The following is a 72,089-nucleotide window of genomic DNA, read 5'->3' on the forward strand; positions in this document are numbered from 1 at the left end:
CGGACTGCACAGACTGATCCCACCGCTGCCACCAGTTGTCGGATCGAGACTTAAATTTAGGACTCAGAAGACTCAGAGGAAAGGAGCAACGGATATATTTATTAGAACTCGATTACACAAGCTTGCGGGAGCAGGTGTTGCTGGAAGGTTCACATGGAATGACCAACGCTACAACAAGATGCTCTGAAATCATTCAATAAACCTTGCTTTATATAAGGAAGATCAGGGGTGGGGTTAGCTCACAAGATACAGAGACAGAATGGGCTCATTGGTCCTCCCACCATAGTCCCATCCTGTTGTTCAGTTAATTAAAGGAAGTTCATCCAAGGCCAGTCATGGGTTAGCTCAGATAAGGAGATGGTCAGCATTATGTGGCAACATGTTTACAACTTTCTGTATAGAAAGCTTGCTTGGGAAAGTACAAAGGGAGTGGACACTCATAAAACTGTCAACTTGCAGGATATTGGTAAAGTCTTCAAGGGAGGCAGCGAGATAACAGTTGTCTCCAAGGCCAGAGAAGGGGAACTAGAGATTGTGCCCACACAGCAGACCAGAGCTCACAGGAAAAGAACTCCTTATTAGGATATTACACATCCTCAATGCACAAGAAAGAACAGAGTATTAAGAAAGAGTACAGCAGTCAGTCAAAACAAACCGTATAATTGGTTATACTTGGTAATTGGTAAAGCAGTAAGGATATACAAAGGGGGAGGGGCATTACAGCTCCCAACACACACACATACACACAGAGATTACTGGAATTATAGATAGATGAAAGGTTTTACTCAATGAAACGATTTACTAAATGAAAGGTTTTACTAAATGAAACGATTTACTAAATGAAAGGATTTACTAAATGAAAGGGTTTAATAAATGAAAGAATTCACTTCATGAAAAGATTTACTAAATGAAACGATTTACGAAATGAAAGGATTTACTGAATGAAAAGATTTACTAAATGAAACGATTTACTAAATGAAAGGATTTACTAAATGAAAGGATTTACTAAATGGAAGGATTTACTAAATGAAAGGATTTACTAAATGAAAGGATTTACTAGATGAAACGATTTACTAAATGAAAGGATTTACTAAATGAAATGCTTTTCTAAATGAAAGGATTTACTAAATTAAAGGTTTTACTAAATGAAACGATTTACTAAATTAAAAGATTTACTAAATTAAATGATTTACTAAATGAAATGATTTACTAAATGAAAGGATTTACTAAATGAAAGGTTTTACTAAATGAAAGGATTTACTAAATGAAAGGATTTACTAAATGAAAGGATTTACTAAATGAAATGATTTTCTAAATGAAAGGATTTACTAAATGAAAGGATTTACTAAATGGAAGGATTTACTAAATTAAAGGTTTTACTAAATGAAACGATTTACTAAATGAAAGGATTTACTAAATGAAAGGTTTTACTAAATGAAACAATTTACTAAATGAAAGGTTTTACTAAATGAAACGATTTACTAAATGAAAGGATTTACTAAATGAAAGGATTTACGAGATGAAACGATTGACTAAATGAAAGAATTTACTAAATGGAAATATTTACTAAATGAAACGATAAACTAAATGAAAGGATTTAATAAATGAAAGAATTTACTAAATGAAAGGATTTACTGAATGAAAGGATTTACTCAATGAAAGGATTTACTAAATGAAAGGATTTACTAAATTAAAAGATTTACTAAATTAAATGATTTACTAAATGAAACGATTTACTAAATGAAAGGATTTACTAAATGAAAGGTTTTACTAAATGAAAGGATTTACTAAATGAAAGGATTTACTAAATGAAAGGATTTACTAAATGAAATGATTTTCTAAATGAAAGGATTTACTAAACTAGGGCATGCCCGTACTATATATATATCTAAAATTATATCCCCCCCCCCCTCTATTTACATGAAATGGTTTGGTCCAAAGCGAACGGCTTGCGAGTACGGTGACAATCCCCCCCCTCTATTTACATGAAATGGTTTGGTCCAAAGCGAACGGCTTGCGAGTACGGTGACAATCCCCCCCCCCCCCCCCCCCTCTATTTACATGAAATGGTTTGGTCCAAAGCGAACGGCTTGCGGAGTTTGGTAAAGAAATCGCCATAACGTGCACAAACGCGCAGGAAAGCGAAAGAATCGCAAATTAGTTTTAATTAGTTTTAAAACATAGTTTAACGCCAACATAGCGGCAACATAGTTTGCCAACGTGAAATAAATGAATACGCTCTCAAATGTGCCGTCCGAGGCAGAGTCTGTTCGGCACGTTCAGCACACGTGATAGCTCGCTGCTCTCTGATTGGTTGAATCGTTTTTTGGACATAGCTCGGTAACTACTTGTCCGATTAATATGAAACCTTGAAAAGGCACATCCTCGGGTCCCCAGCAATATACCTGGCAAGTTTAAAGTATATCGGACCCGTAGTTGTCGAGAAACAGCGGTCACAGACATACATACATACATACATACATACATACATACATACACACAGAGATTACTGGAATTATAGATAGACTAGGGCATGCCCGTACTATATATATATATCTAAAATTATATCCCCCCCCCCTCTATTTACATGAAATGGTTTGGTCCAAAGCGAACGGCTTGCGAGTACGGTGACAATCCCCCCCCTCTATTTACATGAAATGGTTTGGTCCAAAGCGAACGGCTTGCGGAGTTTGGTAAAGAAATCGCCATAGCGTGCACAAACGCGCAGGAAAGCGAAAGAATCGCAAATTAGTTTTAATTAGTTTTAAAACATAGTTTAACGCCAACATAGTTTGCCAACGTGAAATAAATGAATACGCTCTCAAATGTGCCGTCCGAGGCAGAGTCTGTTCGCCACGTTCGGCACACGTGATAGCTCGCTGCTCTCTGATTGGTTGAATCGTTTTTTGGACATAGCTCGGTAACTACTTGTCCGATTAATTTCAAACCTTGAAAAGGCACATCCTCGGGTCCCCAGCAATATACCTGGAAAGTTGCAAGTATATCGGACCCGTGGTTGTCGAGAAACAGCGGTCACAGACAAACAAACAAACACACACACAGACACACACACACACACACACACACACAGAGATTACTGGAATTATAGATAGATGAAAGGTTTTACTAAATGAAACAATTTACTAAATGAAAGGTTTTACTAAATGAAACGATTTACTAAATGAAAGGATTTACTAAATGAAATGATTTTCTAAATGAAAGGTTTTACTAAATGAAATGATTTTCTAAATGAAAGGTTTTACTAAATGAAAGGATTTACTAAATGGCAGGATTTACTAAATGAAAGGATTTACTAAATGAAAGGCTTTACTAAATGAAAGGTTTTACTAAATGAAACGATTTACTAAATGAAAGGATTTACTAAATGAAATGATTTTCTAAATGAAAGGTTTTACTAAATGAAAGGATTTACTAAATGGCAGGATTTACTAAATGAAAGGATTTACTAAAGGAAAGGATTTACTAAATGAAAGGATTTACTAAATGAAATGATTTTCTAAATGAAAGGATTTACTAAATGAAAGAATTTACTTAATGAAAAGATTTACTAAATGAAACGATTTACGAAATGAAAGGATTTACTGAATGAAAAGATTTACTAAATGAAACGATTTACTAAATGAAAGGATTTACTAAATGAAAGGATTTACTAAATGAAAGGATTTACTCAATGAAATGATTTTCTAAATGAAAGGATTTACTAAATGAAAGGTTTTACTAAATGAAAGGATTTACTAAATGAAAGGATTTACTAAATGAAAGGATTTACTAACTTAAAGGTTTTACTAAATGAAACGATTTACGAAATGAAAGGATTTACTAAATGAAAGGATTTACGAAATGAAAGGTTTTACTAAATGAAACGATTTACTAAATGAAATGATTTTCTAAATGAAAGGATTGATTAAATGAAATGATTTACTAAATTAAAGGATTTACTAAATGAAACGATTTACTAAATGAAACGATTGACTAAATGAAACGATTTACTAAATGAAAAGATTTACTACATGAAACGATTTACTAAATGAATGGATTTACTAAATAAAAGGATTTAATAAATGAAAGAATTTACTAAATGAAAAGATTTACTAAATGAAAGGATTTAGTAAATGAAAGGATTTACTAAATGAAAAGATTTACTAAATGAAAGGTTTTACTAAATGAAACGATTTACTAAATGAAACGATTTACGAAATGAAAGGATTTACTAAATGAAACGATTTACTAAATAAAAGAATTTACTAAATGAAACGATTTACTAAATGAAACGATTTACTAAATGAAACGATTTACTAATTGAAAGGATTTCCTAAATGAAAGGTCATTTATTGCAAATGAAAGATCTAAATTTTCTAATAATATGTAATGGTGTAATGATGTAAAGGTCTAACAAGGTGTAAAGGTCAAAAAGGTGTGGTCTAAAAATGTGTACGGTAATGATCTAAATTATCTAAAAAGGTGTAAATTGTCTGAAGGGCAAAGGTCTGAAGGAGGTATAAATGTGTAAAGGTCTGAAAAAGATGTTAATCTGTAAAGGTCTGAAAAAGGTGTAAATGGCTGAAAAGGTGTATGGATCTGAAAAGAGGTAAATGTGTAAGGTCTGAAAAGGGTGTAAATGGCTGAAAAGGTGTACGAATCTGAAAAGAGGTAAATGTGTAAAGGTCTGAAAAGGGTGTAAATGTCTGAAAAGGTGTGTGGGTCTGAAAAGGTGTATGGGTCTGAAAAAGGTGCAAAGGTCTGAAAAGGTGTATGGGTCTGAAATGGTGTGAATGTGTGAAGGTCTGAAAAGGGTGTAAAGGTCTAAAGAGGTCTGAGGGGTCTTAAAAGGGGTCTTAGAAAGGGTGTAAGGGGTCTGAATCGGTCTAGAGAGGAAAAGGGTAAGTTCCAATCGTACAATAATAGACGTACTCATGTCAAACAGTATGTAATTAATAGACATACTTACTGTAAAGTAGATGGCGACTTAACCAGACATCAGCTGTTCAATACCACGTGATTCAGCGACTTTGGTGGATTAATCGATGCTTATACACCGCTTTCTCTTTCAGAATTTCTGATTGGCACCCGTGGATGGACCTATGGGTCAACGTGGCACCTATGCCATACAGGTGAACCACTTTTAGTTGACACCACTGAAGGCCACAATACAGAACGCGCCTGTGTTCGCATGAAACCACGTGGTTTTATCCCAGTAAAATGATAATAAACTCCCATCCAGATTAGGATTCCCCCAATGTGCTATTGACAATGTGTAAACAACCCGGTTTCTGATGTCCAATTCCATTGGAATGTCGATCCAGAGACGAGAATGCCGCGTTTTTACACCTGGCGCGGCTCTGACTTCCCGAGGAAATCACGTGATGTTACAGCTCTCGCTCCCTCTTCCTGTTGTTCTTCATCCACTAAATCCTATATTTCTCCTAACATAAACAACATGAATATATCACATCGGAATTGTTTAATAGCAGAATATGGACGGAGGCTCGGAGCTGCAATGGAGGCGCCGAACGGGAGGACATTTCGAGGGAATTTGGATTTTCCCTGAATCGGCGCCGCTGAATAATAAAGGTGATCCTCATGGAAAAGGATTTTTGAATTATTTTTTAGTTATCGCTTCTCGGCCTTTTGGCTAAGATTGATGTTAATAACTCTGTTCTTATTAGTTTAATAGCTGATATGTCCTGCAATGCGGGACTCGTCTATTAAATGGATTTTTGGTATCGGGAGTTGGATTTTAGGGGCTTGCTCCGTCCGCTCCACGTATCGACCCGGTATTGCAGTACCTCCGGGAATGGTGCACCCCCTTGGGGAAAATTGAAACAAAGAAAAGATACTGATGAAATGGAAAGTGTTTGTTGAAGTCTTTGTTTGTAATTAGCCTGCCCACAAGGAGCGAAAACTCAGTTAAGCATTCAGGTGCGTATGCAATACATGTCTGCATTTTAAAAATCATTTTCTCTGCAACTGTTGGCCCGATTGGCGCGAAATGTTACCATCGGAGTAACTCAGCTTGTATAATAAAAAAATGAAAAATATTTTTATTACGTCACAGGTCACGTGGTACAGGTGCCATCTTTGAAAAATCGAAAAAAGTTAAATCTGTATCTCTGAAACCGCTCCATGGAATACATGGCTCATTGTCAAGTACTCTACGAGGGGAATAAGATATGTTAAGGATGATGCTATCGTTACCTTAATTATGACGTCATTTAAATGAAAGGTTTTATTAGATGAAACGATTTACGAAATGAAAGGATTTACTAAATGAAAGGATTTACTAAATGAAAGGTTTTACTAAATGAAGCGATTTACAAAATGAAAGGTTTTACTAAATGAAACGATTTACTAAATGAAAGGTTTCACTAAATGAAACGATTTACTGAATGAAAGGATTTACTAAATGAAAGGATTTACTAAATGAAAGGTTTTACTCAATGAAAGGATTTACTAAATGAAAGGATTTACTAAATGAAATGATTTTCTAAATGAAAGGTTTTACTAAATGGCAGGATTTACTAAATGAAAGGATTTACTAAATGAAAGGTTTTACTAAATGAAACAATTTACAAAATGAAAGGTTTTACTAAATGAAACGATTTACTAAATGAAAGGATTTACTAAATGAAAGGATTTACTAAATGAAAGGATTTACTGGATGAAACGATTTACTAAATGAAAGAATTTACTAAATGAAAAGATTTACTAAATGAAACGATAAACTAAATGAAACGATTTACTAAATGAAAGGATTTAATAAATGAAAGAATTTACGAAATGAAAAGATTTACTAAATGAAAGGATTTACGAAATGAAAGGATTTACTAAATGAAAGGATTTACTAAATGAAAGGATTTACTAAATGAAAGGTTTTACGAAATGAAACGATTTACTAAATTAAAGGATTTACTAAATGAAACGATTTACTAAATTAAAGGATTTACTAAATGAAAGGTTTTACTAAATGAAAGGATTTACTAAATGAAATGATTTTCTAAATGAAATGATTTTCTAAATGAAAGGTTTTACGAAATGAAAGGATTTACTAAATGGCAGGATTTACTAAATGAAAGGATTTACTAAATGAAAGGATTTACTAAATGAAAGGATTTACTAAATGAAAGGATTGACTAAATTAAAGGTTTTACTAAATGAAACGATTTACTAAATTAAAGGATTTACTAAATGAAACGATTTACTAAATGAAAGGTTTTACTAAATGAAACAATTTACTAAATGAAAGGTTTTACTAAATGAAACGATTTACTAAATGAAAGGATTTACAAAATGAAAGGATTTACTAGATGAAACGATTTACTAAATGAAAGAATTTACTAAATGAAAGGATTTAATAAATGAAAGAATTTACTAAATGAAAGGATTTACTAAATGAAAGGATTTACTAAATGAAAGGATTTACTAAATGAAAGGATTTACCAAATTAAAGGTTTTACGAAATGAAACGATTTACTCAATTAAAATATTTACTAAATGAAACGATTTACTCAATGAAAGGATTTACTAAATGAAACGATTTACTAAATGAAAGGATTTACGAGATGAAACGATTTACTAAATGAAAGAATTTACTAAATGAAAAGATTTATGAAATGAAACGATTTACTAAATGAAAGGATTTACTAAATGAAAGGATTTAATAAATGAAAGAATTTACTACATGAAAAGATTTACTAAATGAAACGATTTACTAAATGAAAGGATTTACTAAATGAAAAGATTTACTAAATGAAACGATTTACTAAATGAAAGGATTTACTAAATGAAAGGTTTTACTAAATGAAAGGATTTACTAAATGAAATGATTTTCCAAATGAAAGGATTTACTAAATGAAAGGATTTACTAAATGGCAGGATTTACTAAATGAAAGGATTTACTAAATGAAAGGATTTACTAAATGAAAGGTTTTACTCAATGAAACGATTTACTAAATGAAAGGTTTTACTAAATGAAACGATTTACTAAATGAAAGGATTTACTAAATGAAAGGGTTTAATAAATGAAAGAATTTACTTCATGAAAAGATTTACTAAATGAAATGATTTACGAAATGAAAGGATTTACTGAATGAAAAGATTTACTAAATGAAAGGTTTTACTAAATGAAACGATTTACTAAATGAAAGGTTTTACGAAATGAAAGGATTTAATAAATGAAAGAATTTACGAAATGAAAGAATTTACTAAATGAAAGGTTTTACTCAATGAAACGATTTACTAAATGAAAGGTTTTACTAAATGAAACGATTTACTAAATGAAAGGATTTACGAAATGAAAGGGTTTAATAAATGAAAGAATTCACTTCATGAAAAGATTTACTAAATGAAACGATTTACGAAATGAAAGGATTTACTGAATGAAAAGATTTACTAAATGAAAGGATTTACTAAATGAAAGGATTTACTAAATGGAAGGATTTACTAAATGAAAGGATTTACTAAATGAAAGGATTTACTAGATGAAACGATTTACTAAATGAAAGGATTTACTAAATGAAATGCTTTTCTAAATGAAAGGATTTACTAAATTAAAGGTTTTACTAAATGAAACGATTTACTAAATTAAAAGATTTACTAAATTAAATGATTTACTAAATGAAATGATTTACTAAATGAAAGGATTTACTAAATGAAAGGTTTTACTAAATGAAAGGATTTACTAAATGAAAGGATTTACTAAATGAAAGGATTTACTAAATGAAATGATTTTCTAAATGAAAGGATTTACTAAATGAAAGGATTTACTAAATGAAAGGATTTACTAAATTAAAGGTTTTACTAAATGAAACGATTTACTAAATGAAAGGATTTAATAAATGAAAGGTTTTACTAAATGAAACAATTTACTAAATGAAAGGTTTTACTAAATGAAACGATTTACTAAATGAAAGGATTTACTAAATGAAAGGATTTACGAGATGAAACGATTGACTAAATGAAAGAATTTACTAAATGGAAATATTTACTAAATGAAAGGATTTACTAAATTAAAGGATTTAATAAATGAAAGAATTTACTAAATGAAAGGATTTACTGAATGAAAGGATTTACTAAATTAAAGGTTTTACTAAATGAAACGATTTACTAAATTAAAAGATTTACTAAATTAAATGATTTACTAAATGAAACGATTTACTAAATGAAAGGATTTACTAAATGAAAGGTTTTACTAAATGAAAGGATTTACTAAATGAAAGGATTTACTAAATGAAAGGATTTACTAAATGAAATGATTTTCTAAATGAAAGGATTTACTAAATGAAAGGTTTTACTAAATGAAACAATTTACTAAATGAAAGGTTTTACTAAATGAAACGATTTACTAAATGAAAGGATTTACTAAATGAAATGATTTTCTAAATGAAAGGTTTTACTAAATGAAAGGATTTACTAAATGGCAGGATTTACTAAATGAAAGGATTTACTAAATGAAAGGCTTCACTAAATGAAAGGTTTTACTAAATGAAACGATTTACTAAATGAAAAGATTTACTAAATGAAATGATTTTCTAAATGAAAGGTTTTACTAAATGAAAGGATTTACTAAATGGCAGGATTTACTAAATGAAAGGATTTACTAAATGAAAGGATTTACTAAATGAAAGGATTTACTGAATGAAAAGATTTACTAAATGAAACGATTTACTAAATGAAAGGATTTACTAAATGAAAGGATTTACTAAATGAAAGGATTTACTCAATGAAATGATTCTCTAAATGAAAGGATTTACTAAATGAAAGGTTTTACTAAATGAAAGGATTTACTAAATGAAAGGATTTACTAAATGAAAGGATTTACTAAATGAAATGATTTTCCAAATGAAAGCATTTACTAAATGAAAGGATTTACTAAATGGCAGGATTTACTAAATGAAAGGATTTACTAAATGAAAGGATTTACTAAATGAAAGGTTTTACTCAATGAAACGATTTACTAAATGAAAGGTTTTACTAAATGAAACGATTTACTAAATGAAAGGATTTACTAAATGAAAGGGTTTAATAAATGAAAGAATTTACTTCATGAAAAGATTTACTAAATGAAACGATTTACGAAATGAAAGGATTTACTGAATGAAAAGATTTACTAAATGAAAGGTTTTACTAAATGAAACGATTTACTAAATGAAAGGTTTTACGAAATGAAAGGATTTAATAAATGAAAGAATTTACGAAATGAAAGAATTTACTAAATGAAAGGTTTTACTCAATGAAATGATTTACTAAATGAAAGGTTTTACTAAATGAAACGATTTACTAAATGAAAGGATTTACTAAATGAAAGGGTTTAATAAATGAAAGAATTCACTTCATGAAAAGATTTACTAAATGAAACGATTTACGAAATGAAAGGATTTACTGAATGAAAATATTTACTAAATGAAAGGATTTACTAAATGAAAGGATTTACTAAATGGAAGGATTTACTAAATGAAAGGATTTACTAAATGAAAGGATTTACTAGATGAAACGATTTACTAAATGAAAGGATTTACTAAATGAAATGCTTTTCTAAATGAAAGGATTTACTAAATTAAAGGTTTTACTAAATGAAACGATTTACTAAATTAAAAGATTTACTAAATTAAATGATTTACTAAATGAAATGATTTACTAAATGAAAGGATTTACTAAATGAAAGGTTTTACTAAATGAAAGGATTTACTAAATGAAAGGATTTACTAAATGAAAGGATTTACTAAATGAAATGATTTTCTAAATGAAAGGATTTACTAAATGAAAGGATTTACTAAATGAAAGGATTTACTAAATTAAAGGTTTTACTAAATGAAACGATTTACTAAATGAAAGGATTTACTAAATGAAAGGTTTTACTAAATGAAACAATTTACTAAATGAAAGGTTTTACTAAATGAAACGATTTACGAAATGAAAGGATTTACTAAATGTAAGGATTTACGAGATGAAACGATTGACTAAATTAAAGAATTTACTAAATGGAAATATTTACTAAATGAAACGATAAACTAAATGAAAGGATTTACTAAATTAAAGGATTTAATAAATGAAAGAATTTACTAAATGAAAGGATTTACTGAATGAAAGGCTTTACTAAATTAAAGGTTTTACTAAATGAAACGATTTACTAAATTAAAAGATTTACTAAATTAAATGATTTACTAAATGAAACGATTTACTAAATGAAAGGATTTACTAAATGAAAGGTTTTACTAAATGAAAGGATTTACTAAATGAAAGGATTTACTAAATGAAAGGATTTACTAAATGAAATGATTTTCTAAATGAAAGGATTTACTAAATGAAAGGTTTTACTAAATGAAACAATTTACTAAATGAAAGGTTTTACTAAATGAAACGATTTACTAAATGAAAGGATTTACTAAATGAAATGATTTTCTAAATGAAAGGTTTTACTAAATGAAACGATTTACTAAATGAAAGGATTTACAAAATGAAAGGATTTACTAGATGAAACGATTTACTAAATGAAAGAATTTACTAAATGAAAGGATTTAATAAATGAAAGAATTTACTAAATGAAAGGATTTACTAAATGAAAGGATTTACTAAATGAAAGGATTTACTAAATGAAAGGATTTACCAAATTAAAGGTTTTACGAAATGAAACGATTTACTCAATTAAAATATTTACTAAATGAAACGATTTACTCAATGAAAGGATTTACTAAATGAAACGATTTACTAAATGAAAGGATTTACGAGATGAAACGATTTACTAAATGAAAGAATTTACTAAATGAAAAGATTTATGAAATGAAACGATTTACTAAATGAAAGGATTTACTAAATGAAAGGATTTAATAAATGAAAGAATTTACTACATGAAAAGATTTACTAAATGAAACGATTTACTAAATGAAAGGATTTACTAAATGAAAAGATTTACTAAATGAAACGATTTACTAAATGAAAGGATTTACTAAATGAAAGGTTTTACTAAATGAAAGGATTTACTAAATGAAATGATTTTCCAAATGAAAGGATTTACTAAATGAAAGGATTTACTAAATGGCAGGATTTACTAAATGAAAGGATTTACTAAATGAAAGGATTTACTAAATGAAAGGTTTTACTCAATGAAACGATTTACTAAATGAAAGGTTTTACTAAATGAAACGATTTACTAAATGAAAGGATTTACTAAATGAAAGGGTTTAATAAATGAAAGAATTTACTTCATGAAAAGATTTACTAAATGAAACGATTTACGAAATGAAAGGATTTACTGAATGAAAAGATTTACTAAATGAAAGGTTTTACTAAATGAAACGATTTACTAAATGAAAGGTTTTACGAAATGAAAGGATTTAATAAATGAAAGAATTTACGAAATGAAAGAATTTACTAAATGAAAGGTTTTACTCAATGAAACGATTTACTAAATGAAAGGTTTTACTAAATGAAACGATTTACTAAATGAAAGGATTTACGAAATGAAAGGGTTTAATAAATGAAAGAATTCACTTCATGAAAAGATTTACTAAATGAAACGATTTACGAAATGAAAGGATTTACTGAATGAAAAGATTTACTAAATGAAAGGATTTACTAAATGAAAGGATTTACTAAATGGAAGGATTTACTAAATGAAAGGATTTACTAAATGAAAGGATTTACTAGATGAAACGATTTACTAAATGAAAGGATTTACTAAATGAAATGCTTTTCTAAATGAAAGGATTTACTAAATTAAAGGTTTTACTAAATGAAACGATTTACTAAATTAAAAGATTTACTAAATTAAATGATTTACTAAATGAAATGATTTACTAAATGAAAGGATTTACTAAATGAAAGGTTTTACTAAATGAAAGGATTTACTAAATGAAAAGATTTACTAAATGAAAGGATTTACTAAATGAAATGATTTTCTAAATGAAAGGATTTACTAAATGAAAGGATTTACTAAATGAAAGGATTTACTAAATTAAAGGTTTTACTAAATGAAACGATTTACTAAATGAAAGGATTTAATAAATGAAAGGTTTTACTAAATGAAACAATTTACTAAATGAAAGGTTTTACTAAATGAAACGATTTACTAAATGAAAGGATTTACTAAATGAAAGGATTTACGAGATGAAACGATTGACTAAATGAAAGAATTTACTAAATGGAAATATTTACTAAATGAAAGGATTTACTAAATTAAAGGATTTAATAAATGAAAGAATTTACTAAATGAAAGGATTTACTGAATGAAAGGATTTACTAAATTAAAGGTTTTACTAAATGAAACGATTTACTAAATTAAAAGATTTACTAAATTAAATGATTTACTAAATGAAACGATTTACTAAATGAAAGGATTTACTAAATGAAAGGTTTTACTAAATGAAAGGATTTACTAAATGAAAGGATTTACTAAATGAAAGGATTTACTAAATGAAATGATTTTCTAAATGAAAGGATTTACTAAATGAAAGGTTTTACTAAATGAAACAATTTACTAAATGAAAGGTTTTACTAAATGAAACGATTTACTAAATGAAAGGATTTACTAAATGAAATGATTTTCTAAATGAAAGGTTTTACTAAATGAAAGGATTTACTAAATGGCAGGATTTACTAAATGAAAGGATTTACTAAATGAAAGGTTTTACTCAATGAAACGATTTACTAAATGAAAGGTTTTACTAAATGAAACGATTTACTAAATGAAAGGATTTACTAAATGAAAGGGTTTAATAAATGAAAGAATTTACTTCATGAAAAGATTTACTAAATGAAACGATTTACGAAATGAAAGGATTTACTGAATGAAAAGATTTACTAAATGAAAGGTTTTACTAAATGAAACGATTTACTAAATGAAAGGTTTTACGAAATGAAAGGATTTAATAAATGAAAGAATTTACGAAATGAAAGAATTTACTAAATGAAAGGTTTTACTCAATGAAATGATTTACTAAATGAAAGGTTTTACTAAATGAAACGATTTACTAAATGAAAGGATTTACTAAATGAAAGGGTTTAATAAATGAAAGAATTCACTTCATGAAAAGATTTACTAAATGAAACGATTTACGAAATGAAAGGATTTACTGAATGAAAATATTTACTAAATGAAAGGATTTACTAAATGAAAGGATTTACTAAATGGAAGGATTTACTAAATGAAAGGATTTACTAAATGAAAGGATTTACTAGATGAAACGATTTACTAAATGAAAGGATTTACTAAATGAAATGCTTTTCTAAATGAAAGGATTTACTAAATTAAAGGTTTTACTAAATGAAACGATTTACTAAATTAAAAGATTTACTAAATTAAATGATTTACTAAATGAAATGATTTACTAAATGAAAGGATTTACTAAATGAAAGGTTTTACTAAATGAAAGGATTTACTAAATGAAAGGATTTACTAAATGAAAGGATTTACTAAATGAAATGATTTTCTAAATGAAAGGATTTACTAAATGAAAGGATTTACTAAATGAAAGGATTTACTAAATTAAAGGTTTTACTAAATGAAACGATTTACTAAATGAAAGGATTTACTAAATGAAAGGTTTTACTAAATGAAACAATTTACTAAATGAAAGGTTTTACTAAATGAAACGATTTACTAAATGAAAGGATTTACTAAATGAAAGGATTTACGAGATGAAACGATTGACTAAATTAAAGAATTTACTAAATGGAAATATTTACTAAATGAAACGATAAACTAAATGAAAGGATTTACTAAATTAAAGGATTTAATAAATGAAAGAATTTACTAAATGAAAGGATTTACTGAATGAAAGGCTTTACTAAATTAAAGGTTTTACTAAATGAAACGATTTACTAAATTAAAAGATTTACTAAATTAAATGATTTACTAAATGAAACGATTTACTAAATGAAAGGATTTACTAAATGAAAGGTTTTACTAAATGAAAGGATTTACTAAATGAAAGGATTTACTAAATGAAAGGATTTACTAAATGAAATGATTTTCTAAATGAAAGGATTTACTAAATGAAAGGTTTTACTAAATGAAACAATTTACTAAATGAAAGGTTTTACTAAATGAAACGATTTACTAAATGAAAGGATTTACTTAATGAAATGATTTTCTAAATGAAAGGTTTTACTAAATGAAAGGATTTACTAAATGGCAGGATTTACTAAATGAAAGGATTTACTAAATTAAAGGTTTTACTAAATGAAACGATTTACTAAATTAAAAGGTTTACTAAATTAAATGATTTACTAAATGAAATGATTTACTAAATGAAAGGATTTACTAAATGAAAGGTTTTACTAAATGAAAGGATTTACTAAATGAAAGGATTTACTAAATGAAAGGATTTACTAAATGAAATGATTTTCTAAATGAAAGAATTTACTAAATGAAAGGATTTACTGAATGAAAGGATTTACTAAATTAAAGGTTTTACTAAATGAAACGATTTACTAAATTAAAAGATTTACTAAATTAAATGATTTACTAAATGAAACGATTTACTAAATGAAAGGATTTACTAAATGAAAGGATTTACTAAATGAAATGATTTTCTAAATGAAAGGATTTACTAAATGAAAGGTTTTACTAAATGAAACGATTTACTAAATGAAAGGATTTACTAAATGAAATGATTTTCTAAATGAAAGGTTTTACTAAATGAAAGGATTTACTAAATGGCAGGATTTACTAAATGAAAGGATTTACTAAATGAAAGGCTTTACTAAATGAAAGGTTTTACTAAATGAAACGATTTACTAAATGAAAGGATTTACTAATTGAAATGATTTTCTAAATGAAAGGTTTTACTAAATGAAAGGACTTACTAAATGGCAGGATTTACTAAATGAAAGGATTTACTAAATGAAAGGATTTACTGAATGAAATGATTTTCTAAATGAAAGGATTTACTAAATGAAAGAATTTACTAAATGAAAAGATTTACTAAATGAAACGATTTATGAAATGAAAGGATTTACTGAATGAAAAGATTTACTAAATGAAACGATTTACTAAATGAAAGGATTTACTAAATGAAAGGATTTACTAAATGAAAGGATTTACTCAATGAAATGATTTTCTAAATGAAAGGATTTACTAAATGAAAGGTTTTACTAAATGAAAGGATTTACTAAATGAAAGGATTTACTAAATGAAAGGATTTACTAACTTAAAGGTTTTACTAAATGAAACGATTTACGAAATGAAAGGATTTACTAAATGAAAGGATTTACGAAATGAAAGGTTTTACTAAATGAAACGATTTACTAAATGAAATGATTTTCTAAATGAAAGGATTGATTAAATGAAATGATTTACTAAATTAAAGGATTTACTAAATGAAACGATTTACTAAATGAAACGATTGACTAAATGAAACGATTTACTAAATGAAAAGATTTACTACATGAAACGATTTACTAAATGAATGGATTTACTAAATAAAAGGATTTAATAAATGAAAGAATTTACTAAATGAAACGATTTACTAAATGAAACGATTTACTAAATGAAACGATTTACTAATTGAAAGGATTTCCTAAATGAAAGGTCATTTATTGCAAATGAAAGATCTAAATTTTCTAATAATATGTAATGGTGTAATGATGTAAAGGTCTAACAAGGTGTAAAGGTCAAAAAGGTGTGGTCTAAAAATGTGTACGGTAATGATCTAAATTATCTAAAAAGGTGTAAATTGTCTGAAGGGCAAAGGTCTGAAGGAGGTATAAATGTGTAAAGGTCTGAAAAAGATGTTAATCTGTAAAGGTCTGAAAAAGGTGTAAATGGCTGAAAAGGTGTATGGATCTGAAAAGAGGTAAATGTGTAAGGTCTGAAAAGGGTGTAAATGGCTGAAAAGGTGTACGAATCTGAAAAGAGGTAAATGTGTAAAGGTCTGAAAAGGGTGTAAATGTCTGAAAGTGTGTGTGGGTCTGAAAAGGTGTGTAGTGAAATCGTATCCGTACTGAACCCGGGTGGGGATGCTCGCTGCTCGCTGTCATTGTTGTCCCCACTAGGGGCGTGACTATAAGACCCGTTGCTGTGTCAGTGCTCCGAGACTTCTCCCTTGTGACATGTTACATCGGTAGCCTCGTTAATGGTACGCCTTTATAGAATATCTAGCTTGCTTGCATTGACTGATATGAATGGCTTTATGAGATGTCGCATCGTATGCTTATTGTGTATTTCTACTTACAGGAATGATGTGATGATCTAAATGCAATTAAACCAAACCGTTGGACTAAAAGTTGTGCGGACCTGAATGGTTTTCCACAACACTTAATTGCATTTATGATCTGCTGACATGGCTGGCAACAAGACGTTGACGGTGTCCATTTTCAGCGCCGACCCACAAGCCACGGACGGAGGCTTGCAACTCAAGCACTGGCTCAAGCAACTGGAGCATCTCTTTAATGAGCCTGATACCGCTCCGACGCCTGCCGCGAAGCTAGCAATATTACACTCAAAAATCGACTACCGGGTCTACCACTCGGTCGCTCAATGCACGACGTATGATCTTACCGTCGCGGAGCTCAAGCGGCTTTATATAAAAGAAAAAAGCCCTGTGTATGCGCGTTATTTGCTGCAGACGCGACGGCAGCAACCCAACGAGCCTATGGATCATTACGCCCAGGAGCTCCGGCAGCTCATGCTGGACAGCGCCCAGCCACGGACTCCCGAGCAGGCTAAAGATGATCGACTTTTAGATGCCTTCATAGCAGGGGTCTCCTCTCAGGAACTACGTCTCAAACTCTTGGAGAAGACCGACCTGACCTTCGCTACGGCGGTTGAGCAAGCGACGGTGTATACTGAAGCGCGGATGCAATCGAACGCCTATGATCGCACGCGCCTTTTGGCGGGCACCTCACTACACGCCCGGCCGGAGAGGACCACTGACGAGGACGTGGATCCGCCTGCTGAACTCCGGGATGCTCCGGAGGATGACCCTACCCTGACAGCTGCCGTTACGACCAGCAGACCCAAGGCCTTGCGCGGGGCCGCATGTTTTTTTTGTGGAGGGCCTCGTCATGCCCGAGTCGTGTGTCCGGCACGTGACGCTATTTGCCATTTGTGCTCGCTAAAGGGACATTACGCGAAAGTTTGCAAGAAATCGGCACGCGGCTCGCGGCCCTTCGACTCGCGCAGCCGCGGTCGCGCAGGCGCGGCAACCTTGAACGGGCTTGTAGCAGAACCCACGAGCCCAGCGCCTTACCCGTCTTCGAAGGGGAGGGCCCCTCGCTGCGGCCCGCTGGGCGCTCAGACAACCTTGACTGGCGCCACCGGAAAGCCACCACCGTCTCATTCTCCATCGGGGACAAAGGCCGCGTCCTTGGCCAAACCTCGAGCCACGCAAGGGAAGAAACAGCTTTCGAATACTACGGAAGCCTTTTGTCAAAGCGACCAAACGAAAAAGGCGATTTCGAATACTACTACGGACGCCTTTTGTCAAAGCGACCAAACGAAAAAGGCGATTTCGAATACTACGGAAGCCTTTTGTCAAAGCGACCAAACGAAAAAGGCGATTTCGGCTACAACGGAAGCCTTTATCTGCCAGGAGTGTCAAAAGGCGATGTCAAATACTACTGAGGCCTTTTCTCATCGGATTTTGAATCGCGAAACACCGGAATGCTGGGGAAAGCCCTCTGATGACGATAATGGATTCCCCATGGTCAACGCAGACTCCGGCCACGATCGCAAAACTGCTGCTGGTGTAGGATCCACCCGCGAGGCTGGTCCGACCCATTCGGGGGGCTCAGTCCCGCTCCCAGCTGCCTCGTCTGGCCTGGCTCAAGCCCTTATTCCCCTTATGGTTGAGGGCCATTGTGTTCAGGCCTTGGTGGACACCGGATCTACGGATAGTTTTATCGACCAGCGACTTGTGCTCAGGCATGGATGGCGGATCGGGCGGTCTACACGACGGATCTTCATGGCATCCCAGGGACTCCGGCTTAGCACAAAAGGGGAATGCCGATTGAAACTAGTGCTAAAGGGACGGGTTTTCCCTGATGTACACCTTATGGTTTTACCCGCATTATGTGCTGATATTCTGCTAGGACACGATTTTCTTAAGCTGCATGGACGTCTGGTAATGGAGTTCGGTGGGCCTGACACTCTTGTTGTGGGGGCGGACGACGCGCTAACGGTGTGCGCCCTAGCGCAAATGGACGTCCGTCCGCTTTCGCTGTTCCCCAATCTAACCTCCGACTGTACCCCTGTCGCGGTAAAATCGAGACGCTACTCCCGCGCGGACATGCAATTCATTGCAGACGAAACGACTCAGCTCTTGAAAGACGGCATCATAGAACCTAGTAGGTCACCGTGGCGTGCCCAGGTCTTAGTGGTGCGCAGTGAGGCCCATCGCAAACGCATGGTAATCGACTATTCCCAAACGATTAACCGCTTTACACAGCTGGATGCCTACCCCCTTCCGGGGATGGACGCGCTAGTGCAACAGGTGTCCCAGTATTCGGTCTATAGTACTCTCGATCTCCGTAGTGCGTACCACCAGATCCCTATCTCTAGGGCGGATCGTATCTATACCGCTTTCGAGTCGGGGCAGCGGTTGTACCAATTTACACGATTGCCCTTTGGGGTGACGAACGGGGTCGCTTGTTTCCAGAGGGCCATGGATGACCTCGTTGCGCGGGAGCACTTAACCGATGTTTTCGTCTACCTCGATAACCTTACGGTTTGTGGATATGACCAAGGGCACCATGACGCTAATCTGAAGCGCTTCCTTGAGGTCGCGCAACGGTATCACTTAACTATGAACGAGGATAAGTGCCGATACTCCCTACGCACCATAGATCTTCTGGGGTACACCGTGACCCATGGCTCTGTCTCTCCGGATAAGGAACGTCTGCGACCTTTGCTCGACATGGCCCCTCCCTGCGATCGGGCTTCCCTGAAACGCGCCCTTGGGCTGTTCGCCCATTACTCCAAATGGGTGCAAAATTTCTCCGCGAAACTTCGCCCCCTTGTGGCCTGCGACACCTTTCCCCTGAGTTCGGCCGCATTGACGGCCTTTGAAGGACTTAAGACCGACATCGCCCGAGCCGCCGTAGCAACCATTGACGAGAGCGGCTCGTTCGTCCTCGAAAGTGACGCCTCGGATCAGGCCATCGCGGCGACCCTCTCCCAAGGGGGACGTCCCGTGGCTTTCTTTTCACGGACTCTTACCTCCGCTGAGCGGCGGCACTCGTCCGTTGAAAAGGAAGCGTATGCGATCGTCGAGTCTATTCGGCGATGGCGCCCGTACCTACTCGGGCGGAGCTTCCAAATCATCACGGACCAGCAAAGCGTTGCGTTCATGTACGACACCTTACACGCCCAGCGCATTAAGAACGAGAAAATCACTCGCTGGCGTATCGAACTCGCCGACTTCTGTTACACCATCAAATATCGCCCAGGGAAGGATAACCAGGCCGCCGATGCCTTATCGCGCCCCACTACATGTGCTGGTATCACCTCGTTGGAGGGCCTACGGGTGCTGCATGCTACTGCGGGCCATCCCGGCGTAACGCGTTTCGCTCATTTCGTGCGGAGTGGGAATCTCCCTTACTCGATTGACGATATCCGCCGTATCTGTCGCGACTGCGCTATCTGCGCGGAAATCAAACCGCGTTTCTATAACCCCCCTATGGGGACTCTGGTGAAGGCTACACGCCCGTGGGAACGCTTGGCGATGGATTTCAAGGGCCCTTTGCCGGTGTCGAGCGGCTCTCGCTATCTGCTCACTATCGTTGATGAGTACTCACGATTCCCCTTTGCTTATATGTGCGCGGACATGACTGCTGCCACGGTGATGCGTTGCTTACAGAACTTGTTCTCAATGTTCGGTTACCCGGCCTATGTCCATACCGACCGGGGTGCAGTCTTCTTGTCTCAGGAGGTGCGCGGCTATCTGCTCCAAAACAACGTTGCGTCTAGTTACACCACGCCGTATAGACCCCAGGCTAATGGGCAGATCGAACGCTTCAACGGGATTATCTGGAGGGCCGTCATGCTCCATCTCCGGACCCACGGCCGGGGCCTCGATAAATGGGCTTGGTCGCTACCTGCGGCGTTGAACTCAATCCGGGCACTCCTGAGTACGGCAACTAACCAAACTCCCCACGAGCGTCTTTTCCACCACCCCAGGAGCTCGGGGTGTATACGGTCTTTGCCCAGTTGGCTCGCTGGGCCCGGGCCGGCCTACCTTAAACGGGCAGTTCGCGCGAGCAAGTACGACCCCCTTGTGGACAAAGTGCAGATTCTCCAGGCTAATCCTGAGCATGCTCGTGTGATGACGTCTGATGGTCGTGAGACTACTGTCTCCGTTCGTCATCTTGCCCCTTGCGGGGTCGACGACCTTAGTAGGGAATCGGACGAACCAGTCGAACCCGTCTATGAGACTATGACCTCTCCCGACGCTCCCATCGCCGACAGTCCACCGACCCTCCCCCCGTCGAGACTGCCCGGGTCCGACGACTTGGCGTTACCCCCTTCATCACCCGACCCTGTTGACGCCTCTGACACCGGGGTTACAGGGTTACGAGACGCCGTACCCGGGGAATTTCGAACGCGTGCTGGCAGAGAAATTCGCCGCCCGGCCCGCTACGGTTGGGCCGACTAATACTCCGCGCCCATGCTGACGCTCACTCGCTTTTAGCCACGCGGCCGTATAATTCTGACGGGGGGTGAATGTAGTGAAATCGTATCCGTACTGAACCCGGGTGGGGATGCTCGCTGCTCGCTGTCATTGTTGTCCCCACTAGGGGCGTGACTATAAGACCCGTTGCTGTGTCAGTGCTCCGAGACTTCTCCCTTGTGACATGTTACATCGGTAGCCTCGTTAATGGTACGCCTTTATAGAATATCTAGCTTGCTTGCATTGACTGATATGAATGGCTTTATGAGATGTCGCATCGTATGCTTATTGTGTATTTCTACTTACAGGAATGATGTGATGATCTAAATGCAATTAAACCAAACCGTTGGACTAAAAGTTGTGCGGACCTGAATGGTTTTCCACAACAAGGTGTATGGGTCTGAAAAAGGTGCAAAGGTCTGAAAAGGTGTATTGGTCTGAAATGGTGTGAATGTGTGAAGGTCTGAAAAGGGTGTAAAGGTCTAAAGAGGTCTGAGGGGTCTTAAAAGGGGTCTTAGAAAGGGTGTAAGGGGTCTGAATCGGTCTAGAGAGGAAAAGGGTAAGTTCCAATCGTACAATAATAGACGTACTCATGTCAAACAGTATGTAATTAATAAACATACTTACTGTAAAGTAGATGGCGACTTAACCAGACATCAGCTGTTCAATACCACGTGATTCAGTGACTTTGGTGGATTAATCGATGCTTATACACCGCTTTCTCTTTCAGAATTTCTGATTGGCAGAACGCGCCTGTGTTCGCATGAAACCACGTGGTTTTATCCCAGTAAAATGATAATAAACTCCCATCCAGATTAGGATTCCCCCAATGTGCTATTGACAATGTGTAAACAACCCGGTTTCTGATGTCCAATTCCATTGGAATGTCGATCCAGAGACGAGAATGCCGCGTTTTTACACCTGGCGCGGCTCTGACTTCCCGAGGAAATCACGTGATGTTACAGCTCTCGCTCCCTCTTCCTGTTGTTCTTCATCCACTAAATCCTATATTTCTCCTAACATAAACAACATGAATATATCACATCGGAATTGTTTAATAGCAGAATATGGACGGAGGCTCGGAGCTGCAATGGAGGCGCCGAACGGGAGGACATTTCGAGGGAATTTGGATTTTCCCTGAATCGGCGCCGCTGAATAATAAAGGTGATCCTCATGGAAAAGGATTTTTGAATTATTTTTTAGTTATCGCTTCTCGGCCTTTTGGCTAAGATTGATGTTAATAACTCTGTTCTTATTAGTTTAATAGCTGATATGTCCTGCAATGCGGGACTCGTCTATTAAATGGATTTTTGGTATCGGGAGTTGGATTTTAGGGGCTTGCTCCGTCCGCTCCACGTATCGACCCGGTATTGCAGTACCTCCGGGAATGGTGCACCCCCTTGGGGAAAATTGAAACAAAGAAAAGATACTGATGAAATGGAAAATGGTTGTTGAAGTCTTTGTTTGTAATTAGCCTGCCCACAAGGAGCGAAAACTCAGTTAAGCATTCAGGTGCGTATGCAATACATGTCTGCATTTTAAAAATCATTTTCTCTGCAACCGTTGGCCCGATTGGCGCGAAATGTTACCATCGGAGTAACTCAGCTTGTATAATAAAAAAATGAAAAATATTTTTATTACGTCACAGGTCACGTGGTACAGGTGCCATCTTTGAAAAATCGAAAAAAGTTACATCTGTATCTCTGAAACCGCTCCATGGAATACATGGCTCATTGTCAAGTACTCTACGAGGGGAATAAGATATGTTAAGGATGATGCTATCGTTACCTTAATTATGACGTCATTTAAATGAAAGGTTTTATTAGATGAAACGATTTACGAAATGAAAGGATTTACTAAATGAAAGGATTTTCTAAATGAAAGGTTTTACTAAATGAAGCGATTTACAAAATGAAAGGTTTTACTAAATGAAACGATTTACTAAATGAAAGGTTTCACTAAATGAAACGATTTACTGAATGAAAGGATTTACTAAATGAAAGGATTTACTAAATGAAAGGTTTTACTCAATGAAAGGATTTACTAAATGAAAGGATTTACTAAATGAAAGGATTTACTAAATGAAATGATTTTCTAAATGAAAGGTTTTACTAAATGGCAGGATTTACTAAATGAAAGGATTTACTAAATGAAAGGTTTTACTAAATGAAACAATTTACGAAATGAAAGGTTTTACTAAATGAAACGATTTACTAAATGAAAGGATTTACTAAATGAAAGGATTTACTAAATGAAAGGATTTACTGGATGAAACGATTTACTAAATGAAAGAATTTACTAAATGAAAAGATTTACTAAATGAAACGATAAACTAAATGAAACGATTTACTAAATGAAAGGATTTAATAAATGAAAGAATTTACGAAATGAAAAGATTTACTAAATGAAAGGATTTACGAAATGAAAGGATTTACTAAATGAAAGGATTTACTAAATGAAAGGATTTACTAAATGAAAGGATTTACTAAATGAAAGGTTTTACTAAATGAAACGATTTACTAAATTAAAGGATTTACTAAATGAAACGATTTACTAAATTAAAGGATTTACTAAATGAAAGGTTTTACTAAATGAAAGGATTTACTAAATGAAATGATTTTCTAAATGAAAGGTTTTACGAAATGAAAGGATTTACTAAATGGCAGGATTTACTAAATGAAAGGATTTACTAAATGAAAGGATTTACTAAATGAAAGGATTTACTAAATGAAAGGATTGACTAAATTAAAGGTTTTACTAAATGAAACGATTTACTAAATTAAAGGATTTACTAAATGAAATGATTTACTAAATGAAAGGTTTTACTAAATGAAACAATTTACTAAATGAAAGGTTTTACTAAATGAAACGATTTACTAAATGAAAGGATTTACTAAATGAAAGGATTTACTAGATGAAACGATTTACTAAATGAAAGAATTTACTAAATGAAAGGATTTAATAAATGAAAGAATTTACTAAATGAAAGGATTTACTAAATGAAAGGATTTACCAAATTAAAGGTTTTACGAAATGAAACGATTTACTAAATTAAAATATTTACTAAATGAAACGATTTTCTCAATGAAAGGATTTACGAAATGAAAGGATTTACTAAATGAAAGGATTTACTAAATTAAAGGTTTTACTAAATGAAACGATTTACTAAATTAAAAGATTTACTAAATTAAATGATTTACTAAATGAAATGATTTACTAAATGAAAGGATTTACTAAATGAAAGGTTTTACTAAATGAAAGGATTTACTAAATGAAAGGATTTACTAAATGAAAGGATTTACTAAATGAAATGATTTTCTAAATGAAAGGATTTACTAAATGAAAGGATTTACTAAATGAAAGGTTTTACTAAATGAAAGGATTTACTAAATGAAATGATTTTCCAAATGAAAGGATTTACTAAATGAAAGGATTTACTAAATGGCAGGATTTACTAAATGAAAGGATTTACTAAATGAAAGGATTTACTAAATGAAAGGTTTTACGCAATGAAACGATTTACTTAATGAAAGGTTTTACGAAATGAAAGGGTTTAATAAATGAAAGAATTTACTTCATGAAAAGATTTACTAAATGAAACGATTTACGAAATGAAAGGTTTTACTAAATGAAACGATTTACTAAATGAAAGGATTTACTAAATGAAAGGGTTTAATAAATGAAAGGTTTTACTAAATGAAACGATTTACTAAATGAAAGGTTTTACGAAATGAAAGGATTTAATAAATGAAAGAATTTACGAAATGAAAGAATTTACTAAATGAAAGGTTTTACTCAATGAAACGATTTACTAAATGAAAGGTTTTACTAAATGAAACGATTTACTAAATGAAAGGATTTACTAAATGAAAGGGTTTAATAAATGAAAGAATTCACTTCATGAAAAGATTTACTAAATGAAACGATTTACGAAATGAAAGGATTTACTGAATGAAAAGATTTACTAAATGAAACGATTTACTAAATGAAAGGATTTACTAAATGAAAGGATTTACTAAATGGAAGGATTTACTAAATGAAAGGATTTACTAAATGAAAGGATTAACTAGATGAAACGATTTACTAAATGAAAGGATTTACTAAATGAAATGATTTTCTAAATGAAAGGATTTACTAAATTAAAGGTTTTACTAAATGAAACGATTTACTAAATGAAACGATTTACTAAATGAAAGGTTTTACGAAATGAAAGGATTTAATAAATGAAAGAATTTACGAAATGAAAGAATTTACTAAATGAAAGGTTTTACTCAATGAAACGATTTACTAAATGAAAGGTTTTACTAAATGAAACGATTTACTAAATGAAAGGATTTACTAAATGAAAGGGTTTAATAAATGAAAGAATTCACTTCATGAAAAGATTTACTAAATGAAACGATTTACGAAATGAAAGGATTTACTGAATGAAAAGATTTACTAAATGAAACGATTTACTAAATGAAAGGATTTACTAAATGAAAGGATTTACTAAATGGAAGGATTTACTAAATGAAAGGATTTACTAAATGAAAGGATTAACTAGATGAAACGATTTACTAAATGAAAGGATTTACTAAATGAAATGATTTTCTAAATGAAAGGATTTACTAAATTAAAGGTTTTACTAAATGAAACGATTTACTAAATTAAAAGATTTACTAAATTAAATGATTTACTAAATGAAATGATTTTCTAAATGAAAGGATTTACTAAATGAAAGGTTTTACTAAATGAAACAATTTACTAAATGAAAGGTTTTACTAAATGAAACGATTTACTAAATGAAAGGATTTACTAAATGAAAGGATTTACGAGATGAAACGATTGACTAAATGAAAGAATTTACTAAATGGAAATATTTACTAAATGAAACGATAAACTAAATGAAAGGATTTACTAAATTAAAGGATTTAATAAATGAAAGAATTTACTAAATGAAAGGATTTACTGAATGAAAGGATTTACTAAATTAAAGGTTTTACTAAATGAAACGATTTACTAAATTAAAAGATTTACTAAATTTAATGATTTACTAAATGAAACGATTTACTAAATGAAAGGATTTACTAAATGAAAGGTTTTACTAAATGAAAGGATTTACTAAATGAAAGGATTTACTAAATGAAAGGATTTACTAAATGAAATGATTTTCTAAATGAAAGGATTTACTAAATGAAAGGTTTTACTAAATGAAACAATTTACTAAATGAAAGGTTTTACTAAATGAAACGATTTACTAAATGAAAGGATTTACTAAATGAAATGATTTTCTAAATGAAAGGTTTTACTAAATGAAAGGATTTACTAAATGGCAGGATTTACTAAATGAAAAGATTTACTAAATGAAAGGCTTTACTAAATGAAAGGTTTTACTAAATGAAACGATTTACTAAATGAAAGGATTTACTAAATGAAATGATTTTCTAAATGAAAGGTTTTACTAAATGAAAGGATTTACTAAATGGCAGGATTTACTAGATGAAAGGATTTACTAAATGAAAGGATTTACTAAATGAAAGGATTTACTAAATGAAATGATTTTCTAAATGAAAGGATTTACTAAATGAAAGAATTTACTTAATGAAAAGATTTACTAAATGAAACGATTTACGAAATGAAAGGATTTACTGAATGAAAAGATTTACTAAATGAAACGATTTACTAAATGAAAGGATTTACTAAATGAAAGGATTTACTAAATGAAAGGATTTACTCAATGAAATGATTTTCTAAATGAAAGGATTTACTAAATGAAAGGTTTTACTAAATGAAAGGATTTACTAAATGAAAGGATTTACTAAATGAAAGGATTTACTAACTTAAAGGTTTTACTAAATGAAACGATTTACGAAATGAAAGGATTTACTAAATGAAAGGATTTACGAAATGAAAGGTTTTACTAAATGAAACGATTTACTAAATGAAATGATTTTCTAAATGAAAGGATTGATTAAATGAAATGATTTACTAAATTAAAGGATTTACTAAATGAAACGATTTACTAAATGAAACGATTGACTAAATGAAACGATTTACTAAATGAAAAGATTTACTACATGAAACGATTTACTAAATGAAAGGATTTACTAAATAAAAGGATTTAATAAATGAAAGAATTTACTAAACTAGGGCGTGCCCGCACGTACGTGCTTGCCCGTACGTGCTTGCCCGTACGTGCGTGCAAAAAAACATGCGTGCAAACAACAACAACAAAAAAAAACTTTGAAACCACGTGGCAGTAACGACCACAGAACCCCCCCCCCCTCTATTTACATGAAATGGTTTGGTCCATTCGCAAAGCCAAAGCGAACGGCTTGCGAGTACGGTGACCATACCTTGGGAACCACTTGTCCGATTAATTTCAAACCTTGAAAAGGCACATCCTCGGGTCCCCAGCAATATACCTGGCAAGTTTCAAGTATATCGGACCGGTAGTTGTCGAGAAACAGCGGTCGCATACAGACAGACACACACACACACACAGAGATTGCTGGAATTATATAGACTAGGGCGTGCCCGTACTATATATACAGTGGTACCTCGGCTTACGAGTTTAATCCGTTCCGTGACGGAGCTCGTAAGCCAAATCGCTCGTAAGTCAAAGCAAATTTTCCCATTCAAATGCATTGAAATGCTATTAATCCGTTCCAGCCTCAAAAAAAAAACACCAATTTTTTTTGTTAGGTGCTTTTAAATAACAAAAATGTACTTTATAAATAACAAATAATGTATAAACAAGCACGACCTCGTATATACTGTACATAATACAAGAGAATGTAAAGAAATAAACTGGTTTTATTAAGTGTACTGTATGTATTTACCTTGAAGATCAGACGAAGATGCTGGCAGAGGTGGAGGAGATACCTTTTGCCTTTTTCGCCACACTGTCCTCGCTTTCACTTGCCGGGCGTTTCACTAAAAACCTGTCCAACGAGGTTTGTTTCTTCCTCCCTTTCAAAATTTTTCGGAAATGAGTGAGGCAAGTGTCGTTACACAGCGCCAACGCACGACCTGTTGCAACTTTTTCAGGGTGTTTCTTTTGAACAAATTCTGAAATTTTCTCCCACATTCCCAACATTTCCTTTATCTCACTTGTCGCGATAACCTCCTCCGCCTCTGGCTCCTCCGCGTTTAGTTCCTGTAAAACCTCCGTATTCTGCTGCTGCTGTAGCTCCTTTAATTCCTCCGTTGTCAGTTCCTCATTGTGTTTCTCGACGAGGTCGTTAACGTCGTCTTCATCCACTTGCAGGCCCATGGACCTTCCGAGGGACACAATCTCCTCCACCACTAACACTTCCTCAGTAGCACTAACACTTTCGGACACAACCTCAGGCCACAGCTTCTTCCATGCAGAGTTTAAGGTCCTCCTTGTAACACCCTGCCAGGCCATGTCGATAATTCTGAGGCAGGCCACGATATTGTAGTGATCCTTCCAGAACTCTCGAAGGGTGAGGTTTGTGCTCTCCGTAACCTCAAAGCAGCGCCGGAACAGGTGCTTGGTGAAGAGCTTTTTGAAATTGGAAATCACCTGCTGGTCCATGGGCTGCAGGATAGGGGTGGTGTTGGGTGGAAGGTAGCGGACCTTAATGAATGCAAATTCTTCAAGGATGTCGTCTACGAGGTTTGGTGGGTGTGCGGGAGCATTGTCAAGGACGAGAAGGGCTTGCAGGGGTAGCTTATTCTCCAAAAGGTACTTCTTGATGCCAGGACCAATGACCAGGTTTACCCACTCCACAAATAACTGCCTGGTAACCCACGCCTTTGCGTTTGCTCTCCACATAACCTGCAGTTTTTCTTTAAGGATCTTATGAGACTTAAATGCTCTGGGGTTTTCAGAGTGATATACCAGTAGCGGCTTAATCTTGCAGTCGCCACTCGCATTCGCACACAGTGCAAGGGTTAACCGATCCTTCATGGGTTTGTGGCCTGGCATGCTCTTCTCCTCTGCCGTTATATACGTCCTCCTCGGCATCTTTTTCCAGAAGAGCCCTGTCTCGTCACAGTTGAAGATTTGCTGGGGGATGTATCCTTCCGCTTTTATCAGTTCGGCAAAAGTTATAATAAACTCTTCGGCTGCCTTCACATCCGAGCTTGCTGCCTCACCATGCCTGACGACGGAGTGAATGCCGGTCCTCTTCTTAAAATTATCAAACCATCCCCGACTGGCTTTGAATGACTCTTCCGATGCCTCGTCCGTTGATGTTCCCGCCGTCTGCTGCACCAAATCCCTGTAAATGTCTCGTGCCTTCTCACAAATGATGCTCTCGGTCATGGTATCTCCTGCGAGCTGCTTTTCCGTCAACCACACAAACAACAACTTCTCCATCTCTTCATGGACAGAGGTCCGTTGCTTTGAAATGGTCGTAACGCCCTTGGCTGGCGTTATAGACTTTATCGACTCCTTCTGCTTCAAAATCGTACATATCGTCGAAGTAGTACGATCGTACTGCCTCGCCAAGTCGACAACACGCATACCTCGCTCATGTTGTTCGACGATTGCGTGTTTCGTATCCAAACTCATCATCCTCTTCTTCCTCTCAGGCCCACCCTTGGCACTCACTTTCTTCGGACCCATGGTTGAAAACGCGAAATTTTACAGAAAAAACCACTTTCACAAACAAAACAGCAGCGATACACGGCAGAGATGCTTTCACGGCAAGATAACTGCGTGACCGGAACCGGAAGCCACAACCGGAAAATTCAAAAAAATAAATTTTTTGAGCTCGTACATCGGATCTCGGCTCGTATCCCAAAGCAACAAACCGCCCGAGCGACGGCTCGTATCTCGAAAAACTCGTACGTTGGGGCACTCGTAAGCCGAGGTACCACTGTATATCTAAAATTATATCCCCCCCCCTCTATTTACATGAAATGGTTTGGTCCATTCGCAAAGCCAAAGCGAACGGCTTGCGAGTACGGTGACAATCCCCCCCCTCTATTTACATGAAATGGTTTGGTCCATTCGCAAAGCCAAAGCGAACGGCTTGCGAGTACGGTGACAATCCCCCCCTCTATTTACATGAAATGGTTTGGTCCATTCGCAAAGCCAAAGCGAACGGCTTGCGAGTACGGTGACCATACCTTGGGAACCACTTGTCCGATTAATTTCAAACCTTGAAAAGGCACATCCTCGGGTCCCCAGCAATATACCTGGCAAGTTTCAAGTATATCGGACCCGTGGTTGTCGAGAAACAGCGGTCACAGACAAACACACACACACACAGACACACACACATACACACAGAGATTACTGGAATTATAGATAGATTACTGGAATTATAGATACTAGGGCGTGCCCGCACGTACATGCTTGCCCGTACGTGCTTGCCCGTACGTGCGTGCAAAAAAACATGCGTGCAAACAACAACAACAAAAAAAAACTTTGAAACCACGTGGCAGTAACGACCACAGAACCCCCCCCCCCTCTATTTACATGAAATGGTTTGGTCCATTCGCAGAGCCAAAGCGAACGGCTTGCGAGTACGGTGACCATACCTTGGGAACCACTTGTCCGATTAATTTCAAACCTTGAAAAGGCACATCCTCGGGTCCCCAGCAATATACCTGGCAAGTTTCAAGTATATCGGACCGGTAGTTGTCGAGAAACAGCGGTCGCATACAGACAGACACACACATACACACACACACAGAGATTGCTGGAATTATATAGAGTAGGGCGTGCCCGTACTATATATATATCTAAAATTATATCCCCCCCCCCCTCTATTTACATGAAATGGTTTGGTCCATTCGCAAAGCCAAAGCGAACGGCTTGCGAGTACGGTAGAACCCCCCCCCCCCTCTATTTACATGAAATGGTTTGGTCCATTCGCAAAGCCAAAGCGAACGGCTTGCGAGTACGGTGACCATACCTTGGGAACCACTTGTCCGATTAATTTCAAACCTTGAAAAGGCACATCCTCGGGTCCCCAGCAATATACCTGGCAAGTTTCAAGTATATCGGACCCGTGGTTGTCGAGAAACAGCGGTCACAGACAAACACACACACACACACAGACACACACACATACACACAGAGATTACTGGAATTATAGATAGATTACTAAATGAAAAGATTTACTAAATGAAAGGATTTACTAAATGAAAGGATTTACTAAATGAAAGGATTTACTAAATGAAAGGTTTGCTAAATGAAAGGATTTACGAAATGAAAGGTTTTACTAAATGAAACGATTTACTAAATGAAACGATTTACTAAATGAAACGATTTACTAAATCAAATGATTTTCTAAATGAAACGATTTACTAAATGAAACGATTTACTAAATGAAACTATTTACTAAATCAAATGATTTTCTAAATGAAACGATTTACTAAATGAAAGAATTTAATAAATGAAAAGATTTACTAAATGAAAGGATTTACTAAATGAAAGGACTTAATAAATGAAAGAATTTACTAAATGAAAAGATTTACTAAATGAAACGATTTACTAAATGAAAGGATTCAATAATGAAAAGATTTACTAAATGAAACGATTTACTAAATGAAAGGATTTACTAAATGAAACGATTTACTAAATGAAACGATTTACTAAATGAAAGGATTTACTCAATGAAACGATTTACTAAATGAAACGATTTACGAAATGAAAGGATTTACTAAATGAAACGATTTACTAAATGAAAGGATTCACTAAATAAAAGAATTTACTAAATGAAAAGATTTACTAAATGAAAGGATTTACTAAATGAAACGATTTACTAAATGAAAGGATTCACTAAATAAAAGAATTTACTAAACTAGGCCATGCCCGTACTATATATATATCTAAAATTATATCCCCCCCCTCTATTTACATGAAATGGTTTGGTTCATGAAATGTTTTGGTCTATTCGCAACGCCAAAGCGAACGGCGAACGCTTTACATGAAATGGTTTGGTTCATGAAATGTTTTGGTCCATTCGCAACGCCAAAGCGAACGGCGAACGGCTTGCGAGTACAGTGACAATCCCCCCCCCCCACTCTATTTACATGAAATGGTTTTAATTAGTTTTAAAACATAGTTTAACGCCATCATAGCGGCAACATAGTTTGCCAACGTGAAATAAATGAATACGCTCTCAAATGTGCCGTCCGAGGCAGAGTGTGTTCGCCACGTTCGGCACACGCGATAGCTCGCTGCTCTCTGATTGGTTGAATCGTTTTTTGGACATAGCTCGGTAACTACTTCTGCGATTAATTTAAAACCTTGAAAAGGCACATCCTCGGGTCCCCAGCAATATACCTGGCAAGTTTAAAGTATATCGGACCCGTGGTTGTCGAGAAACAGCGGTCACAGACAAACAAACACACACACAGACACACACACACACACACACACAGACACACACACACACACACACACAGAGATTGCTGGAATTATAGATAGATGAAAAGATTTACTAAATGAAAGGATTTACTAAATGAAACGATTTACTAAATGAAAGGATTCACAAAATAAAAGAATTTACTAAATGAAACGATTTACTAAATGAAACGATTTACTAAATGAAACGATATACTAAATGAAACGATTTACTAATTGAAAGGATTTCCTAAATGAAAGGTCATTTATTGCAAATGAAAGATCTAAATTTTCTAAAAATATGTAATGGTGTAATGATGAAAAGGTCTAACAAGGTGTAAAGGTCAAAAAGGTGTGGTCTAAAAATGTGTACGGTAATGGTCTAAATTATCTAAAAAGGTGTAAATTGTCTGAAGGGCAAAGGTCTGAAGGAGGTATAAATGTGTAAAGGTCTGAAAAAGATGTTAATCTGTAAAGGTCTGAAAAAGGTGTAAATGGCTGAAAAGGTGTACGGATCTGAAAAGAGGTAAATGTGTAAGGTCTGAAAAGGGTGTAAATGGCTGAAAAGGTGTACGAATCTGAAAAGAGGTAAATGTGTAAAGGTCTGAAAAGGGTGTAAATGTCTGAAAAGGTGTGTGGGTCTGAAAAAGGTGCAAAGGTCTGAAAAGGTGTATGGGTCTGAAATTGTGTGAATGTGTGAAGGTCTGAAAAGGGTGTAAAGGTCTAAAGAGGTCTGAGGGGTCTTAAAAGGGGTCTTAGAAAGGGTGTAAGGGGTATGAATCGGTCTAAAGAGGAAAAGGGTAAGTTCCAAAAGTACAATAATAGACGTACTCAGGTCAAACAGTACGTAATTAATAGACATACTTACTGTGAAGTAGATGGCGACTTAACCATACATCAGCTGTTCAATACCACGTGATCCAGTGACTTTGGTGAATTAATCGATGCTTATACACCGCTTTCTCTTTCAGAATTTCTGATTGGCAGAACGCGCCTGTGTTCGCATGAAACCACGTGGTTTTATCCCAGTAAAATGATAATAAACTCCCATCCAGATTAGGATTCCCCCAATGTGCTATTGACAATGTGTAAACAACCCGGTTTCTGATGTCCAATTCCATTGGAATGTCGATCCAGAGACGAGAATGCCGCGTTTTTACACCTGGCGCGGCTCTGACTTCCCGAGGAAATCACGTGATGTTACAGCTCTCGCTCCCTCTTCCTGTTGTTCTTCATCCACTAAATCCTATATTTCTCCTAACATAAACAACATGAATATATCACATCGGAATTGTTTAATAGCAGAATATGGACGGAAGCTCGGAGCTGCAATGGAGGCGCCGAACGGGAGGACATTTCGAGGGAATTTGGATTTTCCCTGAATCGGCGCCGCTGAATTATAAAGGTGATCCTCATGGAAAAGGATTTTTGAAGTATTTTTTAGTTATCGCTTCTCGGCCTTTTGGCTAAGATCAAGTGGTTGAGGATGGAGGATCGTGGTGGTGCGATCAATGATGCAATGACGGTGGCAGCAGCGGACGAGTCGGTGTTGCCAGCTGGGATATCGGAGGCATTCAATGAGATGTTGGAGACTTTGAGTGGAGAGACCTCGGAGGTGGTGGAAGAGGTTTCTCAGGACTCTGCTCGGATGGTGGTGGCGGATACTCCCGACTTGCACGTGCTCCAAGATAATGCCGGTGCGGCGGCTGCGCAGGGTGAGAAGGCGAGGGCGTGGTCGGACCAAGTTGTGGTGGAGGATTGGGGGAGAATGGAAGTGCGGTCGGCGGCGGAGGGTCCCTCGGTTGTGGCGGAGGGATTGGGAGCTTCCCAGCCGGAGCCGGCAGTGGCCGGTCCTTCGGGCCTTCATAGGGAATCGTGGCGGAGTTCTGCTGGATTTTGGGAAGGAGGTCGGGTGAAGGGAAAATTCCCAATCCCGTGTTCTGGGGAACCTGCGGTTGCGCCGCGGAGCGATGTACACATCGACGGGAGTCGCGGTGCGAATGCCGGGACCCGCCTTCGTGCGGATACGGAACGCCCGAGTCGTGGGGAAATTCCGGTGCCGAACCGGCAGGGAGCGGCGAGTGGAGCAGCCGTGCTTGGTGGAAGAACTCGGCGTCCGGCAGGGGCGGCGGCACAATGGTTTCAGCCTGCAAATGTTCCCAGGAAGAACGCGGGTCCGCTTTACCATTAAAGAAGACTTGGATTTTGATATGGACCAACTTCGGTTTTGCAAGTTGGTGTTGATCCAAGAGTTGGGATTCTCAGCAAGCCAGTTGGATTTTGTTTTCGCTTTACCAGGGGGGAAAAGTTTTGAGGTTGTTTTCACGAACATTGTGATTTATCTATCCTTTTGGGAAAAGTGGGAAAAGGTGAAAAGTAAAAAACCACTTTCTTCCTTTTGTGTGGAAAGTTTGTGTGAAAGGGGAGTAGTAAATGTTACCATCCAAATGTATTGTGAGAGTGTAAAGGGTGAGGATGTTGTATTGTGGTTGAGTAGGTTTTGTAGGCCTCTAGGGTCCATCGACAACGTTAAGAATGCGTTGGGGATCAAGACTGGGGCAATGAGGGTGAAGGCGCAGCTGCGGGATGACCTGAGCAAGCCTGGCAGCTTTGTACACATCCCCAATCGGATTAGCATTGGCCCTTTTCGAGGATTCGCGTTCTATCCCGGCCAAGTCCGGAGGTGCAACAGATGCAATGAGGTTGGACACCTCAGCTCTGGCTGCCTGAACCCTCGATGTCCTCGCTGTGGGCAGGTGGGGCATGTGGTTCGTGACTGCATGGAGAGTGTCATCTGCAACTTATGCGGGGGAGCAGGGCATGTGTTTAGGAACTGCCCCAAATCCTTTGCAAATGCCTTGAGGCATTCCCAAGATGACAGGGAGGGGGAACGGAGAACAGCACCGAGTGGGCAAGTGGCGGAACGGGCCACTGTGAGTGGGCAAGTGGCGGAACGGGCCGCTGTGAGTGGGCAAGTGGCGGAACGGGCCGCTGTGAGTGGGCAAGTGGCGGAACTGGCCGCTGTGAGTGAGAAAGTGGCGGAACGGGCCGCTGTGAGTGGGCAAGTGGCGGAACGGGCCGCTGTGAGTGGGCAAGTGGCGGAACTGGCCGCTGTGAGTGAGAAAGTGGCGGAACGGGCCGCTGTGAGTGGGCAAGTGGCGGAACGGGCCGCTGTGAGTGGGCAAGTGGCGGAACGGGCCGCTGTGAGTGGGCAAGTGGCGGAACGGGCCGCTGTGAGTGGGCAAGTGGTGGAACGGGCCGGTGCGGCAGAATGGGCCACGGAGGGGGAACAGGGAATAGCTGAGCCGGCTGGAGCATTGAAGGATGCTGGGGTAGGGTGGGGGCTGGTATCTCCAGTATTGGAGGTGAAAGGGGGTTTTGGGACACAGGAAGGTGCAGAGGAATTTGAGGAGCAGATGGACAAGGGGAATGAACCCGATCCAATGAGGGTGGTGCGGCGAAAGGGCAAACGGGCGGTAAAGGTAACCCCTGTGGGTATCGTGAAAAAGACCTGGCTAAGTGGTGATGGTCAATCTATTTTCGATGAGCGGATGTTTCAAAAGGCAGATAAAGGGAAGTGTGTGAGGAAATCGCTCCGGGTTTCCGCAAAGGTGGATCCATTGGAGAGAGACCTCACTTCGGATGACGAAGGTTGAATTGAGGGGTCGGTGAATGTGAGGAGTATTCTTGGTGAGAGTCGGTGTCAGCGCATATTTGCTGAGCTAAAAATATGGAAGTTAGACGTGTTATTTTTGCAGGAATGTTTTTTGCCAGGTGGTGCTGAGTATAAGCAATGGGAGCAGGCATGGGGGGGTCTGTGCCATTTTTCAGGTAGTGGGAAAAACAAAAATGATGGTGTGGCGGTGCTCTTTGGGGGTAGATTAGCATGGAGGGTGGTGAAGGTGGTGGATGTAGAGCCAGGGAGAATCTGTATCGTGGACGCAGAGATTCAAGGAAAGTACTTTCGGTTCGTCAATATGTACCTCCCTCAGCAGCCGTGGGAGAAGAAGAAATTGCTGGAGCGGGTGAAACCATGGCTCTGCACCAACAAAGTTTTGGTTGTGGGTGGGGATTTGAACATCTCATTGGAGGAACCTACCAGTCGTGCAGTGGCAAAATGGGTGACGGAATTAATAGAGATTTTTAAGTTAAAAGATGTCTTTTGTGACTTCTTTAGTGGAGATCCGGGGTTCACATGGACGAATGTGGGGGGCTCACAGCTGTCAAGATTGGATTACGTGTTTGTTTCAAGAGAAGTACCAACGGTTGAAGCGCAGAGGATTTGGAACAGTTTTTCTGATCATTGTTTACTCAAAGTAGTTTTTTCGTTTGATGAGTTTTTATTTGGAGGTAAAGGGGTTTGGAGGCTAAATACCTCATTGTTGAAGAGTCCTGGGATAAGGGAGATGATTTCTGGCCGAATTAAAGCTTGGAAGGAGTTGATTCCTCTTTTTAGTTCAGTGAGGGAATGGTGGGAAGAGGTGAAACATCGGATTAAGGATATGTGTCAGAGGGTCTCAAGGGTACAGAGTGGGAGGGCTCTCAGGTCCTTTCGAGCTAAGTCGGCGTGTTTACAGAGATTGTGTAGGCTTCGTGTGCATGGGTTTGATGTGGGTGGAGAGATAAGTCAGTTGAAGCAGCAGATTAATAAATTTTTTCTGCAGCAATTTAACAGGGTTCAGTTTAGGAGTGGTTTGAGGAGGGAGAGGGACGAGCCTTGCTCGTCACCGTTCTTTCGGAAGTTGGTGAAGAACAAGATGGTTATGAAGGGATTGCTCAATGAAGGGGTATTGTATGAGTCGTGGTCAGACATGGAGGAAGTCGTGAAGAGTTATTTTTCGGATTTCTTTTCCCAAGTTCCAGGGGATCTGGATAGGAGGGAGGCGTTCCTGTCAGGTTGGAATCATGACCCTGTGAATGGGGAGCCACTCACAGCTTTCTCTATTGAAGAGGTGGAGCGGGTGGTTCGAGATGGGTAGAAGGGGTCTGCTCCAGGGCCAGATGGATTGCCCTTGGAATTTTACAGGTGTTTTTGGGAAGAGCTAAAAGACCCACTTGTCGAGTTGTTTAATGAGGTTTTACTTGTGGGTGAGTGTCCAGCCTCTTGGGCCGAGTGCAATATTAGTTTGTTACCCAAAAAAGGGGATCTGCACTGCTTGAGTAATTGGAGGCCGATTTCACTATTAAATGGGGATTATAAGATTCTGGCGAAGGTTTTGCTGGGGAGGCTTCAGGTAGCTTTAGGAGATCGGTTGGGTGGGTTCCAGAGATGTGGAGTCAAAGGGCGAAGGACTACGGACGTGTTGCTTCTCCTTCGGGATTTGATTACGTCGGTGGAAATCAGGGGACGTTCGGCAGGGTTTTTAAGCTTGGACTTTGCGAAGGCGTATGACACTTTATCCAGGGAATATTTGTTCTCCATTCTAGCAGAATGGGGTTTTGGAGAGTCTGTGGTCAAGTTGATCAAAACACTGTATACCACTTCAGTTGGGCGAGTGAAGGTGAATGGGCGGTTATCGCGGCCGTTTGCGATTTCCCGGGGGGTTCGACAGGGATGTCCATTATCCCCCTTGTTGTTTGTTCTTGCGTTGGATCCCTTGCTATATAGGTTTTCTTTGCGCGTTAGCGGGGTATTGGTGCCAGGTTCGGGGGGTTCTAGGGTCCCATGTTTAGCTTATATGGACGATGTGGTAGTTTGTGTTGCTCAGAGTGGGGAACTGGAGGAGATTATGCGGGTGTGCGAGGACTTTGCAAGTTCCAGTGGACTGCATGTGAATTTTGATAAATCAAATTTGTTGGTGGTGGGAGGGGGGTCATGGGAGGAGGCCCTCTTGCAAAGATTTCGGGTCGTGGAGGGTTGCCTCCAAGTGCTGGGAGTGTGGCTGGGGACCGGCAGCAGTATAGCAAAGAATTGGGAAGAAAAACTAAGTTTGGTAAAAAATTTGTTGAGTGAATGGGGGCAGAGAACCCTCTCGTCAGTGGAGAGGGGCACTGTTGTTCAAGGGCAGATTTTTCCTTTGCTTCGGTTTTTAGCGGAGGTGTTCCCTCCAGCAGAAAGAATTGCTGCAAGGTTAAGGAGTTTGGTTTTTCAGTTTATGTGTAAGCCATGGTTTTATCGGCCTTCTCAGAACCGGCTAGGTGTCGGACAACTGGAAGGGGGAAGGGGCGGCCCAGACTTGGTAGCTAGTTTAAGAGCAGCCTTCGTGGCACTGCACATGACGATGGCGGGGAAGGCATCCGACCTCTTCTCTGCAGCCGTTGGGTATTATATTCTGCCTGAGTTGAACAGGGTTCGGGGGAAGCGTGTGGGTTTGGGTAGACCATATGATTGGAATCCCAAGTATCCCTATTCGGTATTGAAAGAATTTGTTCGGGAGGGTAGTTTTGGGGATGATTTTGAGTGGAGTTTTCGTAACTTGATGAAGGAGAAGAAAGTACAAGAGGTGTTACCGATAGGTGGTCTTCAAAGGGAAAGAACTTTGGCGGTGTGGCGGAATGTTTCGTCCCAGGCCCTTACTGGAGCTCAAAGTGACCTTGCCTGGTTATCTGTGTGCCAATTGTTGCCATGTAGGGCTGTGCAAGCAGTAAGAGGTCATGTCTCCACCAATAAATGCCCATATATTGGATGTCAAGAATCGGAGTCAGTTCGGCATTTTTGGTGGGATTGTGTTTTTGCTTCCTTAGTTTGGAATGAGGTTTTGTGTAAGTTTTTGTGCAAGTTAAAGGTTAAGTTTACTTTAAGTTGGGAAATGATTTTGTACGGTCCGTTTGGCAATCAATGTAAACCGAAACAAATCGTGTTCTGGAAAATATTGAATTGTTTGAAAATGGCCTTGTGGAAGGCGAGGGTCTCAGCATGTTATGGGATGCATCATTTTTCTATGAATTATGTTCTTGCCTTGTTTAAGAGAGAGATGTTTCTTTATGTGGATTTACGGAATATGTTGTAATTGTTGTGGAGGATCTTCAATTGAGCAATTGTGACTTGCTTTGATGGTTGACACTTGTTTGCTGGTTTTCATTTTAATAAAAAATCGTCGTAGTATCTGTTCTTATTAGTTTAATAGCTGATATGTCCTGCAATGCGGTACTCGTCTATTAAATGGATTTTTGGTATCGGGAGTTGGATTTTAGGGGCTTGCTCCGTCCGCTCCACGTATCGACCCGGTGTTGCAGTACCTCCGGGAATGGTGCACCCCATGGGGGAAAATTGAAACAAAGAAAAGATTCTGATGAAATGGAAAGTGTTTGTTGAAGTCTTTGTTTGTAATTAGCCTTCCCACAAGGAGCGAAAACTCAGTTAAGCATTCAGGTGCGTATGCAATACATGTCTGCATTTTAAAAATCATTTTTTCTGCAACCGTTGGCCCGATTGGCGCGAAATGTTACCATCGGGGTAACTTAGCTTGTATAATAAAAAAAAGAAAAAGATTTTTATTACGTCACAGGTCACGTAGTACAGGTGCCATCTTGGAAAAATCGAAAAATGTTACATCTGTATCTCTGAAACCGCTCCATGGAATACATGGCTCATTGTCAAGTACTCTACGAGGGGAATAAGATATGTTAAGGATGATGCTATCGTTACCTTAATTATGACGTCATTTAAATGAAAGGTTTTATTAGATGAAACGATTTACTAAATGAAAGGATTTACTAAATGAAAGGTTTTACTAAATGAAGCGATTGACTAAATGAAAGGTTTTACTAAATGAAACGATTTACTAAATGTAAGGTTTTACTAAATGAAACGATTTACTGAATGAAAGGATTTACTAAATGAAAGGTTTTACTCAATGAAAGGATTTACTAAATGAAAGGATTTACTAAATGAAAGGTTTTACTAAATGAAACAATTTACAAAATGAAAGGTTTTATGAAATGAAACGATTTAATAAATGAAAGAGTTTATGAAATGAAAGAATTTACTTAATGAAAAGATTTACTAAATGAGACGATTTACTAAATGAAAGGATTTACTAAATGAAAAGATTTACTAACTGAAACGATTTACTAAATGAAAGGATTTACTAAATGAAAGGTTTTACTCAATGAAAGGATTTACTAAATGAAAGGATTTACGAAATGAAATGATTTTCTAAATGAAAGGATTTACTAAATGAAAGGTTTTACTAAATGAAACAATTTACTAAATGAAAGGTTTTACTAAATGAAACGATTTACTAAATGAAAGGATTTACTAAATGGCAGGATTTACTAAATGAAAGGATTTACTAAATGAAAGGATTTACTAAATGAAAGGTTTTACTAAATGAAACAATTTACTAAATGAAAGGTTTTACTAAATGAAACGATTTACTAAATAAAAGGATTTACTAAATGAAAGGATTTACTAGATGAAACGATTTACTAAATGAAAGGATTTACTAAATGAAAGGATTTACTAAATGAAACGATAAACTAAATGAAAGGATTTATGAAATGAAAGGATTTAATAAATGAAAGAATTTACTAAATGAAAAGATTTACTAAATGAAAGGTTTTACTAAATGAAAGGATTTACTAAATGAAAGGATTTACTAAATGAAAGGATTTACAAAATGAAAGGTTTTACGAAATGAAAGGTTTTACGAAATGAAAGGATTTACTAAATGGCAAGATTTACTAAATGAAACGATTTACTAAATGGATGGATTTACTAAATGAAAGGTTTTACGAAATGAAAGGATTTACTAAATGAAAGGATTTACTAAATGAAAGGATTTACGAAATGAAATGATTTTCTGTATGAAAGGATTTACTAAATGAAAGGTTTTATGAAATGAAACAATTTACTAAATGAAAGGTTTTACTAAATGAAACGATTTACTAAATGAAAGGATTTACTAAATGAAATGATTTTCTAAATGAAAGGTTTTACTAAATGAAAGGATTTACTAAATGGCAGGATTTACTAAATGAAAGGATTTACTAAATTAAAGGATTTACTAAATGAAAGGTTTTACTAAATGAAAGGATTTAATAAATGAAAGGATTTAATAAATGAAAGGATTTACTAAATGAAAGGTTTTACTAAATGAAAGGATTTACTAAATGGCAGGATTTACTAAATGAAAGGATTTACTAAATGAAAGGATTTACGAAATGAAAGGATTTACTAAATGAAAGGATTTACTAAATTAAAGGTTTTACTAAATGAAACGATTTACTAAATTAAAGGATTTACTAAATGAAACGATTTACTAAATGAAAGGTTTTACTAAATGAAACGATTTACTAAATGAAAGGATTTACTAAATGAAACGATTTACTAAATGAAAGGTTTTACTAAATGAAACGATTTACTAAATGAAAGGATTTACTAAATGAAAGGATTTATGAGATGAAACGATTTACTAAATGAAAGAATTTATGAAATGAAAATATTTACTAAATGAAACGATAAACTAAATGAAAGGATTTACTAAATGAAAGGATTTAATAAATGAAAGAATTTACTAAATGAAAGGATTTACTAAATGAAAGGATTTACTAAATGAAAGGATTTACTAAATGAAAGGATTTACTAAATGAAAGGTTTTACTAAATGAAACGATTTACTAAATGAAACGATTTATGAAATGAAAGGATTTACTAAATAAAAGGATTTACGAAATGAAAGGTTTTACTAAATGAAACGATTTTCTAAATGAAATGATTTTCTAAATGAAAGGATTGATTAAATGAAATGATTTGCTAAATTAAAGGATTTACTAAATGAAACGATTTACTAAATGAAAAGATTTACTAAATGAAAGGATTTACTAAATTAAAGGATTTAATCAATGAAAGAATTTACTAAATGAAAAGATTTACTAAATGAAAGGATTTACTAAATGAAAGGATTTACTAAATGAAAGGATTTACTAAATGAAAGGATTTACTAAATGAAAGGTTTTACTAAATGAAACGATTTACTAAATGAAAGGATTTACTAAATGAAATGATTTTCTTCATTAAAGGTTTTACTAAATGAAAGCATTTACTAAATGGCACGATTTACTAAATGAAAGGATTTACCAAATGAAAGGTTTTACTAAATGAAACGATTTACTAAATTAAATGATTTTCTAAATGAAAGGATTTACTAAATGAAACGCTTTACTAAATGAAAGAATTTACTAAATGAAAAGATTTACTAAATGAAAGGATTTACTAAATGAAAGGACTTAATAAATGAAAGAATTTAATAAATGAAAAGATTTACTAAATGAAACGATTTACTAAATGAAAGGATTCACTAAATGAAAATATTTACTAAATGAAACGATTTACTAAATGAAAGGATTTACTAAATGAAACGATTTACTAAATGAAACGATTTACTAAATGAAAGGATTTACTCAATGAAACGATTTACTAAATGAAACGATTTACTAAATGAAAGGATTTACTAAATGAAACGATTTACTAAATGAAAGGATTTACTAAATGAAACGATTTACTAAGTTTAAGGATTTACTAAATGAAACTATTTACTAAATTAAAGGATTTACTAAATGAAAGGTTTTACTAAATGAAAGGATTTACTAAATGAAAGGATTTACTAAATGAAATGATTTTCTAAATGAAAGGTTTTACTAAATGAAAGGATTTACTAAATGGCAGGATTTACTAAATGAAAGGATTTACTAAATGAAAGGATTTACTAAATGAAAGGATTTACTAAATGAAAGGATTTACTAAATTAAAGGATTTACTAAATTAAAGGTTTTACTAAATGAAACGATTTACTAAATTAAAGGATTTACTAAATGAAACGATTTACTAAATGAAAGGTTTTACTAAATGAAACAATTTACTAAATGAAAGGATTTACTAAATGAAACGATTTACTAAATGAAAGGTTTTACTAAATGAAACAATTTACTAAATGAAAGGTTTTACTAAATGAAACGATTTACTAAATGAAAGGATTTACTAAATGAAAGGATTTATGAGATGAAACGATTTACTAAATGAAAGAATTTACGAAATGAAAATATTTACTAAATGAAACGATAAACTAAATGAAAGGATTTACTAAATGAAAGGATTTAATAACTGAAAGAATTTAATAAATGAAAGGATTTACTAAATGAAAGGATTTACTAAATGAAAGGATTTACTAAATGAAAGGTTTTACTAAATGAAACGATTTACTAAATTAAAAGATTTACTAAATGAAACGATTTACTAAATGAAACGATTTACTAAATGAAACGATTTACTAAATGAAACGATTTACTAAATGAAAGAATTTACTAAATGAAAAGATTTACTAAATGAAACGATTTACTAAATGAAAGGGTTTAATAAATGAAAGAAATTACTAAATGAAAAGATTTACTAAATGAAACGATTTACAAAATGAAAGGATTTACTGAATGAAAAGATTTACTAAATGAAACGATTTACTAAATGAAAGGATTTGCTAAATGAAAGGATTTACTAAATGAAAGGATTTACTAAATGAAAGGATTTACTAAATGAAAGGATTTACTTACTTAAAGGTTTTACTAAATGAAACGATTTACAAAATGAAAGGATTTACTCAATAAAAGGATTTACTCAATAAAAGGATTTACGAAATGAAAGGTTTTACTAAATGAAACGATTTTCTAAATGAAATGATTTTCTAAATGAAAGGATTGATTAAATGAAATGATTTACTAAATTAAAGGATTTACTAAATGAAACGATTGACTAAATGAAACGATTTACTAAATGAAAAGATTTACTACATGAAATGATTTACTAAATGAAAGGATTTACTAAATTAAAGGATTTAATCAATGAAAGAATTTACTAAATGAAAAGATTTACTAAATGAAAGGATTTACTAAATGAAAGGATTTACTAAATGAAAGGATTTACAAAATGAAAGGATTTACTAAATGAAAGGATTTACTAAATGAAAGGATTTACGAAATGAAATGATTTTCTGAATGAAAGGATTTACTAAATGAAAGGTTTTATGAAATGAAACAATATACTAAATGAAAGGTTTTACTAAATGAAACGATTTACTAAATGAAAGGATTTACTAAATGAAATGATTTTCTAAATGAAAGGTTTTACTAAATGAAAGGATTTACTAAATGGCAGGATTATACTAAATGAAAGGATTTACTAAATGAAAGGATTTACTAAATGAAAGGTTTTACTAAATGAAACGATTTACTAAATGAAAGGATTTACTAAATGAAATGATTTTCTTCATTAAAGGTTTTACTAAATGAAAGCATTTACTAAATGGCACGATTTACTAAATGAAAGGATTTACCAAATGAAAGGTTTTACTAAATGAAACGATTTACTAAATTAAATGATTTTCTAAATGAAAGGATTTACTAAATGAAACGATTTACTAAATGAAAGAATTTACTAAATGAAAAGATTTACTAAATGAAAGGATTTACTAAATGAAAGGACTTAATAAATGAAAAGATTTACTAAATGAAACGATTTACTAAATGAAAGGATTCACTAAATGAAAAGATTTACTAAATGAAACGATTTACTAAATGAAAGGATTTACTAAATGAAACGATTTACTAAATGAAACGATTTACTAAATGAAAGGATTTACTCAATGAAACGATTTACTAAATGAAACGATTTACTAAATGAAAGGATTTACTAAATGAAACGATTTACTAAATGAAAGGATTTACTAAATGAAACGATTTACTAAATTTAAGGATTCACTAAATGAAACTATTTACTAAATTAAAGGATTTACTAAATGAAAGGTTTTACTAAATGAAAGGATTTTCTAAATGAAAGGTTTTACTAAATGAAAGGATTTACTAAATGGCAGGATTTACTAAATGAAAGGATTTACTAAATGAAAGGATTTACGAAATGAAAGGATTTACTAAATGAAAGGATTTACTAAATTAAAGGTTTTACTAAATGAAACGATTTACTAAATTAAAGGATTTACTAAATGAAACGATTTACTAAATGAAAGGTTTTACTAAATGAAACGATTTACTAAATGAAAGGATTTACTAAATGAAACGATTTACTAAATGAAAGGTTTTACTAAATGAAACAATTTACTAAATGAAAGGTTTTACTAAATGAAACGATTTACTAAATGAAAGGATTTACTAAATGAAAGGATTTATGAGATGAAACGATTTACTAAATGAAAGAATTTATGAAATGAAAATATTTACTAAATGAAACGATAAACTAAATGAAAGGATTTACTAAATGAAAGGATTTAATAAATGAAAGAATTTACTAAATGAAAGGATTTACTAAATGAAAGGATTTACTAAATGAAAGGATTTACTAAATGAAAGGTTTTACTAAATGAAACGATTTACTAAATTAAAAGATTTACTAAATGAAACGATTTACTAAATGAAAGGATTTACTAAATGAAACGATTTACTAAATGAAAGAATTTACGACATGAAAAGATTTACTAAATGAAACGATTTACTAAATGAAAGGATTTACTAAATGAAAGGGTTTAATAAATGAAAGAAATTACTAAATGAAAAGATTTACTAAATGAAACGATTTACAAAATGAAAGGATTTACTGAATGAAAAGATTTACTAAATGAAACGATTTACTAAATGAAAGGATTTGCTAAATGAAAGGATTTACTAAATGAAAGGATTTACTAAATGAAAGGATTTACTAAATGAAAGGATTTACTAACTTAAAGGTTTTACTAAATGAAACGATTTTCTAAATGAAATGATTTTCTAAATGAAAGGATTGATTAAATGAAATGATTTACTAAATTAAAGGATTTACTAAATGAAACGATTGACTAAATGAAACGATTTACTAAATGAAAAGATTTACTAAATGAAAGGATTTACTAAATTAAAGGATTTAATCAATGAAAGAATTTACTAAATGAAAAGATTTACTAAATGAAAGGATTTACTAAATGAAAGGATTTACAAAATGAAAGGATTTACAAAATGAAAGGATTTACTCAATGAAAGGTTTTATGAAATGAAACAATTTACTAAATGAAAGGTTTTACTAAATGAAAGGATTTACTAAATGAAATGATTTTCTAAATGAAAGGTTTTACTAAATGAAAGGATTTACTAAATGGCAGGATTTACTAAATGAAAGGATTTACTAAATGAAAGGATTTACTAAATGAAAGGTTTTACTAAATGAAACGATTTACTAAATGAAAGGATTTACTAAATGAAATGATTTTCTTCATTAATGGTTTTACTAAATGAAAGCATTTACTAAATGGCACGATTAACTAAATGAAAGCATTTACTAAATGAAAGGATTTATGAGATGAAACGATTTACTAAATGAAAGGTTTTACTAAATGAAACAATTTACTAAATGAAAGGTTTTACTAAATGAAACGATTTACTAAATGAAAGGATTTACTAAATGAAAGGTTTTACTAAATGAAACAATTTACTAAATGAAAGGTTTTACTAAATGAAACGATTTACTAAATGAAAGGATTTACTAAATGAAAGAATTTACGAAATGAAAATAATTACTAAATGAAACGATAAACTAAATGAAAGGATTTACTAAATGAAAGGATTTAATAAATGAAAGGATTTACTAAATGAAAGGATTTACTAAATGAAAGGATTTACTAAATGAAAGGTTTTTTTTTTTTTTTTTTTTTTTTTTTTTTTTTGTATACAATATCGAGGCTCGAGAAAGAGCGAACATTAATCACACAGAAAGACAAACCGACACATAAAACATATAACATAGGGAGCGGTAGACAAGATGGGGAGAGAGGGGGAAGGACACAAACACAACATTTGAGAGCAGGGACCGAGAGACATGGAGACATCGAGAGATCTGAGAGAGGGCGAGGGCTTTGGGGGGGCGTGGGAAGGGGGCAGTGGGAGAGGTATAAAACATATGGACACTGCCAGGACTTCCAGGAAAGAAGTTGGAATTTCAAACAAGGTGGATCTGGGGTGAATTAGCAGGGGTAGAAAAGATCAAGGTTTTGGATGGGGGAAGATAAGAGATGGTGGTGAACAGCTGTTTTAAAGACCTGGAGGGAGGAGTGGGATTGAAGGGAGTGAGGGAGTTTGTTCCAGAGGCGGGAGAAAAGAGGAATGAAAGAGTGAAGGTGAGCGGAGAGCCGAGATTTCGGCAGTTTAACCATCAGAGGGTTGCTGGCAGATCTTGTGCGACCTGTAGGAATATTTGGGGGACAGAGCACAGAGAGAGCTGGGGGTGCAAGGCCGGAGAGGAGTCGGTAGAAGACAGAAAGACCACCTACCTGCCTGCGGTGAGTGAGTGAAAGGCCCTCAGAGATAGCTTCATCGCGGGAGATTCCAATAATTCTGAAAGCTTTGGTTTCAACAGCGTGAAGCCGAGCTAGGTGTGAGGCAGGAGCACCGGCCCATAGGGGAGAACAGTATTCCATTGAGCTGCGGATGAAAGCCTTGTATGTGGTGAGGAGCTCAGGTGTGCCGAGGAAGGACTTCGCACGACGGAGGATGCCCAGTCGGCGACTGGCTTTGGAGGCCAGCTTGGAAATGTGGTTTTCCCAAGAAAGATCATGGCAGATAGTGAGACCCAAAATCTTGAGCGACAGAACTTCTTGGAGAGGATTGTTGAGAAAGTAGATGGGAGGGTTGTCCAGTCGATCTTTTCGGAGAGACATAGTAAGAGTGTGAGATTTGTCAGGATTGAAAGACATGTTCCACTTGTTTGACCAGTCTGATTTTGTCCAGGTCTTCAGAGAGTGAGGAGGCAGCAGACTGCCGATCTGAGGGAAGAGGAATGGAGCGGCAGAGAGTGGAGTCATCAGCAAAGAGATAGAGAGGATTTTCGAGAGAGTCAGAGAGATCATTGATGAAGACCAGAAAAAGCACGGGGCCCAGAACACTGCCTTGGGGAACTCCAGCCTGAACAGGAAGAGGAGATGAGAGAAACCCATTCAGGGCCACACGTTGACGACGACTAGAGAGGAAGTCCGCCAGCCATGCGTGGAGATTTCCATGGATACCAAAGGAGGAGAGTTTGGTGAGCAGAGCGGGGTGCCAGACCGTGTCGAAGGCACGTGATATGTCGAGGGAGACAGCTCTAATTTCCTGTTTGGCATTGAGGACCTCCATCCATTGTTGAGACAGCAGAAGCAGCATGTCCAGAGTAGAGTGACCTGGTCTGAAACCAAATTGATGATCAGAGATCAAGCCATTGGAGAAGAGGAAATATTTCATATCAGAAGCAATGATGGATTCCATGACTTTGCTGATAATTGGGAGAAGGCTGATTGGTCTGTAGTTGCTAGGATCTGTTTTTGCACCTTTTTTGTGCAAAGCGGTGATGTTGGCTGATTTCCAAGCAGATGGCAGTTGACCTTGAGCAAAAGAGAGGGTGAAGAGAACAGAGAGAGGGTGAGATAGAGCAGCAGAGCAGGATTTTAGGACCCGTGGGCTGATGCCGTCGGGTCCAGTTGCAGAATCAGAGTCGAGGGTTGACAGAAACTTTTCCACCTTGTCAGGAGGAAAGGACACGGAGTCCAGGAGCAGCAGGGTACGACTGGGTATGGTGGGTACAGAGAGGGCTGGGTTTGGGACACAAGATTTAGAGGCAAACACAGAGTTGAGGCATTCAGCTTTTTCACGTGCGGAGTCAGCTGTGTAGCCGTTTGAGGTAAGGGAGGGGATGGAGGGGGAACAAACACCAGAACGTTTTACTAAATGAAACGATTTACTAAATTAAAAGATTTACTAAATGAAACGATTTACTAAATGAAAGGATTTACTAAATGAAAGGTTTTACGAAATGAAAGGATTTACTAAATGAAAGGATTTACTAAATGAAAGGGAGGGGTAAGGGAGGGGATGGAGGGGGAACAAACACCAGAAACGTTTTACTAAATGAAACGATTTACTAAATTAAAAGATTTACTAAATGAAACGATTTACTAAATGAAAGGATTTACTAAATGAAACGATTTACTAAATGAAAGAATTTACTAAATGAAAAGATTTACTAAATGAAACGATTTACTAAATGAAAGGATTTACTAAATGAAAGGGTTTAATAAATGAAAAGATTTACTAAATGAAACGATTTACTAAATGAAAGAATTTACTAAATGAAAAGATTTACTAAATGAAACGATTTACTAAATGAAAGGATTTACTAAATGAAAGGGTTTAATAAATGAAAGAAATTACTAAATGAAAAGATTTACTAAATGAAACGATTTACAAAATGAAAGGATTTACTGAATGAAAAGATTTACTAAATGAAACGATTTACTAAATGAAAGGATTTGCTAAATGAAAGGATTTACTAAATGAAAGGATTTACTAAATGAAAGGATTTACTTACTTAAAGGTTTTACTAAATGAAACGATTTACGAAATGAAAGGATTTACTCAATAAAAGGATTTACGAAATGAAAGGTTTTACTAAATGAAACGATTTTCTAAATGAAATGATTTTCTAAATGAAAGGATTGATTAAATGAAATGATTTACTAAATTAAAGGATTTACTAAATGAAACGATTGACTAAATGAAACGATTTACTAAATGAAAAGATTTACTACATGAAATGATTTACTAAATGAAAGGATTTACTAAATTAAAGGATTTAATCAATGAAAGAATTTACTAAATGAAAAGATTTACTAAATGAAAGGATTTACTAAATGAAAGGATTTACTAAATGAAAGGATTTACAAAATGAAAGGATTTACTCAATGAAAGGATTTACTAAATGAAAGGATTTACTAAATGAAAGGATTTACTAAATGAAAGGTTTTACTAAATGAAACGATTTACTAAATTAAAGGATTTACTAAATGAAAGGATTTACTAAATGAAAGGATTTACTAAATTAAAGGTTTTACTAAATGAAACGATTTACTAAATTAAAGGATTTACTAAATGAAAGGTTTTACTAAATGAAAGGATTTACTAAATGAAAGGATTTACTAAATGAAAGGTTTTACTAAATGAAAGGATTTACTAAATGAAATGATTTTCCAAATGAAAGGATTTACTAAATGAAAGGATTTACTAAATGAAAGGATTTACTAAATGAAAGGATTTACTAAATGAAAGGTTTTACTCAATGAAACGATTTACTAAATGAAAGGTTTTACTAAATGAAACGATTTACTAAATGAAAGGATTTACTAAATGAAAGGGTTTAATAAATGAAAGAATTTACTTAATGAAAAGATTTACTAAATGAAACGATTTTCGAAATGAAAGGATTCACTGAATGAAAAGATTTACTAAATGAAACGATTTGCTAAATGAAAGGATTTACTAAATGAAAGGATTTACTAAATGAAAGGATTTACTCAATGAAATGATTTTCTAAATGAAAGGATTTACTAAATGAAAGGTTTTACAAAATGAAAGGATTTACTAAATGAAAGGATTTACTAAATGAAAGGATTTACTAACTTAAAGGTTTTACTAAATGAAACGATTTACGAAATGAAAGGATTTACTAAATGAAAGGATTTATGAAATGAAAGGATTTACTAAATGAAAGGTTTTACTAAATGAAAGGATTTACTAAATGAAACGATTTACTAAATGAAAGGTTTTACTAACTTAAAGGTTTTACTAAATGAAACGATTTACGAAATGAAAGGATTTACTAAATGAAAAGATTTACTAAATGAAACGATTAACGAAATGAAAGGATTTACTGAATGAAAAGATTTACTAAATGAAACGATTTACTAAATGAAAGGATTTACTAAATGAAAGGATTTACTAAATGAAAGGATTTACTAACTTAAAGGATTTACTAACTTAAAGGTTTTACTAAAAGAAACGATTTACGAAATGATAGGATTTACGAAATGAAAGGTTTTACTAAATGAAACGATTTACTAAATGAAATGATTTTCTAAATGAAAGGATTGATTAAATGAAATGATTTACTAAATTAAAGGATTTACTAAATGAAACGATTGACTAAAAGAAACGATTTACTAAATGAAAAGATTTACTACATGAAATGATTTACTAAATGAAAGGATTTACTAAATGAAAGGATTTAATAAATGAAAGAATTTACTAAATGAAAAGATTTACTAAATGAAAGGATTTACTAAATGAAAGGATTTACAAAATGAAAGGATTTACTCAATGAAAGGATTTACTAAATGAAAGGATTTACTTAATGAAAGGATTTACTAAATGAAAGGTTTTACTAAATGAAAGGATTTACTAAATGAAAGGATTTACTAAATGAAATGATTTTCTAAATGAAAGGTTTTCCTAAATGAAAGGATTTACTAAATGGCAGGATTTACTAAATGAAAGGATTTACTAAATGAAAGGATTTACTAAATGAAAGGATTTACTAAATGAAAGGATTTACTAAATTAAAGGTTTTACGAAATGAAACAATTTACTAAATGAAAGGTTTTACTAAATGAAACGATTTACTAAATGAAAGGATTTACTAAATGAAAGGATTTACGAGATGAAACGATTTACTAAATGAAAGAATTTACTAAATGAAAATATTTACTAAATGAAACGATAAACTAAATGAAAGGATTTACTAAATTTAAGGATTTAATAAATGAAAGAATTTACTAAATGAAAGGATTTACTGAATGAAAGGATTTACTAAATTAAAGGTTTTACTAAATGAAAGGATTTACTAACTTAAAGGTTTTACTAAATGAAACGATTTACGAAATGAAAGGATTTACTAAATGAAACGATTTACTAAATGAAAAGATTTACTAAATGAAACGATTAACGAAATGAAAGGATTTACTGAATGAAAAGATTTACTAAATGAAACGATTTACTAAATGAAAGGATTTACTAAATGAAAGGATTTAATAAATGAAAGGATTTACTAACTTAAAGGATTTACTAACTTAAAGGTTTTACTAAAAGAAACGATTTACGAAATGAAAGGATTTACGAAATAAAAGGATTTACGAAATGAAAGGTTTTACTAAATGAAACGATTTACTAAATGAAATGATTTTCTAAATGAAAGGATTGATTAAATGAAATGATTTACTAAATTAAAGGATTTACTAAATGAAACGATTGACTAAATGAAAGAATTTACTAAATGAAAATATTTACTAAATGAAACGATAAACTAAATGAAAGGATTTACTAAATTTAAGGATTTAATAAATGAAAGAATTTACTAAATGAAAGGATTTACTGAATGAAAGGATTTACTAAATTAAAGGTTTTACTAAATGAAACGATTTTCTAAATTAAAAGATTTACTAAATTAAATGATTTAGTAAATGAAACGATTTACTAAATGAAAGGATTTACTAAATGAAAGGTTTTACTAAATGAAAGGATTTACTAAATGAAAGGATTTACTAAATGAAAGGATTTACTAAAGGAAATGATTTTCGAAATGAAAGGATTTACTCAATGAAAGGTTTTACTAAATGAAACAATTTACTAAATGAAAGGTTTTACTAAATGAAACGATTTACTAAATGAAAGGATTTACTAAATGAAATGATTTTCTAAATGAAAGGTTTTACCTAATGAAAGGATTTACTAAATGGCAGGATTTACTAAATGGCAGGATTTACTAAATGAAAGGCTTTACTAAATGAAAGGTTTTACTAAATGAAACGATTTACGAAATGAAAGGATTTACTAAATAAAAGGATTTACGAAATGAAAGGTTTTACTAAATGAAACGATTTACTAAATGAAATGATTTTCTAAATGAAAGGATTGATTAAATGAAATGATTTACTAAATTAAAGGATTCACTAAATGAAACGATTGACTAAATGAAACGATTTACTAAATGAAAAGATTTACTACATGAAACGATTTACTAAATGAAAGGATTTACTAAATGAAAGGATTTACTAAATGAAAGGATTTACTAAATGAAAGGATTTACTAAATTAAAGGTTTTACGAAATGAAACGATTTACTAAATTAAAGGATTTACTAAATGAAACGATTTACTAAATGAAAGGTTTTACAAAATGAAAGGATTTACTCAATGAAAGGATTTACTAAATGAAAGGATTTACTAAATGAAAGGATTTACTAAATGAAAGGTTTTACTAAATGAAACGATTTACTAAATTAAAGGATTTACTAAATGAAAGGATTTACTAAATGAAAGGATTTACTAAATGAAAGGTTTTACTAAATGAAACGATTTACTAAATTAAAGGGTTTACTAAATGAAAGGTTTTACTAAATGAAAGGATTTACTAAATGAAAGGATTTACTAAATGAAATGATTTTCTAAATGAAAGGTTTTACTAAATGAAAGGATTTACTAAATGGCAGGATTTACTAAATGAAAGGATTTACTAAATGAAAGGATTTACTAAATGGCAGGATTTACTAAATGAAAGGATTTACTAAATGAAAGGATTTACTAAATGAAAGGATTTACTAAATTAAATGTTTTACTAAATGAAACGATTTACTAAATGAAAGGATTTATTAAATGAAAGGTTTTACTAAATGAAACGATTTACTAAATGAAAGGATTTACTAAATGAAAGGTTTTACTAAATGAAACAATTTACTAAATGAAAGGTTTTACTAAATGAAACGATTTACTAAATGAAAGGATTTACTAAATGAAAGGATTTACGAGATGAAACGATTGACTAAATGAAAGAATTTACTAAATGAAAATATTTACTAAATGAAACGATAAACTAAATGAAACGATTTACTAAATTAAAGGATTTAATAAATGAAAGAATTTACTAAATGAAAGGATTTACTGAATGAAAGGATTTACTAAATTAAAGGTTTTACTAAATGAAACGATTTACTAAATTAAAAGATTTACTAAATTAAATGATTTACTAAATGAAACGATTTACTAAATGAAAGGATTTACTAAATGAAAGGTTTTACTAAATGAAAGGATTTACTAAATGAAAGGATTTACTAAATGAAAGGATTTACTAAATGAAATGATTTTCTAAATGAAAGGATTTACTAAATGAAAGGTTTTACTAAATGAAACGATTTACTGAATGAAAGGATTTACTAAATGAAATGATTTTCTAAATGAAAGGTTTTACTAAATGAAAGGATTTACTAAATGGCAGGATTTACTAAATGAAAGGATTTACTAAATGAAAGGCTTTACTAAATGAAAGGTTTTACTAAATGAAACGATTTTACTAAATGAAAGGATTTACTAAATGAAATGATTTTCTAAATGAAAGGTTTTACTAAATGAAAGGATTTACTAAATGGCAGGATTTACTAAATGAAAGGATTTACTAAATGAAAGGATTTACTAAATGAAATGATTTTCTAAATGAAAGGATTTACTAAATGAAAGAATTTACTTAATGAAAAGATTTACTAAATGAAACGATTTACGAAATGAAAGGATTTACTGAATGAAAGGATTTACTAAATGAAAGGATTTACTAAATGAAAGGATTTACTCAATGAAATGATTTTCTAAATGAAAGGATTTACTAAATGAAAGGTTTTACTAAATGAAAGGATTTACTAAATGAAAGGATTTACTAAATGAAAGGATTTACTAACTTAAAGGTTTTACTAAATGAAACGATTTACGAAATGAAAGGATTTACTAAATGAAAGGATTTACGAAATGAAAGGTTTTACTAAATGAAACGATTTACTAAATGAAATGATTTTCTAACTGAAAGGATTGATTAAATGAAATGATTTACTAAATTAAAGGATTTACTAAATGAAACGATTTACTAAATGAAACGATTGACTAAATGAAACGGTTTACTAAATGAAAAGATTTACTACATGAAACGATTTACTAAATGAAAGGATTTACTAAATAAAAGGATTTAATAAATGAAAGAATTTACTAAATGAAAAGATTTACTAAATGAAAGGATTTACTAAATGAAAGGATTTACTAAATGAAAGGATTTACTAAATGAAAGGATTTGCTAAATGAAAGGATTTACAAAATGAAAGGTTTTACTAAATGAAACGATTTACTAAATGAAACGATTTACTAAATGAAACGATTTACTAAATCAAATGATTTTCTAAATGAAAGGATTTACTAAATGAAACGATTTACTAAATGAAAGAATTTAATAAATGAAAAGATTTACTAAATGAAAGGATTTACTAAATGAAAGGACTTAATAAATGAAAGAATTTACTAAATGAAAAGATTTACTAAATGAAACGATTTACTAAATGAAAGGATTCACTAAATGAAAAGATTTACTAAATGAAACGATTTACTAAATGAAACGATTTACTAAATGAAACGATTTACTAAATGAAACGATTTACTAAATGAAAGGATTTACTCAATGAAACGATTTACTAAATGAAACGATTTACGAAATGAAAGGATTTACTGAATGAAACGATTTACTAAATGAAAGGATTCACTAAATAAAAGAATTTACTAAATGAAAATATTTACTAAATGAAAGGATTTATTAAATGAAACGATTTACTAAATGAAAGGATTCACTAAATAAAAGAATTTACTAAATGAAAAGATTTACTAAATGAAAGGATTTACTAAATGAAACGATTTACTAAATGAAAGGATTCACAAAATAAAATAATTTACTAAATGAAACGATTTACTAAATGAAACGATATACTAAATGAAAAGATTTACTAATTGAAAGGATTTCCTAAATGAAAGGTCATTTATTGCAAATGAAAGATCTAAATTTTCTAAAAATATGTAATGGTGTAATGATGAAAAGGTCTAACAAGGTGTAAAGGTCAAAAAGGTGTGGTCTAAAAATGTGTACGGTAATGGTCTAAATTATCTAAAAAGGTGTAAATTGTCTGAAGGGCAAAGGTCTGAAGGAGGTATAAATGTGTAAAGGTCTGAAAAAGATGTTAATCTGTAAAGGTCTGAAAAAGGTGTAAATGGCTGAAAAGGTGTACGGATCTGAAAAGAGGTAAATGTGTAAGGTCTGAAAAGGGTGTAAATGGCTGAAAAGGTGTACGAATCTGAAAAGAGGTAAATGTGTAAAGGTCTGAAAAGGTGTATGGGTCTGAAATTGTGTGAATGTGTGAAGGTCTGAAAAGGGTGTAAAGGTCTAAAGAGGTCTGAGGGGTCTTAAAAGGGGTCTTAGAAAGGGTGTAAGGGGTCTGAATCGGTCTAGAGAGGAAAAGGGTAAGTTCCAATCGTACAATAATAGACGTACTCATGTCAAACAGTATGTAATTAATAGACATACTTACTGTAAAGTAGATGGCGACTTAACCAGACATCAGCTGTTCAATACCACGTGATTCAGTGACTTTGGTGGATTAATCGATGCTTATACACCGCTTTCTCTTTCAGAATTTCTGATTGGCAGAACGCGCCTGTGTTCGCATGAAACCACGTGGTTTTATCCCAGTAAAATGATAATAAACTCCCATCCAGATTAGGATTCCCCCAATGTGCTATTGACAATGTGTAAACAACCCGGTTTCTGATGTCCAATTCCATTGGAATGTCGATCCAGAGACGAGAATGCCGCGTTTTTACACCTGGCGCGGCTCTGACTTCCCGAGGAAATCACGTGATGTTACAGCTCTCGCTCCCTCTTCCTGTTGTTCTTCATCCACTAAATCCTATATTTCTCCTAACATAAACAACATGAATATATCACATCGGAATTGTTTAATAGCAGAATATGGACGGAGGCTCGGAGCTGCAATGTAGGCGCCGAACGGGAGGACATTTCGAGGGAATTTGGATTTTCCCTGAATCGGCGCCGCTGAATTATAAAGGTGATCCTCATGGAAAAGGATTTTTGAAGTATTTTTTAGTTATCGCTTCTCGGCCTTTTGGCTTAGATCAAGTGGTCGAGGATGGAGGATCGTGGTGGTGCGATCAATGATGCAATAACGGTGGCAGCTGCGGACGAGTCGGTGTTGCCAGCTGGGATATCGGAGGCATTCAATGAGATGTTGGAGACTTTGAGTGGAGAGACCTCGGAGGTGGTGGAAGAGTTTTCTCAAGACTCTGCTCGGATGGTGGTGGCGGATACTCCCGACTTGCACGTGCTCCAATATAATTCTGGTGCGGAGGCTGCGCAGGGTGGCGAGGGCGTGGTCGGACCAAGTTGTGGTGGAGGATTGGGGGAGCATGGAAGTGGAGTCGGCGGCGGAGGGTCCCTCGGTTGTGGCGGAGGGATTGGGAGCTTCCCAGCCGGAGCCGGCAGTGGCCGGTCCTTCGGGCCTTCATAGGGAATCGTGGCGGAGTTCTGCTGGATTTTGGGAAGGAGGTCGGGTGAAGGGAAAATTCCCAATCCCGTGTTCTGGGGAACCTGCGGTTGCGCCGCGGAGCGATGTACACATCGACGGGAGTCGCGGTGCGGATGCCGGAACCCGCCTTCGTGCGGATACGGAACGCCCGAGTCGTGGGGAAATTCCGGTGCCGAACCGGCAGGGAGCGGCGAGTGGAGCAGCCGTGCTTGGTGGAAGAACTCGGCGTCCGGCAGGGGCGGCGGCACAATGGTTTCAGCCTGCAAATGTTCCCAGGAAGAACGCGGTCCGCTTTACCATTAAAGAAGACTTGGATTTTGATATGGACCAACTTCGGTTTTGCAAGTTGGTGTTGATCCAAGAGTTGGGATTCTCAGCAAGCCAGTTGGATTTTGTTTTCGCTTTACCAGGGGGGAAAAGTTTTGACGTTGTTTTCACGAACATTGTGATTTATCTATCCTTTTGGGAAAAGTGGGAAAAGGTGAAAAGTAAAAAACCACTTTCTTCCTTTTGTGTGGAAAGTTTGTGTGAAAGGGGAGTAGTAAATGTTACCATCCAAATGTATTGTGAGAGTGTAAAGGGTGAGGATGTTGTATTGTGGTTGAGTAGGTTTTGTAGGCCTCTAGGGTCCATCGACAACGTTAATGCGTTGGGGATCAAGACTGGGGCAATGAGGGTGAAGGCGCAGCTGCGGGATGACCTGAGCAAGCCTGGCAGCTTTGTACACATCCCCAATCGGATTAGTATTGGCCTTTTTCGAGGATTCGCGTTCTATCCCGGCCAAGTCCGGAGGTGCAACAGATGCAATGAGGTTGGACACCTCAGCTCTGGCTGCCTGAACCCTCGATGTCCTCGCTGTGGGCAGGTGGGGCATGTGGTTCGTGACTGCATGGAGAGTGTCACCTGCAACTTATGCGGGGGAGCAGGGCATGTGTTTAGGAACTGCCCCAAATCCTTTGCAAATGCCTTGAGGCGTTCCCAAGATGACAGGGAGGGGGAACGGAGAACAGCACCGAGTGGGCAAGTGGCGGAACGGGCCACTGTGAGTGGGCAAGTGGCGGAACGGGCCGCTGTGAGTGGGCAAGTGGCAGAACGGGCCGCTGTGAGTGGGCAAGTGGCGGAACGGGCCGCTGTGAGTGGGCAGGTGGCGGAACTGGCCGCTGTGAGTGAGAAAGTGGCGGAACGGGCCGCTGTGAGTGGGCAAGTGGCGGAACGGGCCGCTGTGAGTGGGCAAGTGGTGGAACGGGCCGGTGCGGCAGAACGGGCCACGGAGGGGGAACAGGGAATAGCTGAGCCGGCTGGAGCATTGAAGGATGCTGGGGTAGGGTGGGGGCTGGTATCTCCAGTATTGGAGGTGAAAGGGGGTTTTGGGACACAGGAAGGTGCAGAGGAATTTGAGGAGCAGATGGACAAGGGGAATGAACCCGATCCAATGAGGGTGGTGCGGCGAAAGGGCAAACGGGCGGCAAAGGTAACCCCTGTGGGTATCGTGAAAAAGACCTGGCTAAGTGGTGATGGTCAATCTATTTTCGATGAGCGGATGTTTCAAAAGGCAGATAAAGGGAAGTGTGTGAGGAAATCGCTCCGGGTTTCCGCAAAGGTGGATCCATTGGAGAGAGACCTCACTTCGGATGACGAAGGTTGAATTGAGGGTGGGGTCGGTGAATGTGAGGAGTATTCTTGGTGAGAGTCGGTGTCAGCGCATATTTGCTGAGCTAAAAATATGGAATTTAGACGTGTTATTTTTGCAGGAATGTTTTTTGCCAGGTGGTGCTGAGTATAAGCAATGGGAGCAGGCATGGGGGGGTCTGTGCCATTTTTCAGGTAGTGGGAAAAACAAAAATGATGGTGTGGCGGTGCTCTTTGGGGGTAGATTAGCATGGAGGGTGGTGAAGGTGGTGGATGTAGAGCCAGGGAGAATCTATCGTGGACGCAGAGATTCAAGGAAAGTACTTTCGGTTCGTCAATATGTACCTCCCTCAGCAGCCGTGGGAGAAGAAGAAATTGCTGGAGCGGGTGAAACCATGGCTCTGCACCAACAAAGTTTTGGTTGTGGGTGGGGATTTGAACATCTCATTGGAGGAACCTACCAGTCGTGCAGTGGCAAAATGGGTGACGGAATTAATAGAGATTTTTAAGTTAAAAGATGTCTTTTGTGACTTCTTTAGTGGAGATCCGGGGTTCACATGGACGAATGTGGGGGGCTCACAGCTGTCAAGATTGGATTACGTGTTTGTTTCCAGCGAAGTAACAACGGTTGAAGCGCAGAGGATTTGGAACAGTTTTTCTGATCATTGTTTACTCAAAGTAGTTTTTTCGTTTGATGAGTTTTTATTTGGAGGTAAAGGGGTTTGGAGGCTAAATACCTCATTGTTGAAGAGTCCTGGGATAAGGGAGATGATTTCTGGCCGAATTAAAGCTTGGAAGGAGTTGATTCCTCTTTTTAGTTCAGTGAGGGAATGGTGGGAAGAGGTGAAACATCGGATTAAGGATATGTGTCAGAGGGTCTCAAGGGTACAGAGTGAGAGGGCTCTCAGGTCCTTTCGAGCTAAGTCGACGTGTTTACAGAGATTGTGTAGGCTTCGTGTGCATGGGTTTGATGTGGGTGGAGAGATAAGTCAGTTGAAGCAGCAGATTAATAAATTTTTTCTGCAGCAATTTAACAGGGTTCAGTTTAGGAGTGGTTTGAGGAGGGAGAGGGACGAGCCTTGCTCGTCACCGTTCTTTCGGAAGTTGGTGAAGAACAAGATGGTTATGAAGGGATTGCTCAATGAAGGGGTATTGTATGAGTCGTGGTCAGACATGGAGGAAGTCGTGAAGAGTTATTTTTCGGATTTCTTTTCCCAAGTTCCAGGGGATCTGGATAGGAGGGAGGTGTTCCTGTCAGGTTGGAATCATGACTCTGTGAATGGGGAGCCACTCACAGCTTTCTCTATTGAAGAGGTGGAGCGGGTGGTTCGAGATGGGAAGAAGGGGTCTGCTCCAGGGCCAGATGGATTGCCCTTGGAATTTTACAGGTGTTTTTGGGAAGAGCTAAAAGACCCACTTGTCGAGTTGTTTAATGAGGTTTTACTTGTGGCTGAGTGTCCAGCCTCTTGGGCCGAGTGCAATATTATTTTGTTACCCAAAAAAGGGGATCTGCACTGCTTGAGTAATTGGAGGCCGATTTCACTATTAAATGGGGATTATAAGATTCTGGCGAAGGTTTTGCTGGGGAGGCTTCAGGTAGCTTTAGGAGATCGGTTGGGTGGGTTCCAGAGATGTGGAGTCAAAGGGCGAAGGACTACGGACGTGTTGCTTCTCCTTCGGGATTTGATTACGTCGGTGGAAATCAGGGGACGTTCGGCAGGGTTTTTAAGCTTGGACTTTGCGAAGGCGTATGACACTTTATCCAGGGAATATTTGTTCTCCATTCTAGCAGAATGGGGTTTTGGAGAGTCTGTGGTCAAGTTGATCAAAACACTGTATACCACTTCAGTTGGGCGAGTGAAGGTGAATGGGCGGTTATCGCGGCCGTTTGCAATTTCCCGGGGGGTTCGACAGGGATGTCCATTATCCCCCTTGTTGTTTGTTCTTGCGTTGGATCCCTTGCTATATAGGTTTTCTTTGCGCGTTAGCGGGGTATTGGTGCCAGGTTCGGGGGGTTCTAGGGTCCCATGTTTAGCTTATATGGACGATGTGGTAGTTTGTGTTGCTTAGAGTGGGGAACTGGAGGAGATTATGCGGGTGTGCGAGGACTTTGCAAGTTCCAGTGGACTGCATGTGAATTTTGATAAATCGAATTTGTTGGTGGTGGGAGGGGGGTCATGGGAGGAGGCCCTCTTGCAAAGATTTCGGGTCGTGGAGGGTTGCCTCCAAGTGCTGGGAGTGTGGCTGGGGACCGGCAGCAGTATAGCAAAGAATTGGGAAGAAAAACTAAGTTTGGTTAAAAATTTGTTGAGTGAATGGGGGCAGAGAACCCTCTCGTCAGTGGAGAGGGGCACTGTTGTTAAAGGGCAGATTTTTCCTTTGCTTCGGTTTTTAGCGGAGGTGTTCCCTCCAGCAGAAAGAGTTGCTGCAAGGTTAAGGAGTTTGGTTTTTCAGTTTATGTGTAAGCCATGGTTTTATCGGCCTTCTCAGCACCGGCTAGGTGTTGGACAACTGGAAGGGGGAAGGGGCGGCCCAGACTTGGTAGCTAGTTTAAGAGCAGCCTTCGTGGCACTGCACATGACGATGGCGGGGAAGGCATCAGACCACTTCTCTGCAGCCGTTGGGTATTATATTCTGCCTGAGTTGAACAGGGTTCGGGGGAAGCGTGTGGGTTTGGGTAGACCATATGATTGGAATCCCAAGTATCCCTATTCGGTATTGAAAGAATTTGTTCGGGAGGGTAGTTTTGGGGATGATTTTGAGTGGAGTTTTCGAAACTTGATGAAGGAGAAGAAAGTACAAGAGGTGTTACCGATAGGTGGTCTTCAAAGGGAAAGAACTTTGGCGGTGTGGCGGAATGTTTCGTCCCAGGCCCTTACTGGAGCTCAAAGTGACCTTGCCTGGTTATCTGTGTGCCAATTGTTGCCATGTAGGGCTGTGCAAGCAGTAAGAGGTCATGTCTCCACCAATAAATGCCCATATATTGGATGTCATGAATCGGAGTCAGTTCGGCATTTTTGGTGGGATTGTGTTTTTGCTTCCTTAGTTTGGAATGAGGTTTTGTGTAAGTTTTTGTGCAAGTTAAAGGTTAAGTTTACTTTAAGTTGGGAAATGATTTTGTACGGTCCGTTTGGCATTCAATGTAAACCGAAACAAATCGTGTTCTGGAAAATATTGAATTGTTTGAAAATGGCCTTGTGGAAGGCGAGGGTCTCAGCATGTTATGGAATGCATCATTTTTCTATGAATTATGTTCTTGCCTTGTTTAAGAGAGAGATGTTTCTTTATGTGGATTTACGGAATATGTTGTAATTGTTGTGGAAGATCTTCAATTGAGCAATTGTGACTTGCTTTGATGGTTGACACTTGTTTGCTGGTTTTCATTTTAATAAAAAATCGTCGTAGTATCTGTTCTTATTAGTTTAATAGCTGATATGTCCTGCAATGCGGGACTCGTCTATTAAATGGATTTTTGGTATCGGGAGTTGGATTTTAGGGGCTTGCTCCGTCCGCTCCACGTATCGACCCGGTATTGCAGTACCTCCGGGAATGGTGCACCCCTTGGGGAAAATTGAAACAAAGAAAAGATTCTGATGAAATGGAAAGTGTTTGTTGAAGTCTTTGTTTGTAATTAGCCTGCCCTCAAGGAGCGAAAACTCAGTTAAGCATTCAGGTGCGTACGCAATACATGTCTGCATTTTTAAAATCATTTTTTCTGCAACCGTTGGCCTGATTGGCGTGAAATGTTACCATCGGAGTAACTCAGCTTGTATAATAAAAAAAAGAAAAAGATTTTTGTTACGTCACAGGTCACGTGGTACAGGTGCCATCTTGGAAAAATCGAAAAAGGTTACATCTGTATCTCTGAAACTGCTCCATGGAATACATGGCTCATTGTCAAGTACTCTCCGAGGGGAATAAGATATGTTAAGGATGATGCTATCGTTACCTTAATTATGACGTCATTTAAATGAAAGGTTTTATTAGATGAAACGATTTACTAAATGAAAGGGTTTACTAAATGAAAGGATTTACTAAATGAAAGGATTTACTAGATGAAACGATTTACTAAATGAAAGAATTTACGAAATGAAAAGATTTTCTAAATGAAACGATAAATTAAATGAAAGGATTTACGAAATGAAAGGATTTAATTAATGAAAGAATTTACTAAATGAAAAGATTTACTAAATGAAAGGATTTACTAAATGAAAGGATTTACTAAATGAAAGGCTTTACTAAATGAAAGGATTTACTAAATGAAATGATTTTCTAAATGAAAGGATTTACTAAATGCAAGGTTTTACTAAATGAAACAATTTACTAAATGAAAGGTTTTACTAAATGAAACGATTTACTAAATCAAAGGATTTACTAAATGAAATGATTTTCTAAATGGCAGGATTTACTAAATGAAAGGATTTACTAAATGAAAGGCTTTACTAAATGAAAGGATTTACTAGATGAAACGATTTACTAAATGAAAGGATTTACTAGATGAAACGATTTACTAAATGAAAGAATTTACTAAATGAAAAGATTTACTAAATGAAAGGATTTAATAAATGAGAGGATTTAATAAATGAAAGGATTTACTAAATGAAAGAATTTACTAAATGAAAAGATTTACGAAATGAAACGATAAACTAAATTAAACGATTTACTAAATGAAAGGATTTAATAAATGAAAGAATTTACTAAATGAAAAGATTTACTAAATTAAAGGATTTACTAAATGAAAGGATTTACTAAATGAAAGGATTTACTAAATTAAAGTAAACTGGCCTGCAAAGCCAGTCGCCGACTGGGCATCCTCCGTCGTGCGAAGTCCTTCCTAGGCACACCTGAGCTCCTCACCACATACAAGGCTTTCATCCGCAGCTCAATGGAATACTGTTCTCCCCTATGGGCTGGTGCTCCTGCCTCACACCTAGCTCGGCTTCACGCTGTTGAAACCAAAGCTTTCAGAATCATTGGAATCTCCCGCGATGAAGCTATCTCTGAGGGCCTTTCACTCACTCACCGCAGGCAGGTAGGTGGTCTTTCTGTCTTCTACCGACTCCTCTCCGGCCTTGCTCCCCCAGCTCTCTCTGTGCTCTGTCCCCCAAATATTCCTACAGGTCGCACAAGATCTGCCATCAAGCCTCTGATGGTTAAACTGCCAAAATCTCGACTCTCTGCTCACCTTCACACCTTCATTCCTCTTTTCTCCCGCCTCTGGAACAAACTCCCACACTCCCTTCAATCCCACTCCTCCCTCCAGGTCTTTAAAACAGCTGTTCACCACCATCTCTTATCTTCCCCCATCCAAAACCTTGATCTTTTCTACCCCCGCTAATTCACCCCAGATCCACCTTGTTTGAAATTCCAACTTCTTTCCTGGAAGTCCTGGCAGTGTCCATATGTTTTATACCTCTCCCACCGCCCCCTTCCCATGCCCCCCCCCCCAAAGCCCTCGCCCTCTCTCAGATCTCTCGATGTCTCCATGTCTCTCGGTCCCTGCTCTCAAATGTTGTGTTTGTGCCTTTCCCCCTCTCTCCCCATCTTGTCTACCGCTCCCGATGTTATATGTTTTATGTGTCGGTTTGTCTTTCTGTGTGATTAATGTTCGCTCTTTCACGAGCCTCGATCTTGTATACAAAAAAAAAAAAAAAAAAAAAGGATTTACTAAATGAAACGATTTACTAAATTAAAGGATTTACTAAATGAAAGGATTTACTAAATGAAAGGATTTACTAAATGAAAGGATTTACTAAATGAAATGATTTTCTAAATGAAAGGATTTACTAAATGAAATGATTTACTAAATTAAAGGATTTACTAAATGAAACGATTTACCAAATGAAACTATTTACTAAATGAAACGATTTACTAAATTAAATGATTTTCTAAATGAAAGGATTTACTAAATGAAACGATTTACTAAATGAAAGAATTTACTAAATGAAAAGATTTACCAAATGAAAAGATTTACTAAATGAAACGATTTACTAAATGAAAGGACTTAATAAATGAAAGAATTTACTAAATGAAAAGATTTACTAAATGAAACGATTTACTAAATGAAAGGATTTACTAAATGAAACGATTTACTAAATGAAACGATTTACTAAATGAAAGGATTTACTCAATGAAACGATTTACTAAATGAAAGGATTTACTAAATGAAACGATTTACTAAATGAAAGGATTCACTAAATAAAATAATTTACTAAATGAAAGGATTTACTAATTGAAAGGATTTCCTAAATGAAAGGTCATTTATTGCAAATGAAACATCTAAATTTTCTATTAATATGTAATGGTGTAACGATGTAAAGGTCTAACAAGGTGTAAAGGTCAAAAAGGTGTGGTCTAAAAATGTGTACGGTAATGGTCTAAATTATCTAAAAAGGTGTAAATTGTCTGAAGGGCAAAGGTCTGAAGGAGGTATAAATGTGTAAAGGTCTGAAAAAGATGTTAATCTGTAAAGGTCTGAAAAAGGTGTAAATGGCTGAAAAGGTGTACGGATCTGAAAAGAGGTAAATGTGTATGGTCTGAAAAGGGTGTAAATGGCTGAAAAGGTGTACGAATCTGAAAAGAGGGAAATGTGTAAAGGTCTGAAAAGGGTGTAAATGTCTGAAAAGGTGTGTGGGTCTGAAAAAGGTGCAAAGGTCTGAAAAGGTGTATGGGTCTGAAATGGTGTGAATGTGTAAAGGTCTGAAAAGGGTGTAAAGGTCTAAAGAGGTCTGAGGGGTCTTAAAAGGGGTCTTAGAAAGGGTGCAAGGGGTCTGAATCGGTCTAAAGAGGAAAAGGGTAAGTTCCAGAGAGGAGAGTGAGGAGTGATTTGAGGGGAGTGTGAGGCACGATTGGAGACGAGTGTGAGGTGCGATTGGAGAGGAGTGTGAGGCACGATTGGAGAGGAGTGAGGCGCGATTGGAGAGGTGAGTGAGGCGCGATTGGAGAGGTGTGTGAGGCGCGATTGGAGAGGAGTGTGAGGCGCGATTGGAGAGGAGTGTGAGTCGCGATTGGAGAGGAGTGTGAGGCGCGATTGGAGAGGAGTGTGAGGCGCGATTGGAGAGGAGTGATTGGAGGGGAGTGTGAGGCGCGATTGGAGAGGAGTGTGAGGCGCGATTGGAGAGGAGTGATTGGAGGGGAGTGTGAGGCGCGATTGGAGAGGAGTGTGAGGCGCGATTGGAGAGGAGTGTGAGGCGCGATTGGAGAGGCGTGTGAGGGATTGGAGAGGAGAGGGATTGGAAAGGAGAGGAATGTGAGGGATTGGAGAGGAGAGGAGTGCTAGGTGGAGAGAGGAGAGTGTCAGGTGGAGACAGGAGAGTGTCAGGTGGAGAGGAGTGAGGGGTCACATATTATGTGAAAGAAATAAATTGTGTTCATCACACCATTTCTGGATCTGATGACTTGCCAGTAACCATTTTGTAAAAATGTATGTGCAGCATCGAACTCAATATGTCGAAATGTCACACACATCCATGCCCGTGGGATTCCCACGGGTGACCCCGCTAGTAGTACAATAATAGACGTACTCGGTTCAAACAGTACGTAATTAATAGACATACTTACTGTAAAGTAGGTGACTACTTAACCAGGCATCAGCTGTTCAATACCACGTGATTCAGTGACTTCCTTGAATTAATCGATGCTTATACACCGCTTTCTCTTTCAGAATTTCTGATTGGCAGAACGCGCCTGTGTTCGCATGAAACCACGTGGTTTTATCCCAGTAAAATGATAATAAACTCCCATCCAGATTAGGATTCCCCCAATGTGCTATTGACAATGTATAAACAGCCCGGTTCTGATGTCCAATTCCATTGGAATGTCGATCCAGAGACGGGAACGCCGCGTTTTTACACCTGGCGCGGCTCTGACGTCCGGAGGAAATCACGTGATGTTACAGCTCTCGCTCCCTCTTCCTGTTGTTCTTCATCCACTAAATCCTATATTTCTCCTAACATAAACAACATGAATATATCACATCGGAATTGTTTAATAGCAGAATATGGACGGAGGTTTGGAGCTGCAATGGAGGCGCCAAACGGAGGACATTGAGGGAATTTGGATTTTCCCTGAATCGGCGCCGCTGAATAATAAAGGTGATCCTCATGGAAAAGGATTTTTGAAGTATTTTTTTCGTTATCGCTTCTCGCAGTTCTCGGCCTTTTGGCTGGGAGACCGATCGACCTGGCAGGAGTAATGCCCTGCTGGTGGATTAAGGGGTCTTACTCCTATTAAGAGGAGTGGTCCCAACTGTATGACCATGCATTGTGGCCCTTCGGGGGCATGATGCATGCGTTTGAATGACCGTGTGCTTCCCCATCGGGGTTGAGGCGCATGTGTATTGTTATGGGGACAGCCTTGTTGACGTTGTGCCTTGACCATGGGGTCAAGGTGCACGTCCGAGGCTGTTCAAATGTTTGGACTTTTTACCTTTTTTCATTGTAAAAAAGGCAGGCCTTCAGGCGGGCCCTAAACGTCTGTGGTCGAGGATGGAGGATCGTGGCGGTGCGATCAATGATGCAATGACGGTGGCAGCAGCGGACGAGTCGGTGTTGCCAGCTGGGATATCGGAGGCATTCAATGAGATGTTGGAGACTTTGAGTGGAGAGACCTCGGAGGTGGTGGAAGAGTTTTCCGAAGAACGATTTTCACAGGACTCTGCTCGGATGGTGGTGGCGGATACTCACGACTTACACGTGCTTCAAGATAATGCCGGTGCGGAGGCTGCGTAAGGTGAGAAGGCGAGGGCGTGGTCGGACCAAGTTGTGGCGGAGGGATTGGGAGCTTCCCAGCCGGAGCCGGCAGTGGGCGGTCCTTTGGGCCTTCATAGGGAATCGTGGCGGAGTTCTGCTGGATTTTGGGAAGGAGGTCGTGTGAAGGGAAATTTCCCAATCCCGTGTTCTGGGGAACCTGCGGTTGCGCCGCGGAGCGATGTACCCATCGACGAGAGTCAAGGTGCGAATGCCGGTCCCGCCTTAGTGCGGATACGGAACGCCCGATTCGTGGGGAAATTCCGGTGCCGAACCGGCAGGGAGCGGCGAGTGGAGCAGCCGTGGTTGGTGGAAGAACTCGGCGTCCAGCAGGGGCGGCGGCACAATGGTTTCAGCCTGCAAATGTTCCCAGGAAGAACGCGGTCCGCTTTACCATTAAAGAAGACTTGGATTTTGATATGGACCAACTTCGGTTTTGTAAGTTGGTGTTGATCCAAGAGTTGGGATTCTCACCGTCAGTTGGATTTTGTGTTTGCTTTACTAGGGGGGAAAAGTTTTGAGGTTGTTTTCACGAACATTGTGATTTATTTATCCTTTTGGGAAAAGTGGGAAAAGGTGAAGAGTAAAAAACCACTTTCTTCCTTTGGGGTGGAAAGTTTGTATGAAGGAGTAGTAAATGTTACCATCCAAATGTATTGTGAGAGTGTAAAGGGTGAGGATGTTGTATTGTGGTTGAGTAGGTTTTGTAGGCCTCTAGGGTCCATCGACAACGTTAAGAATGCGTTGGGGATCAAGACTGGGGCAATGAGGGTGAAGGCGCAGCTGCGGAATGACCCGAGCAAGCCTGGCAGCTTTGTACACATCCCAAATCGGATTAGTATTGGCCCTTTTCGAGGATTCGCGTTCTATCCTGGCCAAGTCCGGAGGTGCAACAGATGCAATGAGGTTGGACACCTCAGCTCTGGCTGTCTAAACCCTCGATGTCCTCGCTGTGGGCAGGTGGGGCATGTGGTTCGTGACTGCATGGAGAGTGTCACCTGCAATTTATGTGGGGGAGTAGGGCATGTGTTTAGGAACTGCCCCAAATCCTTTGCAAATGCCCTGAGTCGTTCCCAAGATGACAGGGAGGGGGAACGGAGAACAGCACCGAGTGGGCTTGTGGCGGAACGGGCCGCTGTGAGTGGGCAAGTGGCGGAACGGACCGCTGTGAGTGGGCAAGTGGCGGAACGGGCCGCTGTGAGTGGGCAAGTGGCGGAACGGGCCGCTGTGAGTGGGCAAGTGGCGGAACGGGCCGCTGTGAGTGGGCAAGTGGCGGAACGGGCCGCTGTGAGTGGGCAAGTGGCGGAACGGGCCGCTGTGAGTGGGCAAGTGGCGGAACGGGCCGCTGTGAGTGGGCAAGTGGCGGAACGGGCCGCTGTGAGTGGGCAAGTGGCGGAACGGGCCGCTGTGAGTGGGTAAGTGGCGGAACGGGCCGCTGTGGCGGAACGGGCCGCTGCGAGTGGGCAAGTGGTGAAACAGGCCGCTGCGGGTGGGCAAGTGGCGGAACGGGCCGCTGTGAGGGGTACGTGGCGGAACGGGCCACTGTGAGTGGGCAAGTGGTGGAACGGGCCGCTGAGGCGGAACGGGCCGCTGTGAGTGGGCAAGTGGTGGAACAGGCCGCTGAGGCAGAATGGGCCACGGAGGTGGAACAGGGAACAGCTGAGCCGGGTGGAGCATTGAAGGATGCTGGGGCTGGGTGGTGGGTGGTATCTCCAGCATTGGAGGTGAAAGGGGGTTTTGGGACACAAGAAGGTGAAGAGGAATTTGAGGAGCAGATGGACAAGGGAAATGAACCCGATCCAATGAGGGTGGTGCGGCGAAAGGGTAAACGGGCAGCGAAGGTAACCCCTGTGGGTATCGTGAAAAAGACCTGGCTAAGTGGCGATGGTCAAACTATTTTCGATGAGCGGATGTTTCAAAAGGCAGATAAAGGGAAGGGTGTGAGGAAATCGCTCCGGATTGCCGCAAAGGTGGAGCCATTGGGGAGAGACCTCACTTTATCTTCGGATGACGAAGGTTGAATTGAGGGTGGGATCGGTGAACGTGCGGAGCATCTTAAACGAGTCGATGCCAGCGCATATTTGCCGAGTTGAAAGCGTGGAGGTTTGATGTGCTGTTCCTACAGGAATGTTTCTTGCCAGAAGGGGTGGATTTCAAGAAATGGGAACAGGCATAGGGTGGTTTGTGCCATTTTTCGGGCAGTGGGAGAAACAAGAATGATGGGGTGGCGGTGCTTTTTAGCAGTAGACTACCATGGAGATTGGTGAAGGTGGTTGATATAGAGCCTGGGAGAGTGTGTGTGATGGACATGGATATACAAGGGAAATTTTTTCGCTTAATCAACATGTACCTTCCCCAGCAGCCATGGGAGAAGAAAAATTGCTAGACCGGGTTAAGCCATGGCTGTGTACAAAAAAAGTTTTGATAATTGGTGGGGACTTGAATGTCATTAGAAGAACCCACCAGCCACGTGGCGGCAAAAGGGATAATCGAGTTACTGGATATCTTTAAGTTGAGACTTTTCACGACTGGTGTAGCGAAGACCCAGGGTACACGTGGACTAATGCAGGGGGGTCTTAGAGGTCAAGGTTAGATTATGTTTTTGTGTCAAAAGAAGTAACGACGGTAGATTTACATAGAATTTGGAATAGTTTTTCAGATCATTGTTTGCTTAATGTAGTCTTTTCTTTTGATGATTTTTTTTATTTCGGGGTAAAGGGGCTTGGAGGCTTAATACCTCTTTGTTGGAACGTCCTGGGGTAAGATTATTAATTGCCGCCAAAATCAAAGCCTGGAAGACGTTGATTCCTCTGTTTGGGTCTGTGAGGGAATGGTGGGAAGAAATTAAGGTTCGGGTCAAATATGCTTTCCAGAGGGTTGCTCGGATGGCAAGTGAGAGGGCTTCTCGGTCCTTTCAGGCCAAGTCGACGTGCTTGCAAAAATTGTGTAAGCTGAAGATGTATGGGTTTGATGTAGACAAAGAAATAGGGGAGTTAAAACGGCAGATTGGGAAGTTTTTCTCTGAACAGGCTCAACGTGTCCAATTTAGGAGTGGGTTGCGGAGAGAAAGGGAGGTGACATGTTCGTCCCTGTTCTTTCGCAAATTAGTTAAGAGGACATGCATGAAAGGATTGGTGGAGGAGGGGGCGCTTTTAGAGTCATGGTTTGATATGGAGGCTGCTGTGGTGCGACATTTCACCCGTCTCTTTTCTCAGGGTCCGGGGGATGTTGACAGTGATGGTGAAGATTTCCTGGTAGGCTGGGATCACAGGTTGGAAAATGGGGTGCCGCTCACGGGCTTCTCTGCTGAGGAGGTGGAGCAGGTGGTTCGGGAAGGGAAGAGGGGATCTGCTCCGGGACCAGATGGGCTGCCTGCAGAATTTTATAAATGTTTCTGGGAGGAATTGAAAGACCCATTGGTAGCATTGTTCAATGTGTTGTGTTTGGGAGTGTGTCCGCCCTCTTTGTTTCCAGGGCGTCTTTGCGTCTTTGCGTGTGCAAAGAGTCTTTGCGTCTTTGCGTCTTTGTTCCAGGGTGTTTGGGCTGGGCTGGGCTCTTGGGCTGGGTGTAATATTAGTTTGCTTCCCAAAAAGGGTGATTACCATTG

The 72,089-nt window shown here is 36.7% G+C and overlaps 1 protein-coding gene and 4 non-coding genes across 5 annotated transcripts; all 5 read left to right on the forward strand.

Annotated features, from left to right (window-relative positions):
- Positions 1-5,633: 5,633 nt before the first annotated feature.
- LOC137419685 (U2 spliceosomal RNA) lies at positions 5,634-5,829 on the forward strand. Its single transcript, XR_010982986.2, has one exon. It is a non-coding gene; the product is annotated as a U2 spliceosomal RNA (small nuclear RNA).
- An 11,210-nt stretch (positions 5,830-17,039) lies between these two features.
- On the forward strand, positions 17,040-22,390 carry LOC144890703 (uncharacterized). Its single transcript, XM_078772189.1, has 4 exons — positions 17,040-17,093; positions 17,192-18,769; positions 22,014-22,068; positions 22,370-22,390. The coding sequence occupies exons 2-4, from the start codon at positions 17,298-17,300 to the stop codon at positions 22,388-22,390; spliced, it is 1,548 nt and encodes a 515-aa protein (XP_078628315.1). The 5' UTR covers positions 17,040-17,093; positions 17,192-17,297.
- A 438-nt stretch (positions 22,391-22,828) lies between these two features.
- On the forward strand, positions 22,829-23,024 carry LOC144889931 (U2 spliceosomal RNA). The gene has a single exon (XR_013622149.1). It is a non-coding gene; the product is annotated as a U2 spliceosomal RNA (small nuclear RNA).
- A 16,920-nt stretch (positions 23,025-39,944) lies between these two features.
- Positions 39,945-40,135, forward strand: LOC137419666 (U2 spliceosomal RNA). Its single transcript, XR_010982973.2, has one exon. It is a non-coding gene; the product is annotated as a U2 spliceosomal RNA (small nuclear RNA).
- Positions 40,136-63,107: 22,972 nt separating this feature from the next.
- LOC137419660 (U2 spliceosomal RNA) lies at positions 63,108-63,298 on the forward strand. Its single transcript, XR_010982968.2, has one exon. It is a non-coding gene; the product is annotated as a U2 spliceosomal RNA (small nuclear RNA).
- Positions 63,299-72,089: the final 8,791 nt, after the last annotated feature.

The sequence above is a fragment of the Myxine glutinosa genome, chromosome 1, assembly GCF_964187855.1.
Source record: "Myxine glutinosa chromosome 1, kmMyxGlut1.1, whole genome shotgun sequence".
Taxonomy (NCBI): Eukaryota; Metazoa; Chordata; class Myxini; order Myxiniformes; family Myxinidae; genus Myxine; species Myxine glutinosa.

What these genes read in the sequence shown, in the direction of transcription:
- LOC144890703 (XM_078772189.1), top strand. Translation starts at nt 17,298, where the DNA reads ATGGCTGGCAACAAGACGTTGACGGTGTCCATTTTCAGCGCCGACCCA. An exon ending in GTCCCGCTCCCAGCTGCCTC is followed by an intron (nt 18,770 to 22,013) that starts GTCTGGCCTGGC and finishes TTCCACAACAAG; the next exon opens with GTGTATGGGTCTGAAAAAGG. An exon ending in AGGTGTATTGGTCTGAAATG is followed by an intron (nt 22,069 to 22,369) that starts GTGTGAATGTGT and finishes TCTGATTGGCAG; the next exon opens with AACGCGCCTGTGTTCGCATG.